This window comes from Mustela nivalis, assembly GCF_964662115.1.
Source record: "Mustela nivalis genome assembly, chromosome: 7".
Taxonomy (NCBI): Eukaryota; Metazoa; Chordata; class Mammalia; order Carnivora; family Mustelidae; genus Mustela; species Mustela nivalis.
The window spans coordinates 47,011,917-47,084,005 of NC_139026.1; the positions used below are offsets into that span (position 1 = coordinate 47,011,917).

General features: G+C 37.3%; 1 protein-coding gene and 1 long non-coding RNA gene across 9 annotated transcripts; one reads left to right on the forward strand and one right to left on the reverse strand.

The window, feature by feature from the left end:
• Positions 1–7,867: 7,867 nt before the first annotated feature.
• Positions 7,868–42,259, reverse strand: CPSF6 (cleavage and polyadenylation specific factor 6). Of its 8 annotated transcripts, none has more exons than XM_082742882.1 (11): positions 42,090–42,259; positions 34,116–34,325; positions 32,484–32,587; positions 29,006–29,151; positions 27,972–28,145; positions 27,731–27,841; positions 26,749–27,253; positions 24,283–24,398; positions 23,656–23,809; positions 19,402–19,594; positions 7,868–12,742 (listed from the first exon to the last, which is right to left on the reverse strand). In XM_082742882.1, the coding sequence occupies exons 1-10, from the start codon at positions 42,147–42,149 to the stop codon at positions 19,408–19,410; spliced, it is 1,767 nt and encodes a 588-aa protein (XP_082599008.1). In that variant the 5' UTR covers positions 42,150–42,259; the 3' UTR covers positions 7,868–12,742; positions 19,402–19,407. The 8 variants fall into 8 exon arrangements, with proteins under 8 accessions (XP_082599008.1, XP_082599006.1, XP_082599012.1 ...); XM_082742880.1 differs by having other exon boundaries at positions 19,402–19,597; XM_082742883.1 differs by lacking the exon at positions 7,868–12,742 and adding an exon at positions 14,474–19,321.
• Positions 42,260–42,524: 265 nt separating this feature from the next.
• On the forward strand, positions 42,525–53,861 carry LOC309870554. The gene is made up of 5 exons (XR_014314698.1): positions 42,525–42,997; positions 43,137–43,201; positions 43,335–43,398; positions 46,577–46,662; positions 53,326–53,861. It is a non-coding gene; the product is annotated as an uncharacterized lncRNA (long non-coding RNA).
• Positions 53,862–72,089: the final 18,228 nt, after the last annotated feature.

The window sequence follows — 72,089 nt, forward strand, 5'->3', positions numbered from 1 at the left end:
GCTTGGATCATTCAGTTCTTGTGTCTGCTCTTTACTAGTCGTATTAGTTTGGGGCTGTATACACTGAACTCAATTACTCAATCATGACTTACCCTGTCCTTACATAAAGCTATCACTAGATGGCAGCATACTAACCTTTTAAAATATTTAGACATTTATGCTATTTAAGTCATTATAAAAATCACAAGATATTTAAAAATAAGTTTTTACCTCAAAAATGAATATATTTTTTAAACCATTATTACAAAGTATGTGGGAAAATGTGATTTTTCACATACAGCTGGGGTGAAGGTAAATGAGAGGGCAACATCATGTGTCAAAAAACCTCAAATGTTCATATTCATTTAATCAAGCATCCTAAGAAACTACTTTTTGGAAAACAGAGAAATATATTTAGATTTATTTACAAGGATATTCACTGCCATGTCTGTCCTTCCTACTAGTCCAAAATCAAGTGAAATAACCTGAATACCCAATGACAAGAACTGATTAAAACTCTTAAGTTGAAATACCAGGTAGCCACTAAAAGTTTAAAACCCCAATATGTTAATCATTACTGTATGTAAGTCACTTGCGCATCTTGTCCCAAAGCAAATTCTGATTCCCTAAGTCTGGGATGGAGGCTCTGATTCAGCAGTCATTAACAAGTTTTCCACTCCTGTGATGCTCACATTGGTGGGCTATAGATCACGTTTTTAGTAGCTTTTAGACCATGAAATAAGAAAATGTTGATACTGTGTTAGCACTCAAGTGGCCCCCATATAACTACCTGTACATTTTCTGTAAAACACAGGGCTTAGGCTTGGGATCCCAAGATTGAGAGTCACATGTTCTTCCTACTTAGCCAGCCCAAGAACTTCTGCTCTTACTATTCAGTTGTGTTTGCTCTTAAACTATGTCATTAGTACTATTTTCCTGTGATTTCATGGCTATTATATAAATCAGTGAAGTGAGTGTAAATAGAATTGGTTCAATGAAAACTAAGATTAATATTTTGGAAAGACTCAATAAAGAAGACTCACTTTAAAAACCACAGTTGACAATGACACCACTTCATATCCATTAAGATGGCTACCATCAGAAAAATGAAAAGTAAGTATTGGTCAGGGTGTGGAGAAACTGAAATCCTTATGCATTGCTAGTGGGCATATAAAATGATGCACCTGCTATGGGAAAGTCTTTGGGGTTCAACAGAATCAGCACATCTGATTCAACAATTCCACTGCTAGGTATATACCCCCAAAGAATTGCAAGCAGGACTCATACTTATACACCAATGTTCACAGCAGCATTATTCACCACAGCCAAAAGATGGAAAAACCCTAACGCCCACCAACAGATGAATGGATGAAAGGTGGTATATACATACAATGGATCAATCACCCATTAAAATCAAATTCTGATACATGTTACATCCTGGATGAACCTTGAAAATATTATGCTAAGTGAAATATACCAGTCACACAAGACCACATAGTGTATGATTCCACTTATATGAGGTACCTAGAACAGGCAAACTGATAGACAGGCAGTACGGGAGAGGTTGTCAAGGACTGGGGGTGAAGTAGGAATGGGGAGTTATTGTTTAATGGGTACAGTGTTTGCTTGGGATGATCCAAACAGTTCTGGAAAGGGATGGTGGTGATGGTTGCACATTGTAAATGTATTTACTGCCACTGAAATATATGTTTAAAAATGGTTAAAATGACATTTTAAACATGTTTTACCACTTAAAAGATGCTCGTGAATTAGCTCTTAAAACTATTGTTACAGGTTTCCCTGCCACCAAAAGTAGACCCCCAAAATAACCTCAGGCTTTTCTAATACGTTAGGACACATTTTGCTAAGGGGTGTACAAAATAAATCAAGATAAAGCTCAGATGCTCACAGTGCAAAGCTATGGTGGTTTGACGCTGAGTGGTTTCCAGGGAAGGAGCCTGGTAGTGCCATTCACTGCTCAGGGTCCACACAGCCTCTGTAACAGCTGGTGGTCAAAAAAGTGATTGACACTTTTACTTTTTGCCTTTTCCCATAAAAGCCAAAAATCCTCTTTCCTCTTGCTTAACAAAAACAAGGCACTAACTTTCGTAAAATTTCATAGAAGTGACATAAATGCAAACTTTTGAAAACAGTGCCTGTTTTCAGGAATACCTGTATACCATAAGCTTAACAAGATGATGTGGTAGAGCTACAAATTTAGAAGACATTCACTCATTCATTTAATGAACATGTATGTGGCACATGCTTATGTAGAGGAACTTAGGACTTAGAAAATAAGCAAGTCGGGGCACCTGGGTGGCTCAGTGGGTTAAAACCTCTGCCTTCTGGCTCAGGTCATGATCCCAGGGTCCTGGACTCTTTGCTCAGCAGCAAGCCTGCTTCTCTTCCTCTCTCTCTGCCTGTCTCTCTGCCTACTTGTGATCTCTGTCAAATAAGTAATAAATAAAATCTTTAAAAAAACAAAAAAAGAAACGAAACAAGTCATGGGCCTGTATATTCTGAAAGACAACAAACATACCATACATTGTGTTAGGGAGTATATTATACATTGTGTTAATAAGCACTTGGGAAAATAAAGCAGAGTAAGGGAGTTAGCAGACTCTTTCATCCTTCAACAGAAAGGTGAAAATAAACCTCATTAAGATGACATTGTCATGCAGATATCCAAAGCATTCTAGGCAGGGGAAATGGCCCTGCAAGGGTGAGAGGCAGAAGCATGTCTGGCCTGTTTGAAAACAAAACACAACACAACACAAGGCCAGAATGACTAGAAAGTAATCAGCAGGGAGAGGGAAGAGTGGCTTTGGGAGATGTGGTCAGAAAGGTGACATTTAGGCGCCAAATTATGGAGAAACCTTTTCAAGACAGGAGCTTTCCTGATAGAAATGTGTAGCCACTGCAGGATTTTGAAGATAGGATAAAAAAACCAAAAACCAAAAACCCCAAGAGTTGTGTTGGGAAGACTGTAGGTAGGCAAAAGCAGAAAATGGGGAGAACTATAGGAATTATTGCAGGAATCTATTTTTTTTATAAAAAGGTGTTTTTTGGGGCGCCTGTTAAAGCCTCTGCCTTAGGCTCAGGTCATGACCCCAGAGTCCTGGGATCGAGCCCCGCGTTGGTCTCTCTGCTCAGCAGGGAGCCTGCTTCCCTTCCTCTCTGCCTACCTGTGATCTCTGTCAAATAAATAAATTAAATCTTAAAAAAAAAAAAAAGTGGGTTTTTTGTTTGTTTTTGTTTTTCGAGAAAGCAGAGGGGAGGGCCAGAGGGGTGGGAGAAGTAGGCTCCCTGCTGATCAGAGAGCCCAACACGGGGCTCGGTCTTAGAACCCAGAGATCATGACCTGTGCCAAAGGCAGATGCTCAACGGCCAGAGCCACCCAGGTGCTCCTATAGCAGTAATTTAACAGGCAAATGATCAAAGTCATGGAAATAGCAAGTGGCCAGATTCTAGGTATTTTCTGATGATTAACAACAAAAAAAGATTTCCTGATGTATTGGATGTGAGGTGTTGAAGCCAAGAGTAATTTCAAAGTTTGCATCTAAGCAAATGAAATGAAGGTACTGGGTATTGCCTACTGAGAAAGACTGTAGGCTTAGCAGATGGTGGGGGAGTGTGAAAGGATGAAGAGCTCAGCATGCTGCTTGATTTGCCTATTAGATACTTAAGGTTTCTAGTAGACAATCTGTGGAAAAGGTCTGAATTGGAAATATAAACTTAGAAACTGAGCATATTAACATCTAAAGCTAAGAGACCGGAAAAGAGCACCAAGACATGCAGGGAGGCTAAGCCTCCTCAGAGTACCTCAAAATTAAAGATCTAGGGAAGAAAAACAGCAAAGGAGACTAAGGATGTAGGGAAAAGTAAAATTTAAAATCTTCATTTTTTAAAAAAGATTTTATTTGTCAGAGAGAGAGAGAGGGAGAGAGCGAGCACAGGCACACAGAATGGCAGGCAGAAGCAGAGGGAGAAGGCTCCCTGCCACGCAAGGAGCCTGATGTGGGACTCGATCCCAGGACGCTGGGATCATGACCCGAGCTGAAGGCAGTCGCTTAACCAACTGAGCCACCTAGGCATCCCTAAAATCTTCATTTTTAACTCTCTACTTTATCTGCCTACTTATAACTGATACGGGGGCATGTTCCATTCTCAGTATTTACATAAACAGGGGTAACAACTGATAGAAGATAACTTTAGACAGATTACTGCCTGGGTGTCCTCGAAATGAGGGAAGTTGTGCCATTTATATACTATCATGTAAAAAATCAGGGACAACACAGAACAGATTGCAATAAGCTTTAGACAGGCAGTCTCTTAGTACACACATATATATACAGCATGTTCACAAATAATGTGAAATATTAAACAGCTTAAGTTTACACATTTTTTAGAGTTTTAAGTTTTATTATGGCCCAATTACCCATTTTTTTCCTTTATGATTAGTTTGTGGTTTTTATTATTTAACTTGAAAGGGAAAGCACACATGCACAAGTTGGGGGAGAGGCAGAGAGAGGGAGGGAAGCTGACTCAGGACCCTGAGATCATGACCCAAGCTGTAGTCAGGTGCTTAACCGACTGAGCTACCCAGGAGCCGCATAAATTTATACATTTGGGATAGAATGGCTGCCAGCAATTCTGAAATAATTTCCGGGTTGCATAAAAATAACTTGAACAGACAAGTGTTTACCAAGGATATACTATTAACTGAAAAGCCAGCCATCACAGTTACTCAAATTCATTGAGTAATGATTACCTCTAGTCTTCACATTCTGCAAATCACCTTCTAATATACTGAGCATGTTCTTGGGATAAGTTAGATGCTTCAGTAAATTTTTTGCATTTTGTGTTTTCATTTAAGGGGATTCCCCATCTAACCCACTCCCTAGCTGGGGAAATCTAAAGAGGAAATAATGTAAAATGATTTAGGCAGTTTGGGAGACGAAAAAACCTAAAGTGGTACACAGTGGTTTGTATCCAAGTTTCTATACTGTACGAGGGTGAAGCCCAACTTCTTAATGTCCAAATTGTCCAGAATGTTAACATTTCACAAATATATGCATCTCTCTTATATCTAATAGGATAGCTATAGTAATTATGATGGAGGTAGAACCCACACAAGCAGCCAAGTTTTAAAAAATATATATACCACTAAGTTACTAAGGCCTGTCTAACACAGAAGTATCCAGCACAGTATCTTATGCAGAGTAGGAAGCTCTTTATTTGTGGAAGTGTAACATTTTAAAGTAATATATTCATAAATTCTTACAATTCAGGTATCAATAAAGCTTAAGTTAGCACTTACAGTGTGGGACTGGGGGGGTGCTTAGTTTGATGACATTCAGCAAGTAACTGAAAAAAGCAGACTTGGAATCACTAACACATTCTAACTTTGACTCAGCATTCTGCTAGGAGTCCTCTAACTCTTCAGAGCTTACTGGCTCACTTGATAAAGGAGAACACTGTCTTTCGGGTGATTTAAGAAACTGAGAGAATAGGTCCAACAGCAATTTTAAAAAATGCTGTCGTCATCCTTCCCCCACCATCAAAACTACCAGTCATCAAGAGGCCGTGGGTGACTTTTCTGCAGGTGGGTTGACAACCTTAAACACGAAAGTGAGGACAATAATTAATGCCGTCCCCATCCGGGAGCTTGATCTACCTACCTTCCAGGTGACTGAATGTGTGAAGTGGATTGCCACCACAAAAACGGGAGTCTCTTACAGCTAGACTAACCAAGTCCCAACAAACTGATCAACTTCAGTTCATTCTCCCAAACTTAATAACCACAAACCACAATGCCCTCAACTGTTTTAAAGTCACTAGATGAACATCTTAAGACTCCCATCTACCTTCAGCTCACAAACCTCCATATATTTTTACCTATCTACATTTCCCCTCCTGAGGAAGGAGTTCTCTTCTAACGCCAAGCTACTTCCTCTCTGGGCACTGGGCTGGCTCATTAGATAAAGAACGCAGTCCTGATGACGAGGTTATGAGCAAGCCCCATGTTGGGCAGAGAGCTTACTTTAAAGCAAAACTAAACAAAAAGTCTCCAAAGCTATTTCTTCTCATAATACTGATAAATGAGCATAGAATCCCAAACCAAAAGCCTGGAAGTTGTACTAGACTTACCCAGCCTCCCCATGTTTTGATAGTTTCTTTTCTATTTTAACTGTTACTACAAAGTTATGATCTTAACCCCCATCTTCAAAACTCCAAAGCCATATAACTAGTCACTACTTAGTCATTTCTTGGCTCTCAAAGGCACAAAATTCACAATATCTCCACATTTTTCCCCAAAAATTTCCCGAGTTGGGGAATGGTACACCATTACATAAGGTCTAAAAGCCATCCTTTCTCACCTCATACCCAAACTTACTAGATGTTTGCAATTTAGCTTCCTAAGTCTTTCACTACATCAACTTAGATTCTTTATCTCTATTATCCTATCTCCCTATAGTCGAAGACTTCTGTAACAGTTTCACTGGCTTACCTTATTCTTTTCCTGACTTAAACTTATAGCCAGTTAAGTTTTTTGAAATGCTAACAATCAACCCTTCACACACTTGGATGATTTTACATCATTCATTCTTGGGACAATCTTTTATGTGATTTACAAGCCCCAGTCTTGGCTTTTGCCCTTTCTTAAAACCCATATAGGCCAATGTTTCTCACTACCCTCTTCAGTCAAACTGGCATTCTTCCAATTCCTATTAATACATTCCCTCCTGACACAAAAGCCCTTTTATGCAATGGTCTCTCACTAGAAGGTACATCCTTTCTCTCTTCACCAAGTCTTATTTGTTCTTCAAGTCTCAGTGTTATCAAGGAAGTAAACTCTATTTCCTAAAGTTTTCTATAAAGCCCAATATGTATTTTTTAAAGTTAAGATCATGTATATTTATCCCTTATCGGGCATGGACAACAGCAGCTGACAGGAACTGTTATAACATAAAAATCCAACAGCTCTGTTAGTGAAATATAAAAGAGACAAGATGGGAACAAGAAGCATCGGAAACCATTTCTAATAACATTTCTTGTTTCACAGTAATGATTAGGTAATCAAACTAGGAGATCGGATAAATTCTATCAATCCTTCATAAAAAAGTCCATCTTTCACTACATCAGGCCTTGACTGACTGCTATGGAGTCTTGTATGGCATCTGGTTAAAAAAAAGTTCCTAGTAATCTTTCAAATACTCTCTGCAGGAGTCTCAATGAACTCAGCGAAAGGTGGATCAACAGAATCCAATCTTCTTCAAAATGTAAACATGTAACAGAGTAAGGGAAACAAAGCCTGAACCACAATTTTAGTGGGGCATGGAAAAGGGTCCTAGGAATAGTTAAGAACTTATTATTTCTCATATAGTTATTACTGTTTACAGACTTGTTACTTTCACCATACTCTGAAGCCTACAGGTGAGAAATCCTGGGCCTGATTATAATAGCTGGCATACAAATCCTTACTGAAATCACAATCTGTTACGGTTTTGAAAGTACTCTATGTTGTTTCTAAACTAGCAGGTGAAATATCTTTGCTGTCATCTAGAAACATTTTTCCTTGATTCAAGTCTACTAAGATTAATAATCCTCTAAAACTAAACAAATGTTTTCTGAACCTAAGGTTTGAGAATAAAACAGCCTAGAGCTGCTTTTATGTTTTAAGCCTAATTTTAAGCCAGATATCATCTGCTTTAAAGACCATCAACATTCAATACAGAAGAAAACTACCACTGGTTAGGAGGCTGGCTTAAAGAATACAGACAACAGTCCAATTTCTGTTATACTGTATGTTACCAACAGACAAGAATTATTCATAGCATACACAATGGTTAAATTATGAGCCAAATAAAAAGGACAAACTGTAAAGTATTATCAAAACTGTGTTTTATTTTCAATACAAGATAAATACCATGCTTGTTACTAATGCAGTTTAGGGCCAACAATGGCCATATAGCAAACTGCTGAACAGTCACCTAAATGCTAAAGAAAGAAAAGACAAAGTAAACATTAAACACAAAATTGCAATTACAAACATTTTAATAAAATGGAATGAGCTTTTTAATAGAAGCTAATATGGAAGTCTAGTTCTCATGGACACCAAAAAGATGTCTATTTGATCAAATATCACCTTACCTTTTGCACAGAAATCTTATTGTGAAGTCACCAGAGTCAATAGCTAAAATTTTAAGACTTTCTTTGGCCTTCTGGTATTAGACAAATTATTTACAAACCGTGATTTAGTTAATTCATGGATACTGATAATATGATACAATTTTTTTGTTAAGGGCTTTCCATTAAAAATTGTAAAACAACTTTGTAAGGCTGTACAAGGCTGTAAACTACTTTGCTAATATACCATGGGATGAAGAGGAATAAGAGTAAGAATAGACCTTTTTTTAAGGCTAAAGTCATCAATGTTATAGATGCATTCCTTAGAATACATTATGATTTACCCCAAGGATCCTTTCCCATTAAATACCACCTGAGTACTACAATTTTCAAAGTAAAAAAATAAACACGAATTCACCATTGTCTTTTAAAATAATTTAACTTACAGAATGTTGAAAAGTGTTATGAAGTAACAGTGTGACAAAAAGAAAACACCTTCAAAATGAAGTGTTTTTACTAAATGCAGGGTCTGTCCAATTATGAAATTAATGCAAAACATTTACACCCATGGCAGAATTTTAGGATGCTCGCACATGAAAAACTTTTTGTAGTATTTACTATCCGCTGATACCATTTCAGGATTTGTGTGACTTCAATTAAATGCTACCGAATATTTTAAGACTCCTATTACAATACGTTAATATAGCAGGAAGTCTTTAAAACATTAAAATCTGTCTATACCTAACCAAGTGTTTGTATGTCCCATACAAAAACCACAGTAGCTGCATACTCAGAGTGAATGCCAACAACCTGAAATTTTAAAGAAACATTGGTTAAGACAAACCTAAATCAATCTAAACTGGATACAATTGCTTGAATATTTGTAAAAATTCATATTGCTTCTTTCTAATGCCAAGAAAGAAGAATGTAAGAACTTCCTCCCAGAAGCCTAGACATTTTAACACATTTTCTATTTCAACTTACAAGGAAACTTTAAATCAGAATCTTTTGATTTCTCTAGTCAAAAATCTCACATTACAAACACAAGGAATGCTATATGTAAGGCCACATCTTAGGAAATTTATAATTTTTGGTTGAATATTTATTAAAAAATTAGTCTAAGGCTTCTAAGAGTCAAGTTGCTAAAAAAATGAAATAAATACTCCAGTGTTTAAACTGAAGGTTAATGTAAAAAAAACAACACACACACAGAGTAAGAACAGAAAAATAGAATGCTTTGCTACAAAAATCCCACTTAATATATTTTAGCACAAAAACATCTAATATGTACAATGGAGAAGCGTGCATTTAAGTACATACAACTGCTGGAAACATTTACAGACGGCTATGGGATGCAAATGAACTTAATGAATAAAATTTAAAAGGCAGTTATCTGTAAAACAGTAAGACTCTCAATACTGTATTCTCAGTAAAGAATCAGAACATAAACTTCCTCTTAAAATAACAGGCTGAAGCTTAAAACACAAAATTGAAGCCATCTTATAAAATACAGAAAATGCAATGATCATTCAGGTATGAAAACCAAAATGTTGAGAGCACTCCAACAGAAAGTCTCATAGTAGCATTTCATTGTATAAAACAGTATGTATTTAGGTTATTGGCACATTTAAATACATAAGGGAAAGAGAAAGTCTTTACCCTTCCAACAATTTTCCCCTTTCACTATAAAATGTTATACAACATTCATTAAAATCCCGTGTTTATTTTAAGAACTGACCTTAAACTAGTAAAAAACAAAGCAGTATTCTCCACAGGAGAATTAAATGAAAATAATACCTTAAGCTACAATCCATAAGTTATCTGTGAACTCCAAATTGTAGTTAACTGCTTAAAAATATTCTAGGTAAAGGGGCCATTAAATGGGCTAAACTATGATCAACAGCCACTGCAACTTACTCCAAATCTTGTCTATGAAAACTGACAAAATAAACACTTCCAAATTTACATTGGAATATCCTTTCCAAAACATATATCCTTTAGCTATAAGCAGCAAAATCAATTCAAAGTGTTGCTTCAGAAGCAATACCACAGAGGTGCTGCATCACTCATTCGAAACTACTGGCTGAAAGGAATGTGACCGCATAGCACTAATAAATGCCTATGGTTTACAGTTAAACTCAAATGTGTTTTCGTGTCCACTACAATTATTAGTAAAAAGAAATGAAAAAGTCTCTGAAACTCTCTTTCTCTTTTTTTTTTTGGTGTCTATGTAATGATTTATCTCTTTGGATTGTTTTTGTATGTTAAAAAAAAGAAAGAAAGAGTTTTCAAATAACATTAGCTCAAAAATGACAGAGGGATAAGAAGAATAAAACAAGGCTTGCAATTTTCACCTTTAGTGCTATACATTCATGTGTTATCAGGTAGAAGATGACCGTAAAAATTAATGGACAAACCAAAAAGGTATTTCCTTCTGACAACACTTAAAAATAACGGACTAGCAGCAAACAATTCTAGGACACTCACATTGTCTGCAACAAAAGTTATGTAATGAAATCAGCCACATAGGGAGAAGAGTGATATATAGAATGAGCAATTAAAGGGTTCCACTGATAAAAAACAAAAACAAAAAAAAACCCACGAAAAGATAAATGATTTAATTAGTACAAAATTTCCAGTTTCATCTCAAGTTCAAGCGGTTAGATTTTTAGAATTCCATTTTTAAAATGTCAGAAAGTATCTTATTTTCATGGACATTTACTTACCTTTTAAGCTTACTATTAACTAATTTCCCTTGTAATATATTTATGTCCATACTTCTTCACATTAGGACATTGTGATTAAAGTATAAGAAAGCTAACGAATGACAAAACACCTACATACAAAACAAGAAAACTATTTTGATTCAATTCTCAAATAATGTTAAAAAGGCAACTGCATTTTCAACAAGACAGAACACTTGAAAAATTTTTCTGAGAGCAAACAGTTCTGATAAACGCCAGTGATCCCATGCACAAATACTCTAATCACAAAATGTTTTAAAATAAAACTGGCAATAATAGGAATAACTTGAAATAGCTAATTTTGTAAGAACTAGTGTGATAGTGGACAAAACGGAAGGGAAGAACTGCACTGCAAATATCTGGAGGGCTTCTGTAAGTTGCAAATGACATAATATTCAGGGTAACTAAATACTTTTAAGCACTGCCCTAAAATTTGGCTGTATTTTTAAAAAATCAATGTGTATTATCAGATCACTCAAAAGATAATCAGATCAAAAACAAATTAAACTTGCCTAGGATTTCAACTCAAATTTTTGAAATAGTGATTCGGAATGACCTTCCTATAAAAGTATCTAATCAAGTTGTCACCCTGCCTATGCTAATTTTGTAATTAAGAACACATGCCAGCCAAGTGCTTTTAATGTGGGTCTATATGCAAGGCAGATTTGAAAAAAATCTTTGATTAAGTAACTCTAGCATGAATCAGAAGGTTGCATGAATACACGTAAGATTCCTTGAACTGGTGACAGGGTACACCTATTATCACCCATTACACATACAGGAGATTACAACTCAGTATTAGTAAGCATCACGGCCTTCCAAAATCTATAGTAACCAGAAAATAAAACTAATGCTCTCCTTACTCCCATTTGTCTGCTGCACGGCTGTATTTACACTGCCTATGGCTTCAAAAATAAACCATAAGCACTATTAATATAAAACAGCAAATAACTGCCGCATCCAATCAGAATTGTCAAAATATTTCTTCAATGCTAGCAGTTTACAATTAAGCGTTTCAGTACATCTGTGTTGTAATTAAGCTGCATTACTGTAGCAAATAACGTATGGGTTTTTACTAAAATGTTAAAACCACAAAATTTTTTTTGACCCCTAACACATTGACTGGATTGCTACGTCTGTGAAATTTTACAAGTTTACATACCATTCAGCAAAATCACAAGCTAACTAGGTAAAAACAGCTAGAAAAGCAGAATATAGAAATATTAAATATCCATGTAATCACCTATTCTAATATCAAAATCAAGGGCAAGAGACACTTAATTAGTATGTTTAATTCACTGAACGCAAGATTAGATTGGTGCATATCCAAAAACGCTATTGCAATGCTTTTTTAAAGGACAGTATAAATGTCATAGTAACATTATCTTTAGATATTGCTGAACACAAGACTTTCCCTGAGGTGTAAACATCAAATAACTTGAACAGCTTTACACATCAGCCCCATTAAACAGTTTATTACAACACTACATCTATTGTAATCAAAGTGGTGCTGTTTACAGACATTATCATATGAACATTTTTAACAAGAACAAACTACTATAAAAACAAGCATTTACTTGACGTTTTTTTTCCAATTGCTTGCACATTATAATGGCCAAATGTATATAACCAGTAATAAAGTTGCAAAAGCTATAACTTTTTAAATCACACAGGTTTCCTTCAAATAAAACAGTTAAGCAACATAAAAAATAAAAGTAGAGCTACTGGTTACCATTTATGCAGATTTGCTTTATTCAGATCTATTCCTGTTCATTTTATCCATGAATCCTTACAGGTTCAGTTCAATCACAAGAAGCAAACTGCTGGACAAGCGTCATTTTTCCCCCATGAAGACTGTTTTGTCTTGGAAGGTGTTCCTCTTCCTTCAGCTGTAATGTGTCAAAATTTGTGATGTAGATTTTGCTATTCCCCATAATACACAGAAAAACGCTGGCTTAACTATACATACACAACTCGTGCATCTACTTCACTGTTACGTATTCTAACACAATAAGCATTAACTGAAACAGTAGCTGCCTTTATGGTGGAGAAATGCTCCCAATTTATGTGCTGATTAAAACTGAGACATTCTGATTTCATGCTTCTTAGTTATTACTGCCTTATTAATTTAGTGACAAGCAAAAATGAAAATATAGCAGCTGCTGTTTCTGTGATGATGGAAACATAAGTCATTTTCTAAAGTATGCATACTACAAAGATAAATGGAAAAATGCTTGAATGATTTTAATGTAAATTTTTTCATTCACCCACATATCAATTCTAAAGAACTCATTAACAATTAAATGTGAACTGAATATAAAATGCAATTATTTTACAAATTAGTTGTATTTATTTGACAGCATACAGGAACTTCTGCAAATGTTATAAATCAAACTGTTTCATGTTACAAAATTTATAAATAAAATTTATATATAGCTCAGTATGCACATTTAAATAAATATGACATCCACATACAAATCTTCAGATGTAATACAAATTTAAAACATTTACTTTACTTTCACTCTATTCCATCTATAGTGAAATAACTAATGTGGTATATAAGCTAACCAAAAACAAGCTAAAAAAAAATCTACAATGATAAATTTCATTGAAAACTCACACAAAGAAAAAAAAATCAATTTGGTAAACTAAAATTTCAAGAATACAAAAATATGCAAACTTCAGGTAGAGGTTCACAAAAGAAACATTCAATTAACTTGCATGTAAGTCATCACTGAAACACCAGATAATTAAAATTTAAGTTCCAAGAACATAAGATGATGTAGTAAGAAGTAAAGGGCACAATATTTAGTGATATTCTTGCCATAAAATTGGAAAGTACTTTGCTTTGTAATTAAGAGTAATTAATATTCTGTCACCACTACAAATGTCATATTTTATGTCCTTTCCTCCCCAACTAGGCTGTAAGTGTCTTCAGAGCATCAATACACATATGCACTCACACTGCCTAGAGTAAAAACCTAAATTTTACAACTGCAAAAGAAAACAAAAAACAAAAACCCCAGATGTTTAATCCTGAACTTTCTCTTTTAAATAGTTTCTATTTCCCCGCATTTTAAAATGAGATACTTAAGCCATTTCTGTTACCTTTTGTTGTACTTTTATCTTATGTTGATGAAGCTTTAGGTGGAATTATTTCATGGGAAAAAAATCTAGAAAGGCAGCTTTCATAGGTTTTATTTTTGTTCTTCGCAATGTATTTTTAAAAACTGGTATTAAAGACAGATAAGGAATATGTTCTAACCAGAAAAGATGCTGGGAAATTAATAAATCTTACTTTAAAAAGTATGTTATCTCTCTAACCCTTTTGTTGTGATGCGAGAGAGAGATCGGTCATTAAAGAGGGAAAAATTAAAGTCACAGCGAACAAAAAATTCCCATTCCTTCCAAAAAACATGTGGCATACACTGCAACTTACTCTTATTCATCACTCCACAAAGGAGAATTTTACTACTATTTCTGCAGAGAATCCTGTTTGTGAAATTGTAACACACATCTTTTTGCAGGACAAATACACTCATCTTTTGCTTGAATATACTTCATATATCTTTACTATTAAAATTCTCTCATTTTCACCATACAGACATAAAATCTGGGGGTAGTCTGACAGTTTTTATTTCTCTTTCTAAACACTTTACATGTATCCATTTGGAAATACAAATTTTACAATCTCAAACGGAAGCAAATTTGAAGGCAATACAACCCATTTCCAATAATCCAATCCCACAGGATACTCTCAAATTTCTAGTTAGACATCTACATAAACAAAGATACCAAAAAAGCTTAAAAGTGACAAATACATTCAATGCTCATGTTTTCAGAATACCATTTAGTTGAATATGTTAATGTCAAAGTCACACAGTTTTAGCTATAATATAAAAGGAAGATCTATGTAGACACTTGTTAAAAAACTAAGACAAATGTAATCTACAGCTCTTCAATGAAGTCTCTAAAGTAAGCACTAAGTAAAATTTCAATACAGAGAAGCACCTGTATTTTGAGATAATGTAAGATCAAGCCAATACTAACAGCTCAAATTCTGAGCATTTCTGTTAAAACTTATCTAAGCAAATTTGTTAGCATCAGTATTTCTATGCTCATGGCCAATTCACCTTTTTAGTAAAATTCAAATATGTATCTGATATGGCTCTTTCACAGGCTTTCACATTAATAATCAATTAAAAGAAGTGAATATTGAATTGAAAAAAATTTCAATATACTTTTAGAGATGTGCTTCTATTAACTCAGTGAAACAAAATTCACGTTTCTCTTTTTTGAGAATTTCTCCTTAATGAGAGGAATGGGGATGGAGTGGGCAAAAGAAATAGAAGATTCTGAATATAAGTCAACTCTTATAAATTAAAATTCCTTTTTGCAGTGGCTAAAACATAGTACATGAAAATTCTGTTTATTATAGGTATTTACAAAACTTTCCTTCCTACCACAACATCTGGTAAATTTCCTTCTTTCTACCTGTGGTCACAGTACTTACCTTACCTCATTTTAACTAAAGTCTTTCATTATATTATAAAACAGATACAAGATTGTTGCTCTAGGGCAGTTCACTATAGAAATAAACCTCACCACAGTCAAGGAAAACTCATCTTTGTCCCCCAAATTTCACAAAAAGGACATTTCAAAATAAGCTACTTATGTGATTGAGAATTTCCTGTGAGGATTAGAACACCCTACCACAGAAGGCAAATTAGTAAATATGCATAGCATATATGACACACTTACCCCTTTTTGGTTATTAAGTTTTCTTTAAAACAATGCTAACTAAATATTCATTCAAAACATTACTTATTCAGAGTGATCTAATTTACAAACTAAAACAATGGTAGTAAATTTCACACTGAGATGAAGGTGAGAGCAAGGTGACTCACATTGGCACTGAATTTTCTTTTAACAGGGAACATTAATCATTTGTAAACAAAACCCATTCTTAAACCACAGTGAGCAAAAAACACACTATACATCTATTCTCAGGATTACTTCCTACCCTCCTGCCACTTCAGTTAAGATAGCTGTGTAATAAGGTTTTATAAATATTAAAAGAAAACCTGGAGCAAAAGAAGTGAAAACTAGCAAATCCAGATGAAGCACAGCAGTTAGGACATATGGTAGAACACAAACACACACAAGGCTGGATAATATTAGGCAGATCTCAGATGACCTAAGAGTTGCAGAAATAATTTTTAAGTATCATCACCACCAGTATCATTCATTGGATGGTTAAGAGAACTTAATTTTCACATTGGCCTCAAAGTAACACTAAATCTTAAGAAGCTGAAACACATATAAAAAAACCTTTTTTTATTCTTTTGGCTTTGTTTTTCCTAAATTAATGAAAAACTATAAACTAAGTAAAGAATGCAAACCACCCTAAATCTTGCGCAATAACAACACAACCTGAGATTATGGTATCTATGATTAAGTCTTACAACGAAGTGTAGTTATTTAATCCATTTTCCACACAAGATGCTTAAAATTTTATCAAAAAAAATGGACAATGATTTGAAAATATTAAAACCTCTTTTCAGGGAGAGAAAAAGCATGAATAAAGAGTATATTAAAAAATAATTTGGATTCATTATTTTTTGTACACACACACAAAAAAACCTGAATCATTAACAGAAATTTGCTGTGTGGCATTGTTCCAAACAATAAGAGGAATGCAATCTAAAAGAAAAGAACTGTGAAAATTATTTTTGTAAAAAGTGTACAATTTTAAAACACTGAACTACTCTTGTTTTGCTCAGAGTGGTCTGAGAATAGAGGCAGAAATTACAGAATATGAAATACAAGGTATTTACATATTGAAAATTTACAATACTGATATTCCCATTAAAATATTACCTATTTGAACTTGATACTGAATGCTTTTAGAAAAATTAATACATATTTTAAATGAGAGAATGCAATTAACATTACCAACAGTTCAAACACAAAAAAAATTAAGATGGGACAGACATTAACAGCTTGCCAACATCATTAAGTTTCCAGTTAAGAACTTGCCCTTTTAGCCATTCATCATTTTAATAATAAATTACATTATTGTTTTATTTATATACACGCTTACTGACATTCAAGTTAGCTTCCCAGTTACTTGTACTCCATTTAGTCCATTTAAGATTTACATGAAAGCTCAAAAGGACTCATATTTAAAAACTTCTAAAAAGGTCAACAGACCCTATTATGATAATAATTAAATGTGCAGATAGTTTTCTTATTTGTTTAGAAGTTTTCACTTGAAAATATTTAATCCTAGTCCCAACCCTGTAAATTCACATCTACATTTGCAATAAATATTGTTTGGTATAGCAAAGGTACAATATTCCAGGATAACAGAATTTTTTGCCCTAGAAATGCTTATGTAAAATTTTGCTTGGATGAAGGCACATAACAATATTACAACTCAATTTTGATTAATGTACAAACAAAACATGGGAATTCTGATATGGTACACATCAGTGATTAAGAAAAAATGTCAACCATAGTTTTCAAGTTAGGAATTCATAGTTAATGTCTGAATGTAATGAAACTCAAGCCATGATATAGTTAGGTGTACCCATTACTAGAATGTAATGTTAGTTAATTCAAAGTATTAAAATGAACAGTGGACTTTTCAAGGAGTTTACCTGGCTGACTATGCTAGTTTAGCTGAAACCAGGAAGAAAAATCATTAACGTTGGGTATAATCTGGTTCAGAAGCTCCTTGATGGGCACATCCAATAGTGGAGATGTTTAAAAATGTATGGAAGTTTCATTATCATGCCCTCAATAATTAGAAGCTTGCTGATACCTGGCAAAGTCTAAATAAAGATATAACTCATACACCTGTACCTTACTATAAATGAAATGGCTGATACAGCTAAGCATTTCAAGTAAGTTGGCTAAAATTCACCTTAAGCAACTGATGGATACTGAGAATTTTTTCCTAAAATGGGATTAAGATTTATTCAACCCAAAGGGGAAAAAGCTCTATCTTTAAAATTTAGTGTTTATATGTTTAGTGTTTACATGACAGAACATTTAATTAATCCTTACATCCAAAAGCAGTATTAATTTCAATGAGCTCAGTTTTAAAGTGAGAGATGTTTTGCTTCATACTAAATGTTTTGGGATTTACATTAAGTTCTATAATACAATACATGGAAAACTATTTTAAAATTCAAGTTTTGATAAATATTTAAAATGCATGTTCAAAATGCTAGGGAAGTATTAAAAATGGCTTTTCACTTCAAATAGCCCATAAAACTGTGAATAAAGTAATAGCTAATGTACTATAAAAATAAGATTTACATGTTTATTTTATAAATAGTATTATTCAAAAAGGATCTCATTTGCTAAGATGTATCTCTTACAGTTAAAGAAACTGCTATTCTGCCACAAAATTACATATACTTGATAGTCTTTGCTTTTGCCCATAACAACTTAAATACTAACAATTACTGTGACTAAATTCAGGGTTTCCCATGATTATGGAAAATAATTATGTAAAATGTAGTTACCTGTAAGGGATCTGTTTAAGCCTAATTTAATTTGGATATACCACCAACATATAAAGAAAAATTATTTGTTTACAGAATATCCTTTGTGTCACATGCACAAGCCTCACAGTGCCCTCCCCCTACTTTTCACATGAATAAATGCTGTTCACAAATATAAAAATAAAAACACGTGAAAATGAAGTATAAACAGACAAATTCCCGCTTTATGAAAAATGTACACAAGAAATAGTTTTAAAATACAGAAAAAAAGACACATGATTATGGTTTATGAATGAAACATCAAAGAAAATTATTTCAAGGTTATTCTAACCTGGGATGCATGATTTGATACAACTTAAAATTCTTAGATATGGAGTACCCTGAATCCATTTTAATTAAGTTTCATATCTTCTTTGCAAATTAAAGGATATGTTTTCTTTTATTTTAAAACAAAAACCAGATGCCAAGAAAAGTATCTTTTCTAAAGAGTAGTTTTTTAAGTACAAAAGCTCTTTCAATGCTGAGAAACCATCCTCCTGTATTATAAGCTATTATAGTATTAGATTGTCTTAAAAATTTTAGGGAGTCAGTTCAAGGAGGGAAACTTTCAATTTACTTTTACAAGTCCAAGCACTATACATACATATGTGTGTGTGTGTGTGTGTTATGAATTAACTTCCCGTATTTTGTATTTCAAATCACATGCAAACTATCTGTATAATTAAGACAATTCCAATTTTCAGATTTTAGAAGTAGACATGAGTCCTCTTGATTGTTTTCTTGCTTTCTAAAGACCATCAACAATCTTAGTTTTAACTCAGCAATACAATATTCAAGGATAAAAGGTCAAATTTTTTTTTTTACCTGGCATTACTCACCTGTCTTTTGTCTCAGATGTTTCCAGAAGATTAAATTCAGAACAAGTAGTTGGACCACTTAAAATGTAGGTATATACTGTATAAACAATAGCCTTGGAGTTATAATTACTGTTAATAACACATATGCTAAATATAACAGGAACAAGGAATACCCACCTTCTTCTAACGATGACGATACTCGCGCTCTCGGTCCCGTTCTCGGTCCCGATCTCGGTCCCGGTCCCGATGTCTCTCTCGTTCTCTGCTTCTCTCTCTATAATAATCATCATGACGATCTCTACTACGGGATTTATGACGCCGACTCTTTTCTCGTGATCTACTATGGTCCCTCTCTCTTGATCGTTCACGTCTTCTAAAAGAAATTACTGGATTAATGCTCTCTGTAAATTAACAGCAGTGGTTAAAAGTACCCAAGGCAAAAAATTCTTCACAAACCTAGTTTAGACTTAGGATATCCTGAACTACCAATAACGATTTACCAACACACCTATAAGCTTGAACTAGAAATTCCATTTTTAAAAATAGTCACATACCTCCCCCCCGCAAAAAAAAAAAAAATTTACCCCTAAACGAAGAACCAGACACACAGGGGCAATACATCTTATCATCTGTAACACGTAACAGCCTAAACCAGACACATAGTAACTGAACAAAAAACAGAAAGATAAAGGAGAAAAAGTTTCAAAAACATGTTGTTTCAAACTAAAGATTATACAGAAGGTAGTTTCTTAGACATAAAAGTCATGAAATTATGAAACTTAAATACATAAAAATTACCATCAAGAGGTGACCTAAGCCTATCAATTTTATAATTGATAAACATATCAATTTTACATTTATAACTATCCCAAATATGATTGTTCATGAGTCCCACTCCACTAAGAAACTTTCTTATATATGTTTGCTGCAGGGGGTGTGTGGTGGAGACCTGGGGGGCATGGTGGGAAGCAGAGTTCAAAACTTAGTTCAAAAGTTATGACTTTGAACTCACAAGTTCAAAACTTATGACCACCAGAAAACACTGGGATATAATTCACATTGTTACTCAATAAAAAGAATTATTTCATGAGCTGCCTTCAAAAATAAAACAAGGGCACCTGGGTGGCTCAGTCAGTTAAGTGTCTGCCTTTGGCTCAGGTCATGATCCCAGGGTCCTAAGTCCCACATCAAGCTCCTGCTCAGCGGGGAGTCTGCTTCTCTCTCTCCCTGCCTCTCCTCCTGCTTGTGCACACGCTCTCCATCAAATAAATAAAATCTTTAAAAACAAAACAAAAAAACCCCCAAACCAAACAAAAACAAAAACCAGGTAATTTAACTGAAATATATTGCTTAAAATACTTTTAGAAATTCTTCTAAATTTTTCACAATTCTGGACTTTAAGCTCTATTACAAAGCTATAATCATCAAGACAGTATGGGTACTGGCACAAAAACAGACACAAAGATCAATGGAACAGAATAGAAAACCTGGAAACGGACCCTCAACTCTAAGACCAACTAATATTTGACAGCAGGAAAGAATATCCAGTGGAAAAAAATCTCTTCAACAAATGGTGTTGGGAAAACTGGACAACCACATGCACAAGAATGAAACAGGACCACCCCCTTCGTAAAAAGCTTTTCTTTATTTAAGAGAGAGACAGCGACATGCACAAAAGCATGACAGAGAGGCAGAGACAGAGGGAGAAGCAGACACCCTAGACACCCTGCTAAGCAGGGAGCCCAATGCAGGACTCAGTCCCAATACCCAGAGATTATGACCCGAGCATAAGGCAGCTGCTTAACCAACTGGGCCACCCAGGCACCCCTGAAACTGGACCATTTCCTTGCACCATACACAAAAACAGATTGGATTGAAGACCTAAATGTGATACAAGAATCCATCAAAATCCTAGAGGAGAACACAGGTAGCCACCTCTTCCACCCTGACTGCAGCAACTTCTTACTAGACACATCTCCAAAGGCAAGGGAAACAAAGGCAAAAATGAACTACTGGGGCTTCATCAAAATAAAAAGCTTTTGCACAGCAAAGGAAACAGCTGACAAAACCAAAAGACAACCGACAGAATGGGAGAAAATATTTGCAAATGTCTTATCAGATAAAGGGCTAATATCCAAAAATCTATAAAGACCTTATCAAACTCAACACCCAAAGAATAATCCAATCAAGAAATGGGCAGAAGACATGAACATTTCTCCAAAGAAGACATCAAAATGGCCAACAGACACATGAAAAAGTGCTCAACATCCCTCAGCATCAGGGAAATACAAATTAAAACCACAATGAGATACCACCTCACACCGGTGAGAATGGCTAAAATTAACAAGTCAGGAAAACGACAGATGCTGGCGAGGATGCGGAGAAAGGGGAACCCTCCTACACTGTTGGTGGGAATGCAAGCTGGTGCAGCCACTCTAGAAAACAGTATGGAGGTTCCCCAAAAAGTTGAAAATAGAGCTACCCTATGACCCAGCAATTGCACTACTGGGTATTTATCCCAAAATACAAATGTAGTGATCTGAAGGGGCACATGCACCCCAATGTTTATAGGAGCAATGTCCACAATAGCCAAACTATGGAAAGAGCCCAGATGTCCATCGACAGATGACTGGATAAAGGTGTTTGTGTGTGTGTGTGTGTAATGGAATATTACAAAGCCATCAAAAAACGAAATCCTGCCATTGCAATTACCTGGATGGAACTAGAGGGGCTTATGCTAAGCGAAATAAGTCAGTAAGAGAAAGACAACTATCATATAATCTCACTGATATGTGGAATTTAAGAAATAAGGCAGAGGATCATAAGGAAAAAAAGGAAAAAAATGAAACAAGACAAAACCAGAGAGGCAGACAACCATAAGACTTTTAATCATAGGAGACAAACTGAGGGTTGCTGGAGGGGAAAGAGGTGGAGGGACAGGGTCACTAGGTGATGGATATTAAGGAGAGCAAGTGATATAATGAGCACCAGGTAGTATATGACTGATAAATCACAGGTCTGTACCTCTGAAACCAATACATTATACATTAATTAATTGAATTTAAATTTTAAAAATGGTAAAAAAAAAAAAAAGAAAGAAAGAAAGAAAGAAAGAAAGAAAGAAAGAAAGAAAGAAAGAAATCCTGCTAAATTCTGGAATTCACAATAGGGAAGTTAACAACTGCCTGTAAGCTGAAATACCTAGAAATTCTTACTTAGTAGGGCTTAAAAAATTTAAAAGAAGACTATGTAAGGTATGGTCTTCAGCTATGACAAATTTGTTCAGATACAAAAATCCTTACTTACACTGGGTCAGAAAGGTACTAATTAGAAAGCTGAGGACCATGACAAAGACAGGGTCCTTTCCCTTAACTTAATTAAGATTCTAACACCAGATAAAGTATACTGTAGATAGATCTATGAATATCATATACAGATTAAAGATCTACTTTTCAAAATATGTAAAATTTCAAAGTTAGCTATAATACTAAAAAAAGGAACTACTTAATTAGAAAACTAAGAATAGACATTAACTTCCTTGTTCTAAATATTTATTTAGCACCTGTTCTGTACCAAACACTGTTTAGTCATTAGAAATACTGCAATGAACAGGACAGGTAAGGCCTCTTCCATCTTCCAACATGTATGTATTCTAGTGAAAAGAAATGTGCAGTAACAATAAAGAATAGGGGCAGCTGGGTGGCTCAGTGAATTAAGGGTCCAACTCTTGGTTTTGGCTCAGGTTGTGATCTCAGGGTTATTAGAATGAGCCCCATGTCAGGTTCTGTGCTCAACACAGAGCCTGCCTGGGATTCTTTCCCTTTTCTTCTTCCTCCCCCTCAAATAAACAAACAAATAAATAAATGAATAAATAAAATCTTTTTTAAAAAAGACTCCAGTAAGTACTGTGACTACGGTAAATACTATGATAGAAATAAAAAGAACATGACATAATAACCTGGGAGAAGACTTCTTCTAGAAGTTAGATTGAGTTAAAGCATAGATAATAAGAAGTGAGCTATGTGAAGAGCCAGGGAAAAGGGTTCCCAGCAGAAGGAATATCAGGTATAAAGACACTGAAGTATTTAAGTATTAATGGATCAAAAGGAAGAGAAGAGACACCACCACCATGACTAGAGAATAGTGGGTAAGGGGTGAGGTACACAATGAGGCTAAAAAGACAGGCAGGTATCACACACTGCCTCAATGTTTAGAGTCTTATTCTAAGAATAACCGGAAACCTTTGAAGGGCTTTAAAAACAAGCAAACACCTTACATTTGATTCAATATAAGAAGAAAAAAAAATCAATAATAGCTATTGCATAAACAGTAATAAGTAAAATCAAAGTCCTATGTTAAAGTCCCAAACACATTTTTTTTTTTTTTTGTAAAATAACAGTTTTAAATAGACATGAGACAGGAAAGTTTTACCTTGATCCAGAACCATAAGACTTGGATTCAATTCCATGAAGGCAATCTTGCAAAGAGCTAATAAGAACTTTGCAACGATCATCAGCAGATACTTTGGATTGTTTAATTAAAGAAATTGCAGTTACCAATGTCTCAATAGCACTCCCATAATCACCTAAGAGGGAAAGGAGAGACTGAAATCAAAGAAATTGTTTCCAAAATACCATCTAACCATTTGGAGTAAGAGTAATAAATCATTTTATAAAAGAACAAAATAACTGCAGAAGATGTCTTAATTTTTTTAGTGTTTCACCATTTGGAAAAACGTTTTATGTGCATGAAATTAGCACAATTTGTTATTATTATTGCTGTGTAAAGCAGGTTATTAATTTGTAAATATGAGAGTCAAATTTAAGCCATTAAATGTAAAGACTAAAATTTAAATCCATACCTAAAAATTTTAAATTATGGATTTTTTCCATTACTTTGACACATAGCTCCCTTCAATGTCTTTTAAATAAACACAGATATGATTTGGGAATATGAATATAAATACTAAACACAAATGACCAATCTTCAAGATTGCACATAGTTTTAGGCCATTCCTGATAACATAAATAAGAAATATTAATACAGAAATACACAAACCAGCACTGGCATCAGACACAGCTCTTGAAATAGCACTGCTTGAGATTGCCCTATTTCTATTCATGATTTCTTCAAACTCAGCTTCACTCAATGGCGTTCTTGCAGTATCCATTTCCCTGTAAAATAAATATAAACCTTAAATTGCACTCAACAAATTTTCCAAGTTAGTCAGAATATTAAACAACTCATACTAGTTGCTTTTGACAAATGCCTCAGAGCTAGCAGTTATTTTTCCCGAGGGAAGCACACTATTTATCCTACAAAGAGAGTAAGTCTAAGCAAAATTCTCTTACTCCACTATCTTTCAGCTGAAATAAAGTAGCAACTTAGAAACTTTGCCTTTTGGAGGCCAGAGATAATGTATTTACATATCTACAATAAAATATTTTTCAGAGTCATACAAAAAGAAGACACAATAAATTGTTCTGATGAATATATATATAGCATAAAATAGTTATATATTATCATTATCTTCTATTTATATATATTTTTAAATGGTGACAACAAAAAATACAGGCCTACACAATTAAGGAGTTTGGTTACATTTATGTTTGGATCCTCTAGGCACAGGGCCCAACTTACAACAGAAGGATAACAAATCTGATTAATGAATAGAAATTCAGATGTGGACAAGATCTTAGACCATCTTGTTTACCACTGAATCCCTGGAAGAGTATCAGGCAAATAAAAGATAGTAAGTGTAAACTGTTGAAAAAAATGGATTAAGTGCCAAAATTTTCTAAAGCTACTTGACAACTTTAAAACTACATGTAAATTATGTGTCAACTATATTTCAATTAAAAAAAAAAACCTGTACATGTACAGTACAGGAAAAGGAAAGTCCTGCCATCTGAGTTACCAGTTACTAAGTAGGACACTGAGTTGAGGGACACACTAGTAGTTCATTCCAATGAAAGGAGGAAACAGTTAATCTAACTTTTTGCATGCTTTTAAAATATTACTGTTATTACCCAAACTTTATAAACATCCTGAGCAAGTTACAAGTTGTTCAAAATATAGGTGTAATTTCAACTAAATGCCACGACTTGCGCCAATTCTATCCCTCTTAAAAATAAAATCCCATATTAAAATAATGAGTTTTCTCTAATTTTTGATAAAAAATTAGTCATTAATAACCATCCCCACCATTCTTGAAAACCTAATACTGCAGAAATTCTGTTATGTTAGGAAAAGGATATGAAACTCAAATTTTAAACAGTCAAACCAAGTCATGTAACCCACTCTTATATTCTAATTGTGAACATTTAATATGAATTCACTCACTGGAATTAAAGTGAACAGAAGTTATATACTAGTTCAACAGTTCTAACAGTTTTCTAAAGAAAACAGCATTTTAAATAAAAGATTTATTTATCTGAGAGAGAGAGAGCACAAGTGGGTGGGGGTGGGTCAGACAGAGGAGAAGCAGACTCCCCACTGAGCAGAGAGCTCAACTTCAAACTCGAACTCAGAACCCTGAGATCATGACCCGAGCCAAACGCAGACACCTAACCAACTGAGCCACCCAGCTGCCCCAAAACAGCATTGTTGACAGTCAAATAGATACAACCTCTAAAAAAAGATAATGGTCAATGAGTTTTGCTTACAATATCAAAGTTATTGCCACGTGTCTGTGTAACTGCATGGAATTAGGCAGAACCCCAAATCCATTCTTTCAGGATGTTATCAGACAAAATGAAATACAAAGTAGTTTAACAGTGATAGTTTAAAAATATAAGCTCAGAAGAAATTAAAGGGGCAAATTCAAATAGTTCTTGGAGAGTAGAAACCTAGCTCTCTAATTATGTTTTGAATATGGACAGTTTTTAAATGACTTTCAAAAGGCGCTAAGAGATCACTTACTTCAATAGTGATTTCCACTGAGCTCTTCTTCAAGCATCACCATTACTTATTTCCATAAAAACTTTTTTACAAACCCAAATATACTTGTAAAGCACTGAATATTTCCATTTTAATTAAAAGTTGGTAATTTGCTACTCAGGACTCCTGATCAGCATGAGCTAATCAATAGTACTTATATAACAAACTGATCTAATTCCTAAAATGAAGAAACTTTAGTGCTCTGTGTAGTATCCCCAATGGCAAACTGAGATTCATTTTACCATCTTGTAAGTAGTTTAAGGATCCCATTTCTCACTTAAATTATCTTTATTAACCTCTTTTAACTTAAAAAATAATGAAAATGAATCTCCAGAATTTAGTGACTTGCTCTAAATCATGCAGCTTTATCAAGTGGCAGAAGTGGATTACTCCCAAAGCTGTTTTGTATGTCTTTCACCATATGATATTGCCTCTTCTAATGAGAGAATATAATACAAAATATTAAATATCTGGGGAAAATGCCATAATTTAAAAAAATAAACAAAAACCTTGGTGATGAGAGTGTGGAGTATCTTCCATCAAACAAATACACCAAGTCTACTGTCATAGATACATATAACTTACCTTCCAGGAGGCCCATAGTCACCCCTATCATATGGTGGGGGTCGGCCATATGGATCTGTTGGTGGTGGACCCCGGCTATCTGATGTAGGCATGCCGCTGTTAGTTGGTGGAGGAAAGAAAGCTGGATTCACATGTGGAGCTGGTGGTGGGGCACCTGGAGGTGGTCCAGGAAGATGCGGAGGAGGAGCAAGTGTAAGGGGTGGCCCAAGAGGGCCAGGTGGGCGAGGTGGAAAAGGGCCTGGAGGTGGAGGTGGTCCCTGCTGTGGAGGTGGTGGACCAGGAGGGGGGCCGTAGCCTGGAACTGGAGGTGGAGGGCCAGGAGGAAGCGGACCCAATGGAGGCTGCCCAAAAGGTTGTCCAGGAAAAAGAACTGGTGGTGGAGGGCGATCTCCTCGATTAGGAGGCCCAGCTAAAGGAGGAGGCAGAACCTGACCAGGAGGTGGAGGACCCGGTGGACCAGGTGGGCCTGGAGGACCTAAGGGTGGACGTGGTGGAGTCTGTCCAGCTATAGAATAAAGGAGAGAAGAGAGGAGAGGAGATAGGAGAGAGAGAGAGAGAGAGAGAGAAAAGAACACTTCAATAAGGTATTGTAACCTTTATGCCAAGAATATACTTTTAAAGCACAACTCATAGACCAAGATTCTTTCTCTTTAAATGAAACCCATATGGTAAATGCTACACTAACAACTATAGAAGTGCGGTATATCTTTACAAATTTAACTAGTTCAATTTATGCTTAAGAAAAATTATTGAAACAAAAAACGTTAATAAAGAAGATTACAATGCTTAGAGATAGTTTCCATCTTTCAGCGTACACACATTTCTTACAGTGAAATCACCCACCTTATATTCTACTCTGATGCCAAGCTAGAAAGTGAAACAAGGAAAAATGGTCTTGAAAGGATTTTTTAAGAGGTAAGAAAATAAGACGGATGTAAATATTCTATATATAAGTCAAGCAAGTTTGGAGAAAAATAAAGACCTTTTAGGCCAAAAATGGGTATTTCCTCTATGCTGTGCCCCATATGCCATGGAATCCTAGTTTCCAGGAACAAAGGCCGAGTTCCTTTAACAAGATGCTTGATCAAATTTCCTGGATTCCAAAAATAGCATAACAAGGAGAGTAAGTCACATTAATAATGCATTACTTGAAAAAGAGAGAAAAGGAAAAGAGGTATTAAGGTAGACACATTTTATCCATGGTAATTTAAGAAAAATTTTACCTGGAAAAGGTGGGGGTGGCCCTCCTGGTCCTGCTGGTCCAGGAAATCTGTCCCCACCGGGAACAGCCCCTGGAAAACGGCCCCGTCCTCTACCACCTTGTGGAAATGCTGCACGTGAACTGCCTCCTGGAGGACCAGCTTTACCTTCCCCAGACATTTGTCCTGATTGTGTAGCTGCAAATATCCAAATACTCATAAATAGCATTTATTAAAATAGTCCTCTGAAATGTAACCACTGCTATTAGAAACAACTCTATTTCAAAGTTCACGTATGCTATAGGCTAACTTGCGGATGTCTTGGGCCTGTCCACACTACATGAGGAAATACTGGTTAGAAAACATTCACATCGAGTCTCAAAGTATCCAGACTTAAATGTGTTTCCAGTAAGTAAATATGGGTTAATTTCAAAATACCAGTACTCTACAGCAGCCAAGACTAAAATTATCCCAAAAGAAATCTGAATTTCAGGAAGCATAGATTATTTTTTATCCTATTCTTCAGTTAAGTCTTAAGTGCTAAGGCATTAAAAGAAAAACCACCACCACTTGAATTTCTGTTAACTGCATGATCATCCACTAGATCTCTTTAAGTGACAGCATTCATTAAGTGTGTAAAGGCAAATCTTTCCTGTATTCACTTAACCAAGTGAGGGAAGGTCTTGGTGCTAAGCAGAAAATCAACAAATATTTTCTGATTACCAGTAGCTTCTTCCCCACCACAACACATATCCACGTAAGTTCCCTTCAATCTAAGGATTAGAATGTAGTTTCTTTCTCTAGGATGAGAATGACAGGACAAGAATGGAAAGGCTATAGAACCTGCACACTGTTGTAGAATACTGGGTCTGAGACATATAGTTTTCAGTACACAGGACCATAGTCATAAACCAGACTTAAAACCAAAGGATGGGCTTTCTAAGATGGATTCTCCAATGAAGTATTAAGATGACTTCTCTAGTGTAGTATCTAACAAATACTAGCAACATTGGTTAAAATGCACATCTTTGAATAAAGGCCTGTGAGGGATTGCTTACTTTTCCTGGACTGCATTTCAAATTGACTCAGGAACTGTTTATTGCATGGAGTTACAACAGGATTCTGACCATGAAGTTCTCTCTTAGGCAACAGATCCATTAACTTTTTTGAGGATGCTTCAGATCCAACACCAACAAGGGCAAACCTAAAAGATGTTTAAAGGAGTGAGAGTAGGTGGGGAGAGATTAACAAAACTACTGTTAAGGAAATGATGTGCATTTACCTTTATCTAAGAAAAATGAAAATATTTCTTAAAAATATGCAAGCTCACACTTGCATCTTTAACTTTTTCAAAATATTAACATACTATATACCTCACTCATTTAAAAAGTGTACAATCCAGTGGGTTGTTTCCCCCCCCCATATATTCAGAGTTTTACAACCATTACCACAAGCAATTTTAGAGCATTTTCAATATCTCAAAATCAAACTCCATAATCATTAGCTGTCACTCCATTTCCTTCCATCCCCCAACCCTAGGAAACCACTAATTCACTTTGTGTCTCTATGAATTTGCCTATTCTGGACATTTCATATATATGAAATTATACATATATATTTCATATATATGAAATTATATGTGGTCCTTTGTGATTAGCTTCTTTCACTTAGCATAATGTCTTCAAGGGTTATGCATGCTATAGCATGGCTCATTACTTAATGTCTTTTTATAGCTGAGGAGTATTTCATATGGATATAGCACATTTAAAAAAAAGATCCCATCAGTTGACAGACATTTGGGTTGTTTCCATTTCTTGGTTATTATGAATAATGCCACTGTGAAAAGACGCCCAACATCACTAACTATCAGGGCAATGTAAATCAAAACCACAATGAGATGCTGTTTCATATCCACTAGGATGGCTATAATCAAAAAGATAAAAAGTGCTGATGAGGATGTGGAGAAATTTAAAACTTCATACACTACTGACAGGCATGTAAAATGGTATAGTTACTTTCATAAATCATGTGGCAATTCCTTCAAAGGTTAAATACAGAGTTAATATATAGTCCAATAATTCCACTATTGAGTATATATAAACACACACACCTAACAGAACTGAATATGTGTTCATACAAAACTGGTAAAAGAATATTCATAGGGCATTACTGACAATAGCAAAAGTAGAAACAACCCTAATGTCTATCAAATGATGGATGGAATAAATAAAGATGTAGTATATCCGTATGGTATTCAGCCATAAAAAGAATACGGATATATTCTACAACATGGCTGAATCTTGAAAACATATGCTAAGTAAAAGTCAGTCACGAAGGACCACATACTACGATTCTATTTATATGAAATGTTTAGAATAAGAAAACCATAGAAATAAACTGTTAATGGGTACACGATTTCTTCTGGGGATGATGAAATGTTCCGCAATTAGACAGTGATAATAAATATACTAAAAACCATCAGACTGAACATTTTATTTTTTATCTATTTTTTTAAAAGATTTTTATTTATTGGTCAGAGAGAGGGGGAGAAAGTGTGTGCACGTACAAGCAGGGGGAGCAGCAGGCATAGGGAGAAGCAGGATCCCCACTGAGCAAGCACCTCTATGTAGGACTCAATCCTCGGACCCTGGGATCATGACCTGAGCTGAAGGCAGACACTTAACTGAGCCAACAAAGCGTCTCAGACTGAACATTTTTAAAAGGTAAATTTTATGGATGTGAATTATATCTCAATTAAGAAAAATAAATTTAAAAAAGAAAAAAAAGAGAAAAAAAAAAACCCAAATGGCTACCAATTTCATACAGTTATAGGATACTCTAAATTATTCTCAGAAGGGCTCTTAGGAGCTCTTCCTAATGTTCAAAATGGCCCTTTAACTAGATCCCTTATTCTAGTTGACAAATTCTACTGTGTGAATCAAGATTATCTTGGGTCACAACACTCAGAAACAATTTAATGAATTCATTAATTTAATAAACATTTATAGAACACCACCACCTATATCCCAGACCCAATCCAGGGCTAGGGAACAAGAAGTGATCAAAACAAAACCCTTCCTCTCATAGACGTTACGATCTAATGGGAGACAAGACCAATTAGGAAAATACACTATAATAAAGAAAAAACAAAACAGAGTGAAAGGAGCAGAAAGTAGTATTTTGCATAGAATGATGAGGAAAGAGAACTCTGTCAACAGAGGCCTGAATGAAGTGAAAGAGAGCCATGTGGATATTTGGGGGTAAAACCAACCAAGAATAAGATATTATTGGTATAAAAATCCTACGTAGGAATATCTGAAGAACAGCAGAGATAAATGTGGCTGAAACAGCATAAAGGCGGCAAAGAATGGTGTAGGATCTAAGGTCAGACATGTGAACAGATCACACAGTGCCTTTCTAGGGCACAGTTAAGATTCTGTCTTTTACTCTATGAGAGGGGACCATTAGAAGAAGATCTGAGCAGACAAATATTGATGTCACTTTTTTCCAGTGTTTACATTGTGCAGTAACATAAGCTGCAGGGGATTTAGGGTGAAAGCAAGAACATCAGGCTATTACAAAAGTTCAGTAAGAGATAATAGTGGGTCAGGACCAGGTAATAGAAGTGAAGTTCGTAAGAAGTGCTTGGATACCCCATATATTTACAAAATATTTTTAATGTAAACTGATACTCTGAACATAAAGCAGACTAAGGCATATTCCTTATTATTTTGCATCTAGCAATTTATCTTAAAATAATCCAAAATCTGCTCCTAAAAGTTTATATATAGTGATGCCTCTGTAGTATTATTTATAGTAAGCCTGAAAACCCAAATAACCAAAAATAAGAATGGTAAAATAAATTACTGTAGCACACAAGGTATGATGGAAAGAATTAAGACATTAGCGATGAAGTGAATTTATGGATAAATATGTTTTATTCATGTTATGAAACATGTGAATTATAATCCTGTTCTTTTAATTTTTTTTGCACTAAATATACGCTATGAGCACTAGGGAAAAACCTGCAAGTATATTCACTAAAATCTTAAGAGTGATCATGTATGGATGGTGACCTTGTGGCTTTTTATTTTCCTATCTCTGGGTACCTATATTTTACAATGCTGCTCTAATAATCCTATCTCATTAATATAATTTAACAGTTAAATTAAACAAAGCATTCATTTTACATTATTCTCCAATTGCCCATCTTTCCCCATCCCTTAATCACAGGATAATGCTTCTTCAAACTGTCTTTTCAATAATCATTTCAACCACAAATGGAGAAAACTCAAACTCAGGAAAATTAAATACATCTAATCTAATCTGTCCACACTTCCAACTGCACTAGTTTTATTAAGTTAGAACACAGGGTAAATGAAATTAAGTGAAATGAAGGGAAATCTCTGCCCAAGATCCTTTTGCCAATGTGGATAATAAAGCACGCACACAGTTACCATTAAGAATAATTACTCCCCAAATTATGATCACTACGTACTAACTTATTAGGGGAAACAATGAAATTAAAATTCTTACCCCTTTGACTGGCCATTTGCCCGGTTTTCAAAGAATTTTATCTCCAAAATATCATTTACTCCCAAAGAGTGCACTGCTTCAGTTAAGTCTTCATCAGTTGTCCACTGCAAGATATTTCCCCCTCATTAACCATCAAAACATAGCCAAGATTTGTATTGTTTAAACTTGTTTTAAGAGAAAACTTAGAACAAACAAGACAGTTAATGTTCAGTGCAGATCTAAGCGGAGTCACTGTCAGTTAATCTTTAATTTTTAAATGGTATAAAAGCACTTGAGGACCTAACTTCATCCCCTGATAAACGTTTCAGAAATCAGAAGGTATATATCCTTGGAGGTAAGATTTATTTCAAAAAAAGGTGTTTTTTTTTTTTTTACTCTTAAAGACTTTCTGGTCTCTCCAAACTTTAAACTCCTATGATACTAAGTTTTTAATAAAACCAATCTCACTTACCACTTCTTCCCTTAAAGGAAATTATTTCAGAAAATAAATTCTGCCTTATATTTGAGTGTAAGATTAAAAAACAACACAAACATGTACTGAGTACCTATCATGTATACTTTATATCAAATATTTAACTCTTAAAACAATCCTGTAAGTCCTATCACTATTCCCCTTTCACACATGGTTCAGTGGAGAAATTTAAAGCTTGTCCAAGATCACAAAAATAATAGATGGACAATCTAAGATTCAGCCTTCTTTAGCAATCACACTCCTGATATTGATACTACTGATACTCTCTCCAATATTATAAAACTGCTCAGACTGAGTGGTTGGAGACTAATTTTTTTTTAAATGTGAACATTTTAAAATTCTACCAAGGAAAGAAGGATGTCAGATTTTGATTTCTAGACAACTTTTAAACTTTCAAATGTATGTACTAAATGCTTCTAAGCAGAGATATAAAGATTCCATATGGCTGTTTCAATGATTTTAAGATTTAATGCTAATAAAATCATAAATATACACTGAATGCCCAGTTAATGAAATGCCCAATCAATAATCTCATAAAAAACCCAAATTAAAATATAAAGTATATAGCAGTGTTTCCATAAATGAGATTTCAAATTTAAAAGCAGAAATAAAATTCAGTAAGTTTGTAATACAAATTAGATAATGAAAACTTCTTTTAAAAAGGATTTTACTTTTTTAAGCAATCTCCACAACTAATATGAGGCTCCAACTCACAACCCTGAGACCAAGAGTTGCACACTCTTCTGACTGACCCAGCCAGGAGCCTAATAATGAAAAATTAAAAAACCCCAGATCAAACTGTTGTTCCTAGAGTTCTGAATCCTGGTTGCAGACTTTACATGAGTATTTTTCTTTGTAAAACTAGGATAACAGAAGTGTAGAAGTAGTAAAATATAAAAAATATCTGATTTAAACTCAAAATAACTGAATTATATTTAACTGGAATGTCTACCAAAACAAGCTGAATGACCACAAAATTCAAAACTAGATTTGGAATTTATAATGTTTAAATATACTTGAATTTCTCTCTTCATTGCATAAACAAGCATACAGAACATCAAATCTTCAAATTTTTATTTTATAAAACTGGAATAAATTAACTATTTGAACAGTTCAAAACCAACTACCAATCATTTAATTCATATGTTAAGTTTACTTACCCATGTTAGGTTTCCAATATACAATGCAATTCTCTTTCCAGTATATGTATAGACAACATTTGGTGCTGCTCCTTTACCCACATCATCACCAACAGTTGGTGGGAGAGTATCCATGTAATCACGGTCTTCTGGGGCATCTCCATTATTTGCAGATGGAGAGATGACATCATCATACAAATCTATCTGATCATGCCCACCATATTCAGCCTCCTGAGACACAGAAATAATGCTCTAAATTATACAACAGTCAGACTACCACTAAACAGACTGGAATACAAATTCATTCAACTATTTTGTTTTAAAAATCTGGTAGAAGATAAAGCCCCAAAGATCTCAGTAAAAATCTTCTCTTTACTTCACGCCATAGATGTATTCTTGAATGGTACCTATATAAAGTGAGTTTCTGTACAATAAATCCCATTTTCCCACTTACATATATTATAATATGGAAAATAACATTCCTCAGGGATAAGAATGATAGACAAAATAGGTAGTGATGTAAAACTTTCCTTGTTAGTACAATACTCTTAGAGTAGAAGTAATAATACATGAATGCAAAGAGATGGGCTTTAAAAAAATGACACAAAAATATCACGAACAAAAGTCAGAGCCATTATAAATCTTTAATATTTAACTGCAGACAAATACAACTATTATTTTCTATGGTATTCAGTATCTTGTTTCCCAACTCTGTGCAAGATACTAGTTTTAGAAAAAAGTACAGTGAGCTAAGCCAAAGGAAGAGATGAAGAAATGTGGGTACATAAATTATTCCAAATGTCATTACAAATGAACAAGAAATAGAGAAACAGTAAATAAAATATGCATAAAACTATCCAAATTAGTATCCAGCAATAGTTTCATTATTCTCAGTCAACAGAGTTAATGCTTACCTGAACGCTTAGATCTCTAGTCAATTTAGCAAGAGATATCTAGTCAATTAGCAAGAGAAAGATGATATGAACAAGGATCTAGTAAAGCTCTGCCACGGAGTATCACCAGCAGAATAAATACAATGCCAGTGGATGCCATTTACATGCCTGAATGGTAAGCAAGCAAAAAAGGAAAGCAAACAAGAAACAGAAATGTACACAGGAGAAAAATGAAAAAGAAGGATTCTACCATAAATAATTACAAGAAAAATGAAATACAGACGTTGGCAGAACACTCAACGCCATTTAAACTGCCCTTTGTAAGGGCCACAGGCTTGACTAGCCAGAATCAGAAGAAAAAACTACTTTTATCTTCCTTCCCTTCCATCACTAAGTATCTAAATCAATGTGAACGATTTCATTTTTCTTATGAGGTAGAAAATTTGAGATAATAAAAGAACTACAATCAAAAAACAACAAACTTGAGAGCCCAGAACCTGGGTTATATCCTCTCATTAATATAATTTATTAAGGAGGAACTGCTATATAAATGGCACATAAGGAGGAGCTAAAAGTTCTAATAGTTTTAAGAAGTATTAGGTGGTAGACAAATGACCCAAAGGAAAGCATTTATAACAGGACTATAAACAGATCAACAAAATGTTGTTATTATAGGCCCCAAGAGAACATAGCTTTGCTTTGTTACCCAGAAGAGCAGTAAAGATTTTTTTAAAAGTGGAAAAAACCTGAAAGGGGAAATAACAATTATACACATAGCTAAAGGAATCTGAAATTTACAAAGTCATCTTGAGGTAATCTTCTGCATAACTGAGTCAACCAATTTACTAATTACATAACAGCATCTTTACATAACATTTTGTTATGAGGTAGAATGTCTGTAAGACTTATCTAATAAGGAATCCAAGATCTCTAGGTTAAGTCACAGAACAAAGCCATCTTTAGCAATGGGCAAAAACTAAGACCACAAATAACTAAATTATGCCTTGATTTTATTTTGTTTGTACAGCAATATCAAAAAAATCTTTTATAACTGAATTTTTGTTAGACAAAGTAACATGCTCAAATTGCAGTGACAGTAAAAATTAGGAAAAAGGAGTTTAAGTTTTGTTATGAAGTTTCAGTGTAGCTGAAGCTTCAGGCAGCGTAGTTGCAGCAGTGGTTCCATACACTTAAGACACTAAAAAAGATTCCCACAAGGGGCAGTGGGCATTTTAAACTCTTGCAATCCAGTTCTGTACACCAAGTGGAATTATTATTATTATTCAAAGGGAGTTGTGTTTCCATCCTCCTCAGTAGAGACTACAATCACAATATATGGTCTGAGGGAGAGTAAAAAAGAATGCAAGGATTATTTAAATTTATATTTTCATGAAACAGGTTTAACACATCATTTGATTTTTCATTAGTTCTAATCTAGGAAAATGTTTACATAAGTAGACAATAATTTACAAGCATAATCGCAGCTACACTAACCTGGTGAATCACAATCACTTACTATTTTTGTCCGTCCACGAATTCCTATGTTGACACCAACCAATTTTCCACATTGATATGATTCTACCAATATTTAGGATCAGCCATTTTGTCTGGTAGTTGGACTGCTTCCAATTGGTTGAAGTATGATGCTAATTGAGACCAGGGTCCTGGGGTTTGATATCCATGTGGACTAGTTAGCTTCGCTCTGTTCCAAGGCCACAGCCTGTACTTCTAGCCCCAACGGTATGCATTTGGATGTGGTGAAAAAATATTAATGAATCTGAATACATTTGCTGCCATTACTAAAAATGCAATTCAAAGCACATACTCTTGAGCTATCAGTAATCTTCCTTTTCAGCTTCAGCGTATCACATCTATCCTCCATATTAAAAAAAGATACAGAACACATCTACTTTCTGTTTTTATTTTTAAAAGGGGAAAAACACATATTCTGAAATTATGCGAAATGTGTATCACAGGTCATATACAAAGAAGGTGAGCTCTGAACATGTACTGAACAAAAAGGAAATAGCTTCTACTGTGTCAGAGAGAAATGGTCAACAGTGTCAAGTTATACTGTGGAAAGAATCTTCTCAATTATCATCTTTAGGAACTTGTAATGGCATTCAAAAACAAACAAAAACCAACATTGCCCCTCTAACTATTTTAGATGCCAAATGCTGCTCAGTCTAACTATCTGCTTTTCATAATAACTTATCTATTGATAGAGCTGCACATAACATGTAACTTCCAATAAAATAATAGTTCTCAGGGCTCGTTAAAAAAAAAAAAACAGTAATATTTCTCCTTCCCTACATTCTAAATCGCTAATCATTCTAATCGCACGGCATCCTTTTAAGATTTTACACTTCAAGATTATGTTCTACATGATATACAAGTAGCTGTTGCCACATTAGAAAAAACAGTTTAAAACAACATGGATAGTAAAATAACCATTAGCTCCCTTCTATAGGCAATGTTTCTTCTTCCCTCCAAGCACTTGTTTTTAGACATATTTTTCTTAATCACTTCCCACAAAATTTTACTATCACAGATGTCCTGTATATACATACATTCTGTATACCACCACTGGGCTGACCATGGAAAAACCATACAAAACTCTTCAGTCTCCCTGAAAGCCCAACATAGCTTTTGGTGATCCTAAATTGTAATAATAGCATCCCTGCATTACACGAAGAGTACCAGTAATGGTACAGCAAGGGCCATTTGTTTTAAAGCCCCTCTACTTAAAAGAGAAGGAAGAGAAGGAGGAAGAGGAGAAGAAAAAAGAGAAAGGAACACATAAGCCATTTCCATTTGGAGAAATATAAAGGGGGTAGGTTTACATTTTGAATTTACATTTACAAAATATATTCTATACCAAGGAAGAAAAATACCAGCATGCAATATCAAGTAGAAGATCATCTAATTCATATTTACCTTTAGAGAAAATACATCATTTTCTGATTTTTATCTACTTGTGTTCTGAGTACATTTGAAAATTAGTTTGCAATCCCTGTAAAAAGGTCAACTAATGGTAAAGAAGCCAACCTGGTACTAAAAATATGCTACATGAACCACAAATGGTGGACAATTCACAGGCAGTTGAATAAACTACACTCATAAACTGTAAAACTGAATGGGAAGAGCTCTACTCCCCTAAATATTCCTACCTAAGTTTCTGAGTCAATCTCATTCTCAACCTTACAGCCTTATCTCAGAGGATTTTCTATTAAATATAAATTTACTAAAAATAAGGTTTTCATGGACATTTGCCCAAGAAACTTATTTTCCAAAGTCGGCTAGACAACTGGCTCGAGTAGATACATAAATGATTAAATATAAAATATACTAAACTCACGAAATAAAGGCAAGCTGACTTACGAGGATGGCTAGGTCCTTAATTTCTGAAGGAATTTTTTCCCAGCAACACCTATATACATTTTCATTTTAAAACTCAGTAGTCAAAGTACTAAGCACTGTTACCAGTGACCTATACCACTAGACAGATCAGTAACTAAATTCGATAGTAAGAGCTTTTCATCTCCAAACATGCAAAACACACACTTAAATGTATACAGTGTAAACTTTCCTCAGGTTCCTAGTATTTTTTACTTTCCCCATCAATAAAAATTCTACAAGGATACAAAGGAGTTTTATATGTGACCTGTCAGAGTGTTTTAGTTATGTAGATGTATCTCACCCCCCAACTACAACGCATTTTAAGAGTAGAGACTATCTGAATTTTGTAAACCTCTTTGTTGGCATATAATAATAGATAATCAAGAAATGTATTTTGAACAACTGAGTTTGAAAATTTTTTATTTGGTCTTGGTCAAAATTAAAGTCTGTATTTGTTAAATAGTAGGGATGCCAACTACCACGTGAGAGTACAAATCCCAGCTCAAGCTGTACTGAGACATACTACAGAGGCTGAAACAGAACTGTTTTCTTCTCAACTCCAAATTCAAGTAATGTAGAGGTTTGGAAGTAGTTCAAATTTTCCTTCCACTGGAGTAACTAACTGTTCTCAATTTGGTTATATCCAAAGACCTTTACTTTAAGAATTAAAGAGCACCCATAAAGAATAGCCAAGTCCCTTGTGCCTTCTCTCTTTCTCCAACTTTATTCTTCATTCTAAATCCATCTGGTGAAGAAAGGAACCCTACAGTTTCACTAAATTTATTCTCACCCCATTTCCCAATTCTCTTCTCCTAAGAGAGCTGACTGTCTCATACTTTCTGATGTAAGTTTAATCTGTCCTTAACCAAAATACACACCTGGTGGTGGTGGTGGGGGGCTTCATAAAGTACCAGTTAAAATGGAAAATACAGACTATAGAGAATTTCAAAGTGCACAAATGCAATTAAATCTGCAGCTCACAGTGAAGAACAAGGATTTTTTTTATGAAGGTTTACAGCAGTTTAGAAGCCAAAATAAATCAAGATTGGTTATAATTAGTAAAACACTTAACCCAACTACAGTAAGAGTCATAGTTTACTATGAAATAAGGTCACCAGCTCACAATAAAGTGAAAATTAGATCAGTAATTCTGTAGTTGCTTCTAATTCTGATCAATTTTCAGAAAAATATTTCAGTAACAGTAACGTTTTTATAAAGAGGATGGACCTTGAAAACGACCAACTATCTTTTTGTGGACATATTTTGTACAGGAATTACCACAGCAAGCAGATTATAAAAGCCAATGATATGCAAAATAATAACAAAAACAAAGCCTCTATTTAATACCATTAATCTCTTCAAAAGTATAGAGATTTTACTGGAAAAATTATACAATATGTATAATATTGTTAATATACAATATGTATAATATTGTTAACAAAACGCTGTTAAGTTTACATCAACAGAGAGCTACATTTTTAAGAGAACCCTATAAAATAGTTCCTTATCTGGGCCACAAAATTTTAATCTCTTCTTACCTCCTGCTCAGTCAGCACTAGTTACTGCACAAGGATAAACAAGTATCACTCCTTCCAGCTATATGTATTAAAGAAATGGCCATCCCAAATTAAGTATGGGAAAGCCTTAAAAAACCTCTTTCATGAAGAGGTCCTGAAGAAAGCTCCAACTCTAAAACTGCACCCAAATTCTTCTTTTATCATGGGGGAAAGGGCAAAGCAAATGTATTTTCTTATAAGAAAACCTGATGAAAATAGTCTTGAACATTCTCTTTTGGATGGAATGTTATACCCATTTGATAAATAAAAAGACATTTCCTAGAGGTCTTTGTCTACTGATCTTAAAAGCATTACAATCTGATTGCAGTGCCCAAGATCATTTTCTGATTTGCCATTGACACAACTCAGGCTTCACGGATCCAAAATATAAACACAATAAAAATAATGAAAAATTTAAAACTTAGCATTTGATTACAATATCCAGCCTTTTACAGAGTAGGAACAATTTACAGCTAACTGAAAAATATTTTTCTTTTTCAAAATACTTAAACCAGAAAAGCACAAAGTCATTCCGGAAAATAAGAACTGTTAAGGATTTCTAGCTTTCTCTCTTTTTTAAGAAAATCTTTGAGGCCTTGGGGCGCCTGGGTGGCTCAGTGGGTTAAGCCTCTGCCTTCGGCTCAGGTCGTGATCTCAGGGTCCAGGGATCGAGCCCCGCACGGGGCTCTCTGCCCAGCGGGGGAGCCTGCTTCCTCCTCTCTCACTGTGCCTGCCTCTCTGCCTACTTGTGATCTCTCTCAGTCAAATAAAAAAATAAAATCTTTAAAAAAAGAAAAATCTTGAGCCTCTGGTCTGAAATAAAGTCCTGAATGTTGTGGGTGGAAAAAAAGAAAAACACATTAACCACTAAATTTATATCAAGCTTCTCTTACGGACCTGGACTATAAAAAAATAAAGCATTTAGGTGCACTACAGTTAGGCAGAATTTAATTTTTAAAAATGTGTTACTACATAAAGGCAGTAAAGATGGGAACAGCAGGCTTAGCGCTTACACGTCACTACTCTAGTAACGAACGAGATCTTTTGCAAGGATGTCCAACATCAGACATCACAGCTCCGCGGCTAGTTCTTCTGTGGCTTGTGAGATACCGGAAAAACCTTCCATTCTCACTTTCTCCAACCTTCCAAAACCTAAATTAGCAGATCCCTCGGAAGGCATTTTACATTCGCTTCCGAAAGTCAGGTCTTAATTACAACCCTTTAAACTATACTGAAAGAATTTCGGGTCAACGTTCTTTTATTTTAATCACCCCTCTTATCTCTTGGTGAGCTACCCCCACCCCCCATCCAACCAACACGCTTCCAAGTCTTCCTGCGGCTCAGGCCATCTACCTTCACAGGTATTTTCATCACAAAAGCCAAGAACAACTGGGCCTCAAAAGCACTGCAAGACCTCGACCACCGAGGCAAGGCCCGCGCGCCGACTTTTAAGCACGAACGCTGGTGCAAAAGTCAAAGGACTTGTTGCAAACGTGCCCACACCGAAGCCGCCTTCAGAAAGTGTGAGGAGAGGAGGAAGAAGACGCCACGCCGAAACCTGTCGCAAACGCGAGCAGGAGCCCAGGAAACTGGGCGCGCGGGATACAAAGGGCCCTGAATGCGGCCTTCCATGAGGCGACCGTGCGCGGCCGGGGAGACAAAATGGAGCGACGAGAGGAATCGGAGCCCGAGCTGCAGGGCCGGGGGAGAGGCGGCGGCCGGCGCGCGCCCCGCCGGGCTTCCTGCTTGGCCCGGCAGCGGGGGAGGGGGCGCGGCGGCGGCCCGTTCTCCCCCGCCGCGCACACGCGGCCCCACCGCCCGGGCCTAGCGCGGCGGGAAGCGCCCGCCGGCCGCCGCCAACAATGGGGAGGGTGGCGGCGGCGAGGGAGGGGCCGGCGGCGGCTGCACGGCGGCCCGCGTCCGCGCTCCGGGCCCCGCGGCGGGCCGCATCATCCGCGGCCCGCGAAACGACGCGGTAGAACGAGGGGCGAGGGGGGCGCCGCGCCGGGGTCGGACGGCGCGGCCCACAGGCGGCAAGGGCGCACGGTCTGCAGCGGCGCCGGCTCGCAGCCTGCGGCGGGCCCCGGGTCAGCGTCCGGACCGCAGCGCCGCCCGCTTCGGCGGCGTGGGCACGGGCCCTCACGTACCTGGTTGAACTCTTCGCCCACATCCGCGTAAATGTCTATGTGGTCCACACCGTCCGCCATCTTCTCTCGGCCGAGGCCGCCGCCGCCTCCTGCAGGTCTGCCCGCCGCGGCAGCAGCAGCGGATCTAGCGGCGGGGGCGGGGCGCTCTGCGTCACTTCCGAGGCCCGAGGGACGAGGCGGGGGTGGCCGGGGGCGGCGGTCTTCTCAGCAGCCGGGCCGCTCGGCGGGCGCGGAGAAAAAGCCTGCGTCTCTGCTGGCGGAGGCGGCTTCTTTTGTGTGTGTAGGTTAGGCCTGGGGTTTTGGGGGGCACATCCCAGCTCTTTCCAGAGACGGGGTTTTCACGTTGCCTCTGGCACACTCAGACGTTTTGTACTATTTTCATTTCTCAGTTTTTCTCACGGTTCTCACAGCCAAGGCTTCTAGAGAGGTGGAAGTTTTATGTCCGTGATTACATACGGAGTGTAACCCAGCATTCTGGGAGCGCCTTGAGAGCGAAAACAATGTTCTTATCCCCGCATCCTCAGAGACCCACCGTTTCATCTGCCTAGTAAACGCTGGATTCCCGTGGCTTGTTATCTTAGGCAATTTGCAAGCTACTTAGGTTGTTTGCATGCCATTTATGTTTGCTTCTCTACCTCCCGTCACCTTCTCCTTTCATCTCCTCTTTCCCCGTCCGTTGCCCTTCAGTTTTACCCCCTTAGATCGCAGTTGGTTTTTCTCTGAATACTTCAAACGCCTCCAACTTGAATGCAGCCATCCTAGAGCCCACCCGGCACGATAGAGGCATCTTGAGGCAAGGGGCTTCTCTCTTAGAACCATCGAATGTCTGAGCGAGAAGGGACCTGGAAAAGGCGTCATTAGCTCCAAACATCTATTTTTCAAATGAGGGAACTGAGGCCAAATAGAAGGTGAGTGATTTAACCGGGATCACGTGATCAATTGAGACCGCTTTCTGCCACCAATATTTTATTCAAAGATGTCTCTCCGGTTAGAAACCTCACTCCTTCTCTATTTCTTTCTCACCCATTTGAAAAACCACCAAATTAGAGTGTTGGCTAAGATGCAGAAATCGCTCACACAATGATAAGCCAAAGAAGATCCACCTGTACTTGGTATGTTGGAAGAAGCTTCGTTGGAGTCTTACAGACCAGTGTGGTGATGTGGATACCAATTACTAGTCCGTCAGCCTACCAGCTGGATGGCCTCAGTCGAGTTACCTAACCTCTCTCTCATGTTCAATTTCAGAATCTTCAGACTTGTAATAAAATGTACATCACCAAGCTTGAAGGTTCATGGTAGTTTAAATGAGGTAATATGCAAAATGCCCCCATCCTCTTCTACTTCTTGGAAATACTGATTCTCTTTTTTCCATGGGGCTTTTATAGAAGACAAAAGCGACTCATGATAAGGAGCGAGACCCATTTTTAGATTGGCGTGGGCACCATAGGCCCATGTTAGATGTCTATATCCCAATCCCCAGAACCTCTGACTTTATTATTTCACATTGGAAAAGGGGCTTCACAGGTATGATTAAATTAAGGAGTTTGGTTTATCCTTCATCTCCTGATAGATCCAAAGTAATCATAAGGGTCCTTGTAAGTGAAAAAGGAAGGCAGGGAAGGGGAGATTTGATGTAGGGGCAGTTTGTGTTCTTTTTAGTACACTTAAAAATCATTCCAGGGTTCTGACTTCTACCATTGCCTACGAAAAAGGTGTGACGGTTTCTTTGGAGGTCATTGGGGGGTTCCCCCCCCCACCCCGGCTCTGGCTGCTTTTAAGATTCTTTTCTCTTAGACTTTGGCTTCCTGCTCCTTTACTATGTATGTTTGGAAGTGTATTTCTTTTTATTTATGATTCTTGGGACTCACCGAACCTCTTGAATATGTTGATTGATGCCTTTCATGAGTTCTGGAAAATACTCAGCCTTTACCTCTTCAGATATTATTTCTGCCCCACTCTTCTCTCCTAAAACTTCAACAAATGTATGTTAAATCTATACTACCCACTATTTCTCTTACCTTCTCTTTCTTATCTCTTCATGCTTCATTTTTAATAGCTTTTTTTCTGATATATTTTCTAATCAAAATATATTTCTAATCAAAATATATTTGATTAATTCTCAAATAGAAATTAAAATAAATTATGGGGCGCCTGGGTGGCTCAGTGGTTAAGCCGCTGCCTTCGGCTCAGGTCATGATCTCAGGGTCCTGGGATCGAGTCCCGCATCGGGCTCTCTGCTCAGCAGGGAGCCTGCTTCCTCCTCTCTCTCTCTGCCTGCCTCTCTGCCTACTTGTGATTTCTCTCTGTCAAATAAATAAATAAAATCTAAAAAAAAAAAAAAAGAAAAGAAAGAAATTAAAATAAATTTAAAAAAATTGGGTTGCCTGGCTGGCTCAGTCAGTAGAGCATGCGACTCTTGATCTCCGGGTCATGAGTTCAAGCCCCACGTGGGGTATAGACCTTGTGTTAAAAAAAAAAAAATTTTTGAAACAAAAAAATAGATTACTAATTCTCTCTCCCATGATGTCAAACATCTATTTAGCTATTAATTTTGGTTTGGGGGTGGGGTTTTTTGGTAATTTTAAGCTTTAGAATTTCTTTTTTTTTTTAATATTTTATTTATTTATTTAACAGAGAAAGATCACAAGCAGTTGGAGAGGCAGGCAGAGAGGGAGATAGAGGGGAGCAGGCTCCCCGCTGAGCAGAGAGCCCGATGCGGGACCCGATCCCAGGACCCTGAGATCATGACCCGAGCCGAAGGCAGCTGCCTAATCCACTGAGCCACCCAGGTGCCCCAAGCTTTAGAATTTCTATCTGATTCTTTTTAAAATCTGTTACTTTCATTTTTTTAAAAAAGATTTTATTTATTAATTTGACAGACAGAGATCACAAGTAGGCAGAGAAGCAGGCAGAGAGAGAGGGAGAAGCAGGCTCCCTGCTGAGCAGAAAGCCTGATGCGGGGCTGGATCCCAGAACCCTGGGATCATGACCTGAGCCGAAGGCAGAGGCTTTAACCCACTGAGCTACCCAGGCGCCCCTGTTACGTACATTTTTATAGCATTCTATCAAAACAGTGAGTCCTGGCTTTCATCTCTTTGAGTGCAGTAGTCATTGTTGGTATACAATCTGGGTCTCTGCTAATTCCAATATCTGGAGTCCTATTGAGTGTATTGTTGGTTCTTTGTTTTAGGTATTTGTTGTGTTTTTTGTTTTGTTTTGTTTTGTTTTGTTTTGTTTTGTTTGGAAAGAGAGAGAGGCGAGGGGCAGGCATAGGGGAAAGAGAGACGATCTTCAGCTGGCTCTATGTCCAGCCCAACACGGGGCTCAATCTCACAACCCAGAGATCTCACAACCTGAGCCAAAATCAAGAGTTGGACGCTTTACCAACTGAGCCACTGAGGCAACCCTATTTGTTGTGTTCCTTATGCTGTTTCTCACTCACGTTGTCTTATTACCTATCACTGTGTGCAGGACATCATAATTGAAATACTTGAAGAAATAATATGAGTCCTAGGATAGTTTATTTTTTTCCATAGAGGATTTTCATTATTTTCTGCAAGGCATCTCCAGATACTAATGAGTATTAGTATCTCATGGATCACCCTGGATTAGGGTAACCTCTCAGCCATCTCTTTTGAATCTGAAATGCAAAAGCACTCTGAATGTATAGGCCTATCCTTTCTACATCTTGCCCAGGTAATTCCTCACTCCCTGGCTGGCTTATTTATTTATTTATTTATTTTTACCATTTTTGTTTTTTTATTTTTTTTAAATAGTTTTTTTTTTTAATTTTTTATTTTTTATAAACATATAATTTTATCCCCAGGGGTACAGGTCTGTGAATCACCAGGTCCTGGCTGGCTTTTTGATGATTTTAAAATGTTATAGTGGTGTCTGGGTGGCTCAGTTCCTTAACCATCTGACTCTTGATTTCAGCTCAGGGTCATGAGATTGAGCCCTGTGTTGGGCTGGGTATGGAGCCTGCTTAAAATTCTTTTACCCTCTGCCCCTCCCACCCCTTCACTTGTTCTCTCTCTCTCTCTCTCCCTCCCTAGCTCTCTCTCTGAGGAAAAATAACAATAAAAAATAAAATGTTGTTATAGGGTACCTGCTTACTTAGCAATGTTCAAGAAATTAAATATTGTAGTTTACAAAAGAAAATGCATAATAATAATAACAACAAAAAGTAAAAACTCTCCACTTATTTATCAGTGCTTCTACATACCACCCTCTTTGTTAGACATCTTATAAGTCATTAATGTACATAGATGAAAGATTAGAGATTTGGGGTTTTATCCTGACTTTACAACTGACCAGCTAGGTAGCCTTAGGCAAGTCCTTTACTTCATGAAGGTCCCCCTCAGTTTTGAAATTCTATTATTCAAATCTACACAGAATTCAAAGTCCACAGTGCCTTGAGAGCAACTTGACAATGGTATTACCAGAAAGGTAGTGGGTTGAAACAACAGAAATTCATTATCTTATAGTTCTGGAGATCAGAAGTCCAGAATGGATCTCACTGGGCCAAAATCAGGATGTCGGCAGGTCTGCATTCCTTCTGGAAGCTTTAGAGGTAAGTACAGTTGTTTGCCTTTTCCATCTTCTAGAGGCTGCCCACATTCTTTGTCTGCGACCCTGTCCTTTCCACAATTACATCATTCCAACAATATAAACAATATAAAGTCAAAATATTTAAGAAGAGTAACAAAGAGGTTGGGAGGAGGTAAATAATGTTCTAAGGTCTTCTGTACATGTCCTTCTCTATACAGAAGAACTTTCTCTCCTTTTCCATGCACATGTCTATGCAATAGTGGCAACCTCAGTTCCAGGTTTCAAACAAGCACCATTCAGGAAAATGGCTATATGTTTTGAGTTTCAATCACAAAATCTAAAGAGACAGCAACTGATTAGCTCAATTTTTATAGGAGTCTACTTTTAGTCCAATCAAGTTAGTCTAAGGAGATGGAGTCATAGAGTAAAAACACAGCTTACAAAATCTACTCTGTGAGTTAGGAAAGAGTGGACAGTTGTCAGTAAAAGACAATTGCTCTGAACTAAGCAGATACCCCAAGTCTTGTCCAACACATTCCACCTATTGGATGACAACACATCGAAAAAGACCTGATGGCGGGAGAAGGCAAATCCAAATCCATAAATATTTGACACATATATCACTGTGACTTACTTCAAGTCAGTCGATGGCGTAATCTCCATAGAAATACGATTTTGGTTTTAACATACTATAGGTCATAGTTTAGCTCTATGCTCCTCAAATTTATATTTTTAAAATATAAATATTTTTAAAATATAAAAGATATTTATTCATTTATTTGAGAGGCAGAGCATGAGTGAAAGGGGCAGAGTGAGAGGGAGAGAAAATCTCAAACAGACTGTGCTGAGTGTGGAGCCAGATACAGAACTTGATCCCATGACCCTGAGATCACCACCTGAGTTGAAATGAAGAGTTGGACCCAACCAGCTTCACTACCCAGGTGCCCCTGCTCCCCAAACTTTAAAAAATACCCTTAACATTTTAAACATGCATCCATAGTATATGTAAATGTAAATATCACTTTGTAAAGCATTTTATATTAACATTTTTATACCATAAACACCCATACAAATATATAATTTTGAAGGATGAAATAAACAAGGTTTTTAAAAAGATTTTATTTATTTATTTATTTAATAGAGAGAGAGTGAGCATGAGCGGGGGAGGGGCAGAGGGAGATCTCAAGCAGACTCTGTGTTGAGCATGAAGCCGGATGTGGAGCTTGATCTCACAACCCTGAGGTCATGACTTGAGTTGAAATCAAGAGTCAGTTGCTTAACTAACTGAGCCACCCAGGCACTCCAATAAATAAGATTTTTTAAATGCATAACTGTTATAATGGCCTCATATTATCATTAGTGGATATAAATCCATATTTCAAATAGCCTTGAAATTTTTGGTACTGCTCTTGTCAAATCTCATTACATCATTCTTGTTTTCATCTCCTTATGGGACTGACAGGAATTCATATCTGAATTAAGTGTTGGCTCTGACACTTTCTTGTCTTTCACGTGTACTTTCATTACAAGTATTAGTTATGAACCATGGTTTCTTAGGATTTTTAAAACACTTGGGCATTTTGTAGTGGTCAACTTAGTTAAAGCGAGAAAATAAAAATCACTAAGTCTATGTAACTGGGCTCTCATAAGCTGCCATGTATCATAATACACAGCAAGCACAGTGTACTGAATACCTGTGTAAAGGAATCCCTTTAGAATCCTCTGTGTTGGGGAGAGAGTCCCCGTCTTTCCTCAGGACTACCTCCAACAGGAGCAATTACATGGGAAGTAAAAAATGTTAATGATTCAAAATCCCTTGCTTTCATGGGCCCCTTCCATAATTTGTCTAAAACCACTATTCCTTTCCACGCCACTTTCCTCTCTTTCATACATACTCCCCTTTGTTTTAGATAGGGGTTGGAGCGGCAACAGCCATATTTTTGCATCTGAGTGGAAGTTGAATGAGGGATTACATTTAATTTGGATTTAATGGAAAATATTTGTGTATAAGTTATTGTTAACCATCCTGACACAGGAATGCTTTCCAGAAATATTTTTATTCCCACTTTGCAACTCATCCAGCTTCTGTGATAGGAAAATGCAAAGCCAGAGGTCATATGGTGATCTGAATGTGTCCAACCATGCTAGGCAATAGAAGTATATGGGTACTGAAGGAGAAACAAGGTTTGAAATGTGAGGAATTAGATACTGTTCTTTCGAAAATTAGTCTGTAAAGAAACATGCAAAATTGCAAGTGAAAAATTGGGTTCTCATTAATGCTTTGTCAAAATGGAACTCTCTACCAGCCGGAATATACTACATAATGAGGCATATAAAATTATCGACTTGCTATATATTCTTTTTTAAAAGATTTTGTTATTTATTCAAGAGAGAGTGAAAGAGCATGGTAGAGAGAGAGAGAAAAAGAACATAAGCAGGGGGAGGGGCAAAGGAAGAAGCAGACTCGACTCCCTGCTGAGCGGGGCATCTGATATGGGGCTCAATCTCAGGACCCTGGAATTATGACCTAAACAGAAGGCAGACACTTAACTAATTAAGCCACCCGGTGTCCCTCAACTTGCTACATATTCTTTTAAAGAGAAAATCACATGAAATTGAAATTCCTTTGTTTCTTTTCTTCTTCTAAATAACAATTTGCTTTTATACGTTATTTTGTGTTCATAATTTTTTGTTATTTTTCTTTAAGAAAGTTCCCAAAATATGGATATATCAACCCCCAGGAAACCTATTTTTATGCCTGCCACATACCTTAATAACATGAAGTCATTTGACATGAATTGAGTGGGGACACTATTCCTATATTGAATATTAGTTACTCTTAACTTTTCTGTTTTTTAAATAAAATATATAGGGGCTCCTGGGTGGCTCAGTCTGTTAAGTGGCTGCCTTTGGTTCAGGTCATGATCCCATGGTCCTGGGATGGAGCCCCACATTGGGCTCCCTGCTCAGCGGAGAGCCTGCTTCTCCCTCTCCTTCTGCTTGCTGCTCTGCCTACTTGTGCTCTCTATCTCTGTATCAAATAAATAAAACCTTTAAAAAATAAATTAATTTTAAAAAATATAAAAATATATACTCTGCTATCTCTCCATATCCCAATGAATACATATGCACTCTCCAGAAATAATTACTTAAACCAATGGGTTTAAACCAAATAATTAGTTAAACCAATTTGCTATGGCTAAATAAGAAAGACTTACTGCAATGCCAAAGAAATGGGGCATTACACCCTTGATTGCCGCTCTTTGAATCAGTCAGTTCCACATTTTTTTGTTAAGTAGGCTCCATGCACATGGGGCTTGAACTCACAACCCTGAGATCAAGAGTCGCATGCTCTGTGACTGAGCCAGCCAGGTGCCCCCAGTTCCACATTTCAAAGAGTGCACTTCCGGTTACCAAATTCTTTTCAACGGTACCGTATAAAAGTACAGGTTTTATAAGTCATAAATTGTATAACATTGGCATATCATTGGCATTGTGTATATGGTATTTACCCTGTTGTATCATTTGGATTGCATTTGGCTGCAAGTAAAAGAAACAAAACTCAAATTGACCTAAACAATAAGGATATGCTTTGTGAGAATATCAGTGAACTCAGAAAATTGACTCAAGCCTTGAGAACCCCTTTTGGAAAATAGGCAGAAGCCAAAGGAGGCAAAATAAGTCAGGATCATGCTGCAGAGATAAACTACTTAGGAAGCTACTGCTGGCATTGTTGCCGCTAGACCTTTGCCGTCACTTTACTGAACTCCACCATTAATGGTTGCTCAGCTCATTGCTTGATGCCACATCTTTGACTAAGCGCAGTCACCTCGTACCAACTCGAAGCGTTGCTCTTTTTTTATACATTCCCTTGAGATTCAAAGTCCAGAGCTGCAACATTAAATTTATAGTCTATGGTCAGGACATCTGGGTGGCTCAGTTGGTTAAGCATCTGCTTTCAGCTCAGGTCATGATCCCATGGTCCTGGGATCAAGCCCCACATCAGGCTCCCTGCTTAGCGGGGTATCTACTTTGCTCTCTGCCCTTCCCCCTGGTCATGCGCATGCTTTCTCTCTCTCTGTCAAATGAAAAAATAAAATCTTAAAAAAAATTATAGCACAGGGTCATGCACACACTTCCAGGGTGATTAGCTACTGGCCAAAAAAAAAGTTCATCTCAATTATGTGCAGACAAAATACTGCATAGAAACATGTTCAAATGTTAATATCATTTTTGAATGATATTAATGATATGATATTAATATTTGAACTCATAATGGGATTATGAGTATTTTAATTTCTCATATATACATTTCTCTGTTTTTAATATTGCTACAGCATGTATTTATTAACTTTATTATCACAACAGAATTTCAACTTTATTTTTAAAAATAGGAAAGCATAGAGATGCCTGGCTCACTCAGTCAGTAGAACATGTGACTGTTGATCTTGGGGTTGTGAGTTCAAGTCCCACATTGGCATAGAGCTTACTCAAAAAAAACCCCAGAATAGTAGGGGCGTCTGATGGCTCAGTTGGTTGAGGGTCCAACTCTTGATCTCTGCTCAAGTCTCAATCTCAGGTTGTAAGTTCAGGCCCCATGTTGGGCTCCATGCCCTACTAAATAATAATAATAATAATAATAATAATAATAATAATAATAATAAATTAAATGTTTAAAAAATAGAAAGCCTAAAATTAAGATTTTTTTAATGCAGTTTAGCCATACTTTGGACTCAGGATGGAACTTGATATTTAGAAACCTGTGATAATAATGAGTCACACACCTGACTGAAAAATAAAAACATTCGAAGGCTAAGCTGTAGTTTGCCATGAACTATTTTTCAGCACTTGTGTGAATTGTGTTTAAAAAACAGACATTTCTCATCATGGTTTTAAGGTGTATTGTTTGATACAAGTGATCTTTTTCTGTGCTATGTAAAATGCATTTATCTTTGTGTTTTGAATGATTCATTCTGGAAATTACTGAAGATGAAATATAAAATCCATGTGAAGAGTTGGACTTCAGCAAAATACAATAACATTAATATGCGTGAAAGCATTTTTCAGTATCAAAAACTGCTTTTTTTTTTTTTTTTAAGTAGGCTCTATGCCCAGCGTGAAACCCTACCTGGGCTTGAACTCAGGACCCTGAGATCAAGACCTGAGTTGAGATCAAGAGCCAGATTCTTAGCCACCTGAGCCACCCACGCAACCTCAAAAACTGCTTTTTATGGAGCTAATGGGACTCAAAATTAGTAATCTTAACCCTTTTTCCCAACAACTTACACAGCAACTAAATAAATGTATCGATGATGACAGAATTTATTATTCTCCTATCCAACAAATATTTTTACTGCAACTACTGCATGGGTGCTACTGTAGTAAATAGGAATGAGTAAGACAAATGTTAATAAGAATTCATTATCATGTAGTGAGAGGTGGCATGGTAAGGTGTAGTGTGACAGATCTTGGTTTGAAACCCAGCTCTGTCATTTGAGACTCAACTGTGCCATTCTGGGCAAGAGTTACTGAACTTCAATGGGACCTGTTGAAAAAAATAGAGATGATAGTATTTACCTCAAATGGAGGAATGGAAAGAAGCCAACAATTATTGAGCAATAGTATTATGCACCAGCCCCTGAGATACATGCTTTATAAGCATCAACTCAAATTAGAAAGTATATATACAGTATGAGAGATGGGGGAGCTGATAATCCTTAGAAGTACAGATACTACATTGGAATCTCTGGGAATATGTGTCAGTCAGAACCTGGCAGGGAAGAGATGGTACACTCAATGGGGAAATGGAATATGTAATAGAGTAACCATTTATGGGGGTTTAGACAGGGTTAAGAGAAACTAACAGAAGATGATGAAGCACTGTAGGGCAAGTCTGAGGGGTAAAAGGAAAAACCAATTACTAAAACTCAGAGAGAGAAAGAGAGAGAGAGAGAGAGAGAGAGAGAGAGAGAGATTTGTAGCTGTTGGAGAAGACTGCCTGAATCAGCTGTAGCCTTCATGCATACAGTGGAGAGATCTTGGAAAATAAATTCTAATGTTACATCTCCCTTGACCCTAGATCTCTTGGTGGGGCCTATCACTGGTTCAGCTCAACTGGAAGTCAGAGGGGAGGAGGTACCATTGTTATGGCCAATAAAGGTCACCTACTAGAGCAGAGAGCAGGGTGGAAAGGGTGGTAAATAGAGCTGGAGAAGCAAAGAGAATACCCAGCACAGAAAGTATAGAAATGAGCGAATGTTGCCTCCTGTAGATGTTCACCTGTGGTATCAAAAAGCTGTCATCCACCTTTTTGGAGAGCAGGGACTTTGGAGAAGGCTTCTTTCTAAGCCAGGCTGACTTCAGAACCAGCCTTGTTCTAAATTCTAAGCTCAAAAGAGATAAGATTTAAAATGTATTAGTCAACTCTGGTTAAGCTTTCCACATGGCCAATTGAGTGATTAAATTGTTCAATAGTGAGCATTACCGGTTTTTAAAAATGTCTTCTCCTCACTCAAAGTCAAGAAGAAATGTTTCATCTCATGCATTAAGTAAGCTATTATTAAGGAGCTTGGGTTCTGACTGGCAGGCTGTTGTATCCCCAGCTCGTCTCATTATCATAGACTCCTAAAATGAAGCTAATTCTGCCACTTACTCCTTTTTCTGTACCCTGTCTCCCTTCATCAAGAAACAACCCCAACGACATGGATCCAGGAACAGAAATACTGGGGGTGAAGTTACAAACTGTCTCTACACTAGGCTCCAACAATGTTAAGATTGGCCTTGGAGGAAGAAGGTCTGAAGAAAAAGAACATAGGTGATGAAGATGGTAGTAGTGATACTAATGATGACAAACCCTTATATCATACCTTCTATACTCTGAATTCCTTGAGGTCAAGGAACACATTTTCCTCATCTTTATATTCCCATAGCATCTGGAAGAATGCCTTAGTTGAATAAGGTATTTAATGAATATTGGCTGAATTGAATTGTTAAAAAAAGAGTCAATGAATTTCAGAACTAAGAAGGACCCATGAATCCAAGTCTCTCCCTCCCAGCCTTTTTTTCTATTTCTGCTTGTCTGTCTGTCTGTCTGTCTGTCTTGCTTGCTTCCTTCCGCCCCACAGAAGGAGAAACCTAATGCTAAACAGGTTGGTGGTAAAACAATGCTGGTCCCACCACACAAATCTTTGAATAAGCAAGTGAAATAAACTGGAATTGAGATATAAGTGTTTACTAGGTAGTGTTGAAACAAAAATGAAAGGGAAAAAATACAAATTGTTGAAAAAAATTGTTGAAAGCCTACAAATTGTTGAAAAGCCTAGGTTCATTCAATCTCAGACTTGTTGAATTTTCCTTTAAATATTTCTTTTCTTAAAAAGATTTTATTTATTTATTTATTTATTTAGAAGCACAAGCGCGGCAAGAGCAAAGGGAGAGGGAAAGAGAAACTTAAGCAGATTCTGAGCTGAGCATGAGCCAACAGCGGACTTGATTTCATAACCCTGAGATCACGACCAGAGCTGAGATCAAGAGCCATACTGACTGAGTTACCCAGGCTCTGCTTCTTTTCAATGTTTCTCAAATATCTTCTATTCTGCTATTATTATCCTTATGCAAATTTTCATAATTCAATATCCAATATAGTTAACTTAATCCAATGTGCTAATTTTACAATGGAGGAAAGTGATTTGCTCCAGGTCATGGTATAAGGGATGCATTTTCTTCCCCCTTTAAGAGCTGTATTCAAGTTTTGCCTAAAGTAAGACTAGAATCCTGATCTATTGGCAAACACTTTGTTGCCTTAGTTTTCCTAACTTCCTTTGCAGCAAGGATAGGATCATGACTTGGTTCTGGCCAATGCAACTTAGTTGAAATTTCCACAGTAGAATATGGGAAAACTTTTGCTTTCTTAATAAACGGGATAGCTATAATCTTTCTCCCCCTCTCCTTTTTACTGTTTTGAATGTAAACTTGATACCTAATGGAGTTAGGGCTATTGTATTGCCACTGTGAATCAATAAACGTGGGCAAAAGCCAGTGTGATAAAGCTGGAATGCTGGAAATGGCCTGTGCTAAGATTCTGTTCTGGAGTATGATAGAACTATTAAAGAGTCACCTGGGTGGCTCAGTCAGTTAAGCATTGGCCTTTGGCTCAGGTCATGATCCTGGAGTCCCAGGATCAAGCTCTGAATCAGACTTCTGCTCAGTGGGGAGCCTGCTTCACCCTTTGTCGCTCATCCTGCTCGTGCTCTCTCCCACATGCTCTCTCGCTCAATAAATAAATAAAATCTTTTAAAAAGAACTATTGAATAACTTCAGACACTGTCAGAAAAAAATATATTGAATTGTTATATATGCTAGATATGTTATTTAAAAAATTAAAGTTGGCCTCCCAAATCAGAGAAACATGATCTATAGCCTTCACATCAGGAACCAGAAAGGTGGTGGGGAGATGGAAATTTTTTGCTCATCTAACAGGAGCCAGGAATGGAGAAAAGAAAGAAAAACAGAAGTATAGATAGAAAACACAATACAAGATAGTAGTTTATGTCCAAATACAACAGGACACAAACAATGTATGTTAAAAAACCTCATCAATTAAAAGACCTAGATTATCAGAATTAAAATGATTTTGACATCACATAGGAGACACACCTATACAAAGACTCACAGGTTAAAAATCAATGGATACAAAAAGATGTGACAAGCAAAGAGTAGCTGAAAAAAATCTGGCATAGGGATGTTAGTATCAGACAAGAAAATTTAAGAGAATTTAACAATTAATAAAAATAAAGACAGCAAAGTATTTTCTTTTTTTATTTTTCCCAGTTCTGTTGAGATATAATTGACATTCAACATTGTGTAAGTTTAAGGTGTACAGCATCATACTTTGACTTCCATAGATTGTAAAATAATTACCGCAATAAATTTAGTTAACATCCACCATCTTTTATAGATATTAAAAAAATAAAAGCAGTGTTTGTGTCTTTTGATAAAAACTCTTAGAGGTTGCCTGGGTGGCTCAGTGGGTTAAAGCCTCTGCCTTCGGCTCAGGTCATGATCCCAGGGTCCTGGGATCGAGCCCCGCATCAGGCTCTCTGCTGAGCATGGAGCCTGCTTCCCTTCCCCTCTCTCTGCCTGCTTCTCTGCCTACGTGTGATCTCTGTCATATAAATAAATAAAATCTTAAAACAAAACAAAACAAAACAAAAAAGCTCTTAGGATCTACTCTGTTAACATTCAAATACACCAAGAGGCAGTGTTAACTCTAGTCATCGTGGACATTACATCTTCAGTCCTTACTTACCCTATAACTGGAAATCTGTACCTAGTGATGTATCTTCTTTCATGTTGGAATGCATAAAAAAGAAAACAGTAAAAGGAAGAATCACTGTGTAGAGGCAACTACTAACAACATATTGGTTATTTTCTTTGAGTATTTTCCTTTGCTTCTTTCCCTGACTGGAAGTAACTGTGTATTTTTTATATGCCATAGGAAACTGATGTATGATAATCATGGAAAAATGTAGACAATGCTGAAAAGTAAAAAGGGGAAAGTAAAAATTAGCATTATAACTAGAGATAATCCTATTACATTTCATGTATATCTTTCCAGATATTCTGATGCACTTGTAGAAATATACATTTGTTTTAAAAAATGGTGTCATGATGTGTGCCCCCTTTTCACCCAAGGATATAATGTTGTCTTTTTATATCAATAAATATCCTTTTATATCACTTTTATGGGTATATATTACCTTTGTGTGACCTTACCCTATTTCTCAATGCATATTTTTACAAAGTTGAAATGATACTGTATATCATTTCCCATCTTGCTTTATTCATTTACTATAAAATTAGCTATTTCTCATATTACTAGATATTTTTCTAAAGATAAATTTGAATGATCAAATGATATTTTATGGCTGTGCATAACCATCTTAGCTATTGTTCTCTTGTTGAATATTTAAATTATTCATGGTATTAAGTTGTTTCGCTTATAGCTGCTATAACAATAATCATATTTCAGAATAATTTTTTTAAAGCATGTATCTTTGAGGCATTTTGTTATAAAAGCTGGCACTTGTATACATAAACTAACAAGAACTTAAAATTCACCACATGATTACTTCATATTTTAGCTTGGCTGTCTAGTAAATCTTGAGCTTCATTGATTTTGGCTGCAAAATAAGGAGATCCAACCCTGTGTCGGTGATTTAAAAGCATAATTCATTGATGAGCATCTCTTATTTCCCCTTTATTGGCAGTAGGGTTTATGCCTACTATTAATGCTGCTTCTGTTTCATCATTTTGGGTTCAAACCCACCTTTATGATAGCCACCACTGAAGACAGATTTTGTTTTAAAAACTTGTTTTACTTGAGGCTTCATATGTTTCATGGCTTGGAAAATATAATGGCCTGCAAATCCAGTGGCAGCTGTGATCAGTCCAGCTGCTCCCACTGTACTGGCCACAGCTCTGGCTCAGCTCCCTGGTCTCCACGGAGAGTGCAGTTCGTCCCAGCCCAAAAGCCACGGCCGCCCATTCCACGCCTCTCCAGAATAATCTTTAATGACATTCGGATCCCCTGGATTTTCCATCGAAATTATTATAAATACAAGGATGTCATCAGCAAGGCATTAATTGAATGTCTAATTAGTTATTAAAATGTATATAATTAGCATATTTGCCCCGGGTAAGTCAAATGTATGATTTAATAATGTTGAATTGAATGTTCTGATTATATTCTTCATAGTGTAGTTGGTCTTCTTAGGAAATCTATGCAGATAGGACATTTATTTCTCTTTTATAATACTTGAACAGCTTATTACAATTTCTAGGTGCTACAGGCTTTTCTAGTTGTTTATATATTTTTTTATATTTAATGGGTCAAATTTGTGATTTATTTGATGCAAAGTCTTTCATAACATGATACCCCAATCACAACATTGTTCTTCCCCGAATCCCTGCTTCCCTAAGTCGTAAGCACCAGCGGGCTGCGGGGAGAGGTCTGTTTCCTGAAATTGTAAATGTCACAGGAATCAAGGGAGCGTGTCAAACACAGAGGTATATGCATTGCCAAGCTGAGTGAGCTGCAGAAGAGAATTCTGGATCTTCAGACTGAGGGTGAAGGTCAGAGGCAGATATTAGAAGTCAGAGAATTGTGCCAGGAATTGAAAAGCCAGGGACAGAACAGGGGAGAAAAAAGATCTGATGAAGAGCCTGCAGTCTGGGCCTGTCTATATACCTGGTTGGAAGCTCTTAATGCAGGCTTTATTGCATGTACCTCCATATTGCCCGAGAAGGTGTGTTCAGGTCGTCCGGAGCTGAGGCACCACCAACATACCTTCCTCGCCCCTCCGTTCAGTAGGATCACAGCTTCCCTATGTTAATAAATAGAAGGCTCATGTATTAGTTCCAATGGCTGCTCTAACCAATGACCACAAACCTAGTGACTTAAAACAACCCCAATGTATTTTCTTAGAGTACTGGAAGTCAGAAATCTGAAATAGGCCTGCCTGGCTTTAGGAAAGAGTCTATTTCCATGTTTTTTCCATAAAAGATCAGTCTGTAGACTTAAATGTCTAGAGGAAACCACAGGCTGTTTGTGTCTTATTTTTTTAAAGATTTTATTTATTTATTTGACAGAGATCACAAGTCCGCAGAGAGGCAGGCAGAGAGAGAGGAGGAAGCAGGCTCCCAGCTGAGCAGAGAGCCCGATGCAGGGCTTGATCCCAGGATCCTGGGATCATGACCTGAGCTGAAGGCAGAGGCTTTAACCCACTGAGCCACTGAGGTGCCCCCAGGCTGTTTGATTACTGCACAAAAGCCCCCATTCCTGTATGCAGAAATCCCTTTTGAAAACTAAAGAGACCTAAGTATGGCACATTCTGCCAATTGTATTTCAGGGGTGGCACTGGAGACAATCGGACAAGAAGAACCTCCTGTAGGGCAAAAACTGGGGTCATGGAGAGGAAGGGAGAGAGGGAGAGAGGTCTCCACTGACTGCCCCCCTTACGGCCCACCCCCAGGCAACAAGAATACCAACTGCCAGATGTTCCTAGGGATGACCTCAGAACTGAACTCTACTAGTAGGGTAGGAATTCTTTGCAGTTACTGCTCTATGGGATTTGATGATTGGTATGAACTAGAGGCTGCTGTTTTCTTCCCATTCTTCCTTTTTTCAACTAGATTTAAAGTGTATGTGCATATTGGCTACCCCATTCCTGCTCTACAATTTATAACAGGAAGATTGGAGGGCAGCCCTCTTGTCTTTTAGTTTATAGTTTAGCTTATAGCCGACCGGACCATGACGGGACCGTGATAAAGAGGACTGAGAATTACCCAGAGCTGGATGCAGAAACTGGACGGAACTTCGGTGGTTTGTCTCCCTAGAGAGGAAGTTCGGGAGACTCAGTGGGGAAAATGTGCCAGACACTGTTAGTTTCCCCTCAATATCTTTCTCTCTTCTTTCTTGGTATTAGAAGTCTTTAGCCTGGCACATGTTTCTCCAGAAAGATAATAAATTTCCCAGCTTGATTTCAGCTCAGTTTTTCATATGATTAAGTCCTGGGCAATGGGACCTGAGTGGGAGTAATGTTCATGACTTCTGGGCTGCACAATTTTTTTTTTTAAGATTTATTTAATTATGACAGAAAGAGAGAGAGAGCGAGAGAGCGAGCGAGCATGCTCGCGCCTGGGGATGGGCAGAGAGAGAGGGAGAGAAGTAGACTCCCTGCAGAGCACGGAACCTGACTGGGCCTGAGGTAGGGCTCCATCTCACAACCCTGAGATCATGACCGGAGTCAAATTCAAGAATCGGAAGCTTAACTGACTGAGCCACGCAGGTGCCCCATCTGGGGTGAACTCTTAAAGGAGTGGCATATTCTCTTCCTCTCTTCCTTTTTGCTGCTCAAAATGTGATGACATTGAACCACCTGGGTCCATGGAGTCCAAAAGAACTCCATACGATGGATAGTGGGGCAATAAGATGGGAGGAACTTGGGTCCCAGACACTGTGGAGTGATATATCAGACTTTTACATGGAGGAGAAATAGAACCTTTTCTTCTGTAGAGCCAGTATTATTTTTGGTCTCTATTTGTGTGGCTGAATCTATATCTCAACTTTCACAGACAGGCTGAGTTTGAAGTACCTTTAGGAAGTTTCTTATGAAAAGCATCAAACATACACAAAAGCAGAAAGAATAATATAATAATTTCATGCATACTCACCTTTGGCTTCAACAGCTACCATTTCATTTTATTTCAGCTCAACCTGAGCTACTTCCTGTCTCCACTGGAGGACTTGGAAGCAAATCCCAAACGTCGTATCATTTCTTCTCTAACTATTTCGGTATGTATCTCTAAGAGATAGGATTTTTTTTTTTTTTTTTTTAATGAGAGTTTGAAATGTTTTTGAACAAAACAAATGTAGATAGACAGTTGAGTTGAACATATCTCTAACTTTCAGGAGAAACTTCCTGGCTTGAAGGTACTGCTCTGATAGTCAACTCTCATGTGGAAGATATTTAAGGCTTTGGCAGTGGATGAGCTAACTTGGGGAGAGTGGTCACCTGAGTTGAAAACAGAAAAATTACATCAATTTAAGATGAACAAAGTTTTCTCTCACTGGTGTCAAGTAGTGTGGGAAGTTATGCAAGACAGGGTAAATGCACATGTGTAGGAAGTTTTTATAGACATTGTTTCCATTACCCCCCAAATCCAGTCTTCATCTTGTTTTCTTTCCTCAGCTCCTATCTCATTTTTTAGATACATTATTTGTTCAGGGTTGGTCATGTATTTTAGTCACAGCTGATGAGACCCAAGGAATGTTTGCTGGGACTTCTAGGAAAGCCTCTCATTCTTTCAGGAACTATTTGCATCTGGCTGGATGGTGCGGTGTGATGGAATGTGCTAGAACTGCTGCAGTCATTTCATTATCATGAGAGGATTCTAGAACTACCCCAGGGCCCTGGTATAGAGACTGAGAATGAGGGAAACACTGTGTGGAGACAAGGGAGAAACCCAGTCCTTAGTGACATGAGTTGCACTGCAGCTTTGAGCCTCTTCAAGCCAGCCTCACTCTGGACCTCTGAGTTACATGAGTTATGAGCTAATTTGCCTTTGTTGTTTAAATCATTTAAATAATTTTCCATCCCTTGCAATAGAAGACATTCTGACTGATAAGAGTAGGCTATGTGGTCAATGTTTTTCCAGACCTGGAGGAACCCCAGTGCTGGTCATCTCATTTTTAGCTGAGCAGATGATATATTTGCATAAGAAAAATAGCTAGATGCTGTTCTCCCCTTAATACATTTCTTTCGTGTTCACTGCAGTAAAATGTTGCTTTTTGACAGATAGGTAGATTTCCTGCAAGCTTCTGTCAATGGCTTCTATAGGTACTGGCCAGTTGGCCACGGGGTGGAGGGCCATGGGGGGAGCAGGTGGTGGTAATGGCAGTGCTTAAAGGTATGGGTAAATAGCAAATGTGGAAGCAGCTGCTGTGAAAGAATGTGTTCTGGGTAGAGAAATGCGGAGAGTTGCAGATAAAATACGCTTTGTTTATGAGATAGACCTACTTATTCTCTGCAGAAGCACAACATGAAGGTCTTGCTCTAAGACTTACTACGCACAACCAGGTGGACAGGAGGATGTAAAATAATGCCTTTTTCGAACTTCATCCTTCAAAACAGCAGACAAACTGGGGTGAATGATTCTTACAGGCAGATATTTCTTTGACAAAACTTTAGAGGGAGGGAGGGTACATGGTGTTAACGGAGGCCTAAGCAGGATGAAATGTACCATACTGATGAGGGATGGCTTCAGCCTTCAGGTTTTGTGTTGAAGTCATAGGGCCATCATCACCTAAATGTGGTTTCATTGTGCAGCTGACTCTTTAAGTAATCATTAAACAAAGAGTGCTCAGTGGCTGATGATGTGGACAATAACTAAAGTCACCCCTAAATGATTTTTTTCTATGTGGAAGGGAGAATATTATTTCCATTTTCCATTCCACTGAGAAAAAAATGGCAGCCATGAAGACTCTGTCAGGAAGAGCACTCACATGTTTTTTCAATTAATTAACTAATTGATTGGACAGAGAGTGAATGAGAGAGAGAGAGAGAGAATACAAGTAGGGGTAGCAGACTCTCCACTGAGCAGGGAACCCAATGCAGGGCCTGATCCCAGGATCCCAGGATCGTGACCTGAGCCGAAAGCAGACGCTTAAACAACTGAGCAATACAGGTGCCCCACACTCACCCTTTTTGACAAGCAATTTGCCTAGGAAATTAGTTGAGGTCACATATCTCTTATTAGATAAAAGGAAGGCAGCATATGAATATTTTTTAAAAAGCATATTTTAACCTATTTAAATTTATCTCAGAGTACTACAGTTTGTTCAAACTCCATAGAGAAGGGCTGTAGAAAAACAGGCTTATTTTCATTGTTAAATACCCAGAACTGGGAGTTTCCTAAGGCCAGAAGAGATTCATTATTTAATTATAAAATACTTATAAGTATTTGCATTAGCAAATCAAGCATCTTCTTTGGAATCTAGATTCTAGGGTAATAGGATTAGTAACCGCATTACCCACTGTTGGGATAAGAAGGGGCCGCTCTTTTAGGAAAAGACCACAAAGTACCCAGACTGGTAGGAAGACTCCTGGACACAAGAGTACAGAGCCCCCTGCTGGCAAGAAAGGGCAAAGACCAAAATGAAGGCATTCAGGTAGCGCTGTCAGAAATAATGAGTCAAAAAGTGAAGGCTCAAGGTTGACAAGGCAGATGTATTGCCATCCTTGGCCGGAGAAGCCAAGAACTTGCAGAGTTGGAGGACCTTGGTGTGTCCTGGGAGACAGGTGTAAAAGTTGACCCAGATGATAGAAAGATAGATGACCTGAGTAGGCATCAGAAACTCAGTAAAGAAGGGAAACCAGAAGCCAAGTCACAAACTAGAGTTACAAGCGTTGGTCTCACAGGGGAGAATTCAATCAGTTAGTGTACAAGTGGCGATTGGGATCTGAGGGGCAAATGTTGCCAACCATTTCTCCAAAACAGGAAGTTTTTGAGATGGTGGTGTCTTCAAGTTCCTGGCCAGGAATCTAAAGGTGAGTATTCATTGATTATCCACCTTCCCAAAGCCCTCCCTTCCTCCCCCCAGCCCCTGGACTTATTTACCAAAAAGCTTAAGAGCTCTGGCTTTATGATGACCAACAGAACCTCAAAGAGGTCAGTATTTGAAATTGCTGACTGCTGCTACTGGGCCCCAAATTTCTGAACCCCTTAAGCATTATATTTCCCGAGGGCAAGGACTGTGGGTTTTTAAAAAGTCTTTTCAGGGGCCCCTGGGTGGCAGGGTTTGGTTAAGTGACTGACTCTTGGTTTTGGCTCAGGTCATGATCTCAGGGTCTTAGGATTGAGCCCAAGTTGGGCTCCATGCTCAGCACAGAGTCGGCTTGGGACTCTTACCCTCTCCCTCTGATTTTCCCTCTCCCTGCCATTCTCTCTCTCTCTTAAATAAATAAATAAATAAATCTTCTAAAAAATTAAAGATCTTTTCAGCTCTGACCCTCCCTAATACAATGCCTGGCTCCTAGCCGATGCTTAATCCATATTTGTGAAGTAAATGGATGAATCATTAAGCCAGTGGAAGGTTTATAATTTGGTGATGTCCCAGAAGGGTAATTTACTTATATATTCATTTACTTCTCACTTTATTTCTGTTATGTCTTGTTCCACAAGGGATTTGCAAAAGCTTATAAGAATACATATGTTCAAGTAGAAAATATAAGTAATAAATAAAGCCAGGTCATTACAAACATGCATTAGGAAAAGACAAGTCAGTGGAGTAGAACGAGTATGCAAGCAATAGGGCTCCGCGTAATTATCCGAGCCACAGGGTCAGAGCTGAGTTTTCTGCAAAAAAAAATGAAGACCAAAAATGATTCTCTTGACAACAAAGGCAAAACATTCTAGTTTTTCAAGCTTTTCTTGGAACTTAGCTCTAAAATAAGTTTCTGGTGTGGAGGTTTATATCTGGGACAGTGAGTGATGTAGTAAACTGTGTCCTCAATGACATTCTTACAGCAAATCCTATAGGGCTTTTTAAAAGTTGTTTCTTATAGCACGAAGACCTGAGGTTTGTCCTATAGTGCAACTCACAGAAGTAATTTTATAGGAGATCAAGGAAATATGGTGTCAGACTGAAACTTTCTAAAATTTTAGCTAAATCAAAAGTATAACACATCTAGGAAACCCAGAGGATTCAAGTCCTTCAGACACTTCCCCACTGAGATCCCCTCTCTGAACCAGACCTTTCACAAGGGTTGGGAGCAGATCATTGGACTTTGTGTCTTCTCTCAAGGCCTGAAAGTTCCTTGTTCTATGTCATTCATTTAAAGTAGCAATATATACTGTCATCATTAGATGAGATTTTTTTACAAGCTTTTATGAAAATGGAGGTATCTAACCAAAACCTTCAGGATGGCCAATCAGCTACACTCTGTTCCAGTTATCTATTGCTGCCTAGCAAACTATCTTTCAACTTAGTGGCTTAAGACAGCAATGGTGATTACTATTATCTTTAATGGTTATAGGGGCTGAGTAGGCTCAACTAGGCAGTTCTTGATCAGCTTTCCTCATATAGTTACAGACAGTGACTGGGGCTGGAATCATCTGAAGGCCCGTTCACTCACCCATCTGGTACCAGGTTAAGAAGACTTGATGAGCGGGGGCTAGAATAGTGAGGCTCCGTGGGCAAGTCTTTATGCTCAACTCTGCACATGTTTTCTCCAGAGCATGAGTTCAGGATAGCCGGACTTCTTACCCAGGGATTCAGGAAGAGGGAGAGAAAGAGAAAGATGGAGAGAGAGAACCAGATGGAAGGCATGTTATCTTTTTTTGACCTAGTGTTGGAAGTCAGTCATGCACTGTCGTTTCTACAGCATTCTATTCATTGAGGCATGCATGAAAATCTGCCCAGTTTCAAGAGCAGGGGAAATAGACTCCAAGAGACCTTGATGGGGAAGTGGCAGGGTTTGGAAGAGCATGTGGGACCAGAAGTATTGTTGTAGCCATTTTTGTCAAATACGATCTGCTGCACCCTCCTCATTTCAAAGGTCCACCAAGGGAGTACCTATAACCAAGACAGAATTTTTCTTAAGGACCCCATTCTGAGCCTTCAGTAAGTGAATAAATCAAAGTCTTTCAAGGTGTTTTTTTTTTAAATCATAGAATGTAGGCAAAGTGACTTAGCATGGAAGATTTTCAAGGAAGCTTTTTCCAGTCACTCACCACAGACAGAGAAAAAGCTACATAATGCTCCTGTGGCAAGCTCATTTTTGAACATGAAAGCCATTCCTAATTCATGTCTCCAGCAGGAAGGGAGTGCAGCCAGATCACTGAATGGTTTTCTATCATACAAAGAACAGTTAAAAGGAAAGTATGGGAAGGAGGAAAAATGTTATCCTGCTTTAGGCCCTTCAGTATAGTTATCTGGTTTTCCAGGAGATAGATCTATCTGAAGACAGATACTGACTCTTGCTGAAATGTTAAAATGCAGCTTTTGTTAAGAGTCAATAACTAGGGGAGGCCTGGGTAGGTCAGTCGGTTGAGCCACTGCCTTCGGCTCAGGTCATAGTTCTGGGTCCTGGGATGGAGTCCCACATTGAGCTCTTTGCTCAGCAGGGAGCCTGTTTCTCTCTCTGCCTCTGCCTGCTTGTGCGCGCTCTCTCTCTCTGATAAATAAATAAATAAATAAACAAACAAATAAATAAAATCTTTAAAAAAATCAATAACTAGGAATTAATACTGTGTTCAGGAAGCTTTGCCTAGAGTAAAGGACTAAAGTCAGAAAAGAGGAAGTTAAGGGCAAACAGGAAAAATCAACTCTGTAATTCATTTATTTAAGTTTTAAAGTCATACTCATTTAATTTCAAGAATGGGAGGTCACTAATAACCCATTACATATATTTTTGTTCAAGTATAATTAACATACGGTGTCATATTAGTTTCAGATGTACAATATAATGATTCAACAAGTCTATACATTACTCTGTGCTCATCACAAGGAGTGTACTTTTAATCCCTTTCACCTATTATTTTCAATAATTTTTTCCATTAAGTAATAGTAGAGTATTTGTGCTTGCAACTCTATTGAATCTTGTATAAAGTATCAATCCAGAAATCCTCAGTCTGACATATTTTAAGGAAGAAATAGGCATAAAGTTTAAGTGGAATGTTTAACAAACAGATGGCTCTATATTTTGAAGGAAGTAATTTAGAACAAGCTTTGCATAATTTTGATAGCAGAAAGTCTTTACCTGCTGCTTTATTTAAATTAAGCCTTCTAGCCAAATGGAATACATGAGGAGATGTTCCTGGGTACCAACCTTAGAAACTATAAATTTCAATGTAGTCTTAGCATGAAACTAACAGGAAGAAAGGGAGGCCCCCAGTTATCAACTGAGATTTGTGTATATTTGTGCTGACCATAAATAATGATGTCTCCAGATCTATCTTCTTTACTGGTTCTGACAGTAAAAACCCAGGCCTCCTACAATGTTCATGAAATTGAATTTTAGGCACTGGTTTAAATTTGAAGAAATCCCATCTGATCCTTTTGCTTTCCTTTTATACACCACTGCACCAAGCCAAGTAACAATTGGAGGAATAGTAACTAGAATTCTGAGCTCCCAGAACTCTAACTCTACCAGCTTTCTGGATAGATGTCCTAGGAGAGTGCTCCTGAAACCCTCTTTCTTTGGAGGCTAAGTAGGGAATGCACTTGAGATATTGTAGGAAGAGTAGGAACCTCTGTTCTCAGACTGCCTAAAGTGGGTATAGTCATTGCTTACCCAAATATTCCTTGGGAATAGAACTCCCAGTGGGTTTTTCTTTTCTTTTCTTTTTTTCTTTTCTTTTCTTTCCTTCCTTCCTTCCTTTCTTTCATTCTTTCTTTCTTAACTTTTGTGGAGGGACAATACATATACTCAAAAACACCAATCCTAAGTGCATAGCTCAATGAATTGTTGTACACACATGCACTTGTGTCATCACACAGATCAAGATGTAGAAAATTCCCAGGACCTCAAAAGATGCCTTCTTATTTCTTCTACATTTGTACTGTAAAACAATGGGGGAGGTGATTAGTATTCTCAGTTCTATCATTATTTACTAGTTTTTGACTGTTCTTAAACTTGAAGTAGAAACATTAAATTTGGCTTCTTTCACTCATTTTAATATTTGTAAGATACTTCAGGCTGTTGCATGTACCAGTAATCTGTTCTCTTCTCTCTCTCTTTTTTTTTAAGATTTTATTTATTTATTTGACAGACAGAGATCACAAGTAGGCAGAGAGGCAGACAGAGAGAGAGAGGAGGAAGCAGGCTTCCTGCCAAGCAGAGAGCCCAATGCGGGACTCGATCTTAGGACCCTGAGATCGTGACCTGAGCTGAAGGCAGAGGCTAAACCCACTGAGACACCCAGGTGCCCTGTTCTCTTCTTTTAATCACTATGTAGTATTTTACTTCATGCATAAACCACAACTTACTTATCTATTCTTCTGTTGATTGGCATTGAGTTGTTTCCACCTTGGCTAATACAGATAAAGCTGTGATGGACATTCTTATGCACATTTTTTGTGGACATCAGTACTCCTTTCTCTTGAGTAAATTCCTAGAACTGGAGTTGCTATCATAGGGTTGGCAGTGTTTAGCTTTAGCAGAAACTGTCAAGTTGGCTCATGAAGTAGTTACAACATTTTTCACTCCTATCAGCAATGTAAAGAATCTCCGTTCTTCCAAATATTTGCCATCATTTGGCACTGTAAGTCCTCTTAACCCAGTTATTCTGGTTGCTGTCTGGTAGTATTTCATTATGGTTTTAAATTTACACTTTCCTAATGAGTAGTATTGCTGAGCACTTTTTCATATGCCTATTGGATGTTTGGTGGTCTTATTTTGTGAAATGCCTGTTAGAGTTGTATGTCCACTTTTGGTTGTGTTGTTCTATTTTTTTCCCTTTCTTTTTTGTGGGGGGAGGGGTAGAAGGAGAGAGAGACTCTTAAGCAGGCTCCATGTCCTGTGCAGACCCTAATGCAGGGCTCCATCCCTGAGATCATGACCTGAACCAAAATCAAGAGTTGGGTGCTTAACTGAATGAGCCACTCAGGCACCCCTTTTTTCTTTTGAGTTGTAGGAGTTATTTACATATTCTGAACGTAAGTCTTTTGTCAGGAATATGTGTTGGAAATAACTTCTCTCAGTGTGTGACTTGCTTTTTATTCTTTTAATGGCATTTTTAATGAAGTGCAATTTATCATGTTCTTTTCTTTTATAATCATGCTTTTTGAGTCCTGTTAAAACCATCCAACATTGAATCAGACTCATCCACATTATCTAGGATATTTCCCTTACTTAAAGTCAACTGATTTTGAACTTTAATTACATCTATAAAATGCCAATATCTAAATTAGTGTCTGATTGAATGAGTGGGGACTATGACTTAGTCAAGTTGATACATCAAAAGATCGCTGTAGTCATTAACATATTTTTCTATGTTTTCTTCTGTAACTGTTTTTGCTTTACCTTTTTATTTAGTTGGACAATCCATCTTGTGGATGGTGTGAAACAAGGGTCAAAACCAAATGAAGTATAGTTATGGGTCAGAATATGCTCAGGGAAGATGTGCTATGGGCCCAGCCTCAGGAGATGAATTGCAGATTGATCCAAGTCAGTCATGGTAATCCGTTCATTCAGCAAATATTTACTGAACCCTTACTATATACCAAATATACTCTCAGTTCTGAGATACAACAGTGAATAAAACAGATCAAGTCCCTGCTGTTGTGAAATTGTCCTTTGCAAGTAATTGATTAGAGACTAAGTATGTGACCCCATTCTAAGCAATGGTACCTGAGGAGAGACATGCTGTAGACATCTGGGAAAGGTGTTATTCCTTGATAAGAGGGAGTCTTTCAAAGAAAAACACTGCCTTGCACATGGGAGCATGTGATATTTTGGTATTAAGGCAGTCTTAGAGTAATACCCAGAGAACGACAGAGAAGCCAACCCAGAGTCCCGACACCATCAAACTCTTTATTATTCAATTCTAGAACAACCCATCCCCAGGTTTCTAATGTGACATAATTATTCTTATTGTTTTAGCCACACTTGGGCATTCTATCACTTGCAGCTATAGATATATACATTTCCTGGCATGGCCCCAAAGCTCTCCTAACATTTGTCCTGTAACTTGCTTCGGTTCCTTTCACTATCCAGCTCTGCCTTAATTTTGCCTTCTACCTTAGACACACTCAGACCTTCTCTGGCTCCCTTTCTAACTTGCTTTGGCCTTAAATGCAGAAGATTTATCCCTTCTTCTGAGGTCATTCTGTCCCATAGTTTCCACCTCAAAACTATATCCATCTTAATTTCCCTGCCACGACCAACTTCTTTTTCTAGTTTGACTTCCATCTCTTCAACACTCCCACACACCAAGCCCCAGCTGCAGGGAAAGGCATTTAAGTATGATTAGACAGCATTTAAGCTATGGCTGATGCATTTTTGATGCAAAGCCACATGAATTAAGACCCTATGGGGGGCACCTGGGTGGCTCAGTTGGCTGAGCATCTGACTCTTGGTTTCGGCTCAGGTCGTGATGGGTTGTGGGACTGAGCCCTGTGTCAGACTCTGCTCAGCGGGGAGTCTACTTCTCTCTCTCTCTCTGCACCCCCCCCAAGTCAGGCACACTGTGTTTATGCACGTGCACCTCTCTCTCTCTCTCTCTCTCAAATAAATAAATCTTAAAAAAAAAAATGATGCTATGGAAGAGCAGAAACTAAAAGCCTTACCTAGAAGCCAGACTCCAGAGACTGAAGTGGACATACAGCAGAGTTGAGAAAACACACTGTCCCCAGAAAGATAGAGAAGGAGAAAGGCTACTCAGCGATTTCTGGTTATCATAGACCTGACTGTACTTTCTGCATTGAGTTCCTTGGAAGTCCCTCGAATTCTCATAATGAAATTCTTTCCTTGAGCCACCCTGAGAGGCTTTGTTTCTTGCAAACAAATCACCTAGACTATGGCTCTTGCAGTTCCAGAGGGAGCCTTTCTCTGTCAAGTGTGCAATTCCCACTTTGAGAGAATGTTACTAAGTGTTTGGAAGCCAGGAATCTGTTATGGACACTTCGAAGCTGCACCTGCTAGCAACACCTTCTAGCAGATTCTAGCCTAGGACTCTAAAATAGAGAACAAATCCTTCCCCAGTCCTTCCTCAGGGTAGGTTCTTAAATTCCTAGAGTTCCTTTTCTTGAGAAGCCAGGAGAAGGATTTACCTCTTTGGTCTTAATTTGGGTCATTCTTCCCCAAAGCAGAGCCTTGGACCAGGACTTGAGTTCAGTTAGTTTATTTGTCCAGTGACTTAAGGAAGCAGGAATGAGGAGCAAGGAGAGGGTGTTGCAGGACAGGATGAAAAAGTCAGTAAATGGCTTATTACTGGCTTGGTTACCACTGAGTGATGGGGGCTCAACTGTAGTGGAAACTTTCTGAAAATCCATGTACTATGTTTCTTAGAGCCCACCTACTCTGCCCACAATTGATTGAGGTTTGTCCCCAGGATGTTAATTCCCCTGTACTTTTGGGCTATTCTGCACAAGTGAAAAAGGAACTCTTGTAGCTTCAGAAAAATCCCAGAGGCAGAAGAGCTAAGAGTTATAGGGCAGTCAATGTGGGACACTGGCAGTGAGCATGGGGTTTGCTCAATTTCAGCGGACATCAGAGGTGGGCTAAGGAGATGTGCCCAAACTATCTTCTACATCTTCTTTTTGGGGGAAACCTTTCATTCAAGTATCTTTAGACATGACTATGGGTCCCCCAGAAGCAAGAACTCTTGAAGTAAGTATGATTATCTTCTGTGACAGAACTGCTGTTCCTAACCAAAAATCCACATTCTCTTCTTCCTGGGCATTCTGCTGTCCATATTTCCCAGCCTCCCTTGCAGTTAGGTGTGGCCAACTGACTGAGTTCCAACAATGGAATGTGAGCAGAAGTAATGTGTACCACTACCAGGCCTGGCCCCAAAGTATCCTCCCATTCATACTTTTCCATGTTTTTTTCCCCTTCTGTTCTCCTGATGTTGATTCTCAGGTGACCTTTGAAATGCTATGTTCAAGATAGCAGAGCCTCTGCCTTCTGGGTCCATGAACGACTGTATGCAGCACACCATCTCTCCCTCCTCCTCCTCCAGCCCCAAATCAACCACCTGGAACTGTCTTGTTCTGAGAGAGAGAATAAATTTATATGGTGTTTAAGTCATTATACATTTGGGGATTAATTTATTATAGCAGTTAGCTTACCCTAACTAATACACCTACCACAACACCATACCATTCCCCAGGCACAGAAATCGTTCTTCCGGTGTCTCCGAACTACACTAATTATGAAAGAATTAAAGTTTAGAAAGATAATTATAAAACTGATACATACACATGTACAAAAATTGAACAGTACAAGAGAGTCTGAAATCAAAGTAAAAGACTCTTGTCTCCCTTCTTCCCCATTCCCAGCCCCACTCCACCAGATAACCACTTTTAACTATTCCTCCCTTTATTTTCCTGATTGATACCTCTTTATAATCTCCTATTTGTAGTTCTACTAGTGTTAAAAATATTTAGTGGCATCCCACTATGAAAGATGTGTAGTTACCAAAGCTGTTTCTTTAATCTAGAAATGTGAAAGAGTTCTAGACAGAAGAAACCAGGTGGTAGATGGACCTCACACCTGTGTTAATTATATGAAAGAGAAGCATCATGGTGATGTGGGATGAGCACAAACTTTGAACTCCGATTCATGCGGAGTTTAGCTTCTACACCGTATTTGCAAGATGAGGAGTTTGTCAGAAACAATGCATCTGCCGGTGTTTTGGATTCATCCCTAGAAATATTTTCGGGGTTTTCACACACCATCATACTCTGTGGTAGGTGCCAATTAATCTTAGTGTCGATTCTTAAGACCAGACTGTTCTGGAGGGTAACCTGTATTAAGTGCCTTGCACATGTTATTATTGGAAACAGATTTGAGGTCCATGAACCAACAATTCCACTCAAGTCAGCACATCTTGCTCCAGCCAATAGAGGGCAGTAAGAGACACAGAGTGCATATGCATGTAGAGCAAGGAAAGTCTTGCTTAGCAACCACCTCAAAGTAGTAGTTCAATTGTTATCAGCGGGCTTAATCAATATTGGCCAGAGCCCAGAAGTGTATAAAATCATCCTTCTCAAATGATACGTCCATCAAAAATGACTTCCAAAAAAATCCACCAGATTCCTTGAAACATCAAATAAAATATTTATATTTGCCTCAAAAATAATAAAATAAAATAATAATAGACATAGTAATAATAGTGAAATGATATAATAACATTACACATTCATTCAGAAATAATCAACCT

Coding starts and splice junctions, on each gene's coding strand:
- CPSF6 (XM_082742880.1), bottom strand. CDS start 42,149: ATGGCGGACGGTGTGGACCACATAGACATTTACGCGGATGTGGGCGAA. Junction 28,146..29,005: donor TGAAATGCAGTCCAGGAAAA/GTAAGCAATCCC, acceptor GGATATTTGCAG/CTACACAATCAGGACAAATG. Junction 27,254..27,730: donor ACCCATTTTTGGCCTAAAAG/GTCTTTATTTTT, acceptor TTTATTCTATAG/CTGGACAGACTCCACCACGT.